The sequence below is a fragment of the Miniopterus natalensis genome, chromosome 14 (genome assembly GCF_054644295.1).
Source record: "Miniopterus natalensis isolate mMinNat1 chromosome 14, mMinNat1.hap1, whole genome shotgun sequence".
NCBI classification, from domain to species: domain Eukaryota; kingdom Metazoa; phylum Chordata; class Mammalia; order Chiroptera; family Miniopteridae; genus Miniopterus; species Miniopterus natalensis.
This window is the reverse complement of record NC_142094.1, coordinates 35324472-35384496: the sequence shown is the minus strand read 5'-3', so window position 1 is coordinate 35384496 and position 60025 is coordinate 35324472. Positions and strand designations below refer to the sequence as shown.

The window sequence follows — 60025 nt, the reverse complement described above, 5'->3', positions numbered from 1 at the left end:
TAAATCTCAGAAGAATTTCTACACCATTGCCTCAAATTCCATCCACAATTCTGAAGATTATCTGAGGATTATTTAAATAATCTGGAGAATTCTTTCAATTCTTTTTTTTGATAGATACAAAGCCATATCAAATAAATAAAGATAATTTTTCTACAATGTTTTCATCATTCTTCTTATGTAAGTTTGCTATTTTAGTAATTATTTAATATATTGAAATGAATTAAAATGAAATATGTTGAAACTTCTTCCTCGGCTCTGGGAAATATAAAGTGATAGCTCCTACTCTCTAGAAGCTCAAAATTTCCCTGTTTTTTTGTTCTTGTTTTTTAAAATAAAGTTAGATGTTATTAGAGCTGGAAAGATGTTGGGCAAAATGTAGACTAAGGGGCAACTTTTCAGAAGTCCTGTGACCCAAGGATCATATCACAGCCTCAGCAAATTGTTTCATGACGGCTGCCCATTTGATGACGAAGACAGCTAAAAATACATGTTTGAGCACAGATCCTTGAACTTAGTACCTGTTAAAATGATTACTGTTTTCTTCCAGTGTTCTAATTCAAAAACCATTTGCTATTAAGTCTCATCTTTTTGTTTGTTTGTTTGCTTCTTTCTCTCCAAGGACTGCCTTTTCTTAGCCAACATGACTGTACCAAAGGGGGCATAGTTTTCCCTCAAACACAACTCAAAGCTAAAAAAAAATTAAGCATAACCAACAAAATAGAAACAAATAAGAATCTGGAAAAAGGAATAACTTGAAACCTTATACCCTTGAGACAAATTTTGCCTTGGAAGAAAGGACTTTGTATGAACAGAACCACAGAATTTGTTGCTAGCTCACCAGAAAATCTATGTAATTCGTTATGTATCCTAAAATTCAAACAGTGCTCATAAAGCCATAAGAGTGTGTGTGTGTGTGTGTGTGTGTGTGTGTGTGTGTGTGTGTGTGTGTGTAAAATGATTGATTAGCATATTTTGGCTCTAGGAAAGGCGCTTTAAATTACATTTTAAATTTTCATTTCTTTACCCACAAGCAGAGTTGTCAATGTTCATGATATCTATAAGAAACAATGTTGTTTTTGAGATTACCTATTAGAGTGGAGCATTCTCTCTTTAGTGTTGGTATCAATGCATCTCCGTTTCAGCTCCACTATACTAGACCCATCTTCAAATACAGTATAGCTATGACAAAGAGGTAGAAGAGAGAAATGACAAATAAAAAATTCTATCCATCGTGAGTGCAATATTGAAGGTTTTTGAAAAGAGGCCATAATAAGCGAATTGAACATTTACCAACCCCAAACCAAAATGCTCAAAAGAAAGATCACTTACATTTAAAGAGAAGTTATTACCGAAAGTGCTGGTTATTGCCTTTGATGACATCCACAGTCTGGAGTGGCAGGATCAGGACACTATCAATGGCAAAGGTCAAAGCTTTGTGAGAATGAAGAGGAAGGACCATACCATGCAATGGGAGGAAACACGCCATCCATTCCTCCAAGCCGGTTTGCCTGCCTGGCTGCTTACTTAATGTGTGGTATGGTATTTGCTAGAGCTCATTTTGTGTTTGAATTCCTGTAGGAGGTATATTCAAATGGGGGTTGTTTTTAAAAATCACACGCAGAACACACATCCAGAAATTCAAGTTGGATCTAGTTTTAGACAGTGTTATCAAATTGCAAAGGTAAATAAATGGTGATTGGAATGTGTAAAGAGATAACAGTGGCTCTTTTGATACATGCTCCTATTTCTTTCCGGAGTTAATTTTCTATTTGTTAAGTTGCTGTTAAATCACCTTCAAATTTCCCCTAGCATTCCTGAAAATGGGTAGGTGGCTTTTAGTATTACAGTATCTTGATTTTATCTCTCTCCTAGTTACTGTCAACATCAAAACTGTTTGCTGAGTGAATGAATAAATGAATGAATGAATGAATTACTTTACAAGGAATACTAATGATATTATTCTACCAGCTTGGCTATAAATTCTAATGGATTTCTTTCCTCTTCTGTATCTTTCAAAGGACATTATTTCTTAACATTTTTATATAGTAAATTTAATAGGAGAAAATAAATCCACAGGAAAGTAAATTCACATTGCATTGTACAATAATGCAATATAAAAAATCACTACTCGACCATTGTTTTTCTGCTTTTCAGCCTTCCAATTATCCTCAAACTTGAAGACTACTATGGCACGATCTGATCTTTCACACACACTATATTCTCTAATTTCTCCATACCGTAATAAAAATTTTATAAATGAAGAACTACTCAAGTTTTTCTACAAATAACCAGATTTCTTAGGCAATAATAACCTTACTCTTGGTTCTCTATGCCCGTGCTGTCCAATAAAAATGTAATGTGAACTACATATATAATTTAATTTACTTACACTCACATTTTTAAAAGTATAAAGAAACAAGCAAAATTAGTTTTTGCATTATATTTCATTTAAACCAATAAATCCAAAATATTATCATTTCAACATGTAATCAATATTATTATTGAAAGACTTTCCATTCCATTCTTTTTTTTCTTTTTTGCACCGAGTCTTTGAAATGTGATGATTGTTATACTTACAGCACATACATTAGGACTAATCACAATATAAGTCTTTGATAGCCACATTTGACTAGTAGCTCTATCAGTCTTACCCTTGTTTTTTCTAAAACTTTACTTCAACCAGATTCTTTGTTTTTTTGTATAGTACTCACCCCAGAGACTTACTTTGTATCATATATTTGACCTGAATTAAATATCTGCCTACCAAACTTCCTACTATCTGAATCATCAAGCATAACTTCAAAAGTACTTGGCCTCTGCTCCTCAATTGAGCTTTGAGTATGACCGTCTAACAGAAAAGACATGGGCACAAAAATTTAGCTACAGTCCTTTTTCAAAAGCACAATATTCATCAATGCTCTCAAGGTCAGCAAATCTAGAAGAACAGCTTGTTACACTGACTCTCCTCCAACAACAAATGCCAACTATCATTTAAAAGTTTTTCTTAAAGATTTAAGATTTTCCCGTGGAGAAAATGTCACCAAGACGATTGTGCTAGCATTTAAAATCATTACAAGTTTGACAGCTTCCTGGATCTAAATCTTCTGAGTATTGATTGTATAAGTAATAGTGGTTTCATACGCGTGTAACTAACATAGCAACTTTCTTGAGCGGTTTTGCTTGGAGACCATGAGTATCAGCACAAACTCACCGCTTGTCTCTAAGAGGACTGAGTCCTTAATGTAGAACTGAGAAAATATTTATCCGTGGCTAGCTTTGTGGTTCCAAATAGTCTAAACTGCCTTCATCTCTAGCTGGGTCCCCTTATACACCAAGCAACATTTTTATACTAGGACTTCCTATGTGTTTTACTACAGGGAAAGAATCCATTAGTTTGGCATACAAATTGATAGGTTTTTTTTGACAGCTATAGTTTTTAATGTAAATTAAAAGTATGTTTTTGGTTTATGCTTTGTAACTTATAAATTTCAGTTATGTGACTCAGCGTGTGTAAGTGCAGTCATTTCTAAGGCACTAACAAGATCAGATATCACGATATGCCAGTCTGATATGCCATAGTCCTCAAAAGATGCCTCCCTGTGAAGCCTTTTGGTGCCCTGTCAGCCGGCCTTCCCCGCCAAGGCTCAGACCTCATTCAGTTCCCTCCCCTTTACATCTATAGCTCCTTATTTATGCCAAGGAATTCTTGAGAAATGAGTCAGCCAAATATATATTAATTGCTTCTTAAAAGTACCCTAATTTCCACAGGACCCAATCAAGTGCTTGTAAGACGCAGAGGTTACTAGCAACCATTTAACAACTACTTATTAATCCCTGACTGTGCCTGGGTGAGGGTGAGCGCAATCCTAAATGAGGCAGCCCGGTACACTGCCACAAGGCACCCAAGTTCATTTGGAATTCAGATAAACCCCACACTCTCTGGCCCTTTTTCTGGCTGCGGACACCCCAAGGCTTCTCTTACTTTTCATAAGCATACGATTTTATCCATACCCAGATCACAACCTTGACAGCGTATGGACGTGCTCTTGGGAATTAGGGTAACAAGCTAGTTATTTGCTATTTGACCTTGGGTGCCTTAATTATTTCTGGAACTTATCTTCTTCGTATGTAAAATGGGTATGCTAGTATCTAATTCATGAACTGTTGTGAAAATTAAATGAGGTAATGTATAGTACTTGGCACTCAAATAATAAGAAAAACAAACAAGTAAAAACTCATAAACACAGACAACAATATGGTGGTTACCGGAGTAGTAAAGGGCAAAGGGGGTCAAATATATGGTGACGGAAGAAGATTTGACTTTGGGTGGTGGGCGTGCAATGCAATATACAGATCATGTATCATAGAATTGTACACTTGAACCTTATGTGATCTTAATAACCAATGCCACCCCAATAAATTTAATAAAAAATAATAAATATTAATCTTCCGTCTCCATGCATGCACTCAATACCTCTTCCCCTTCTCTCCCCATAGCAGATAGTACAGCATTGGATAAAACATTAGAGATTATCTAATTGATTGTTGAAATATAGAGAATAACTGATTAACAGATACTATTATTTTGGCAATATTACACTGTGAGAAGTAATATAGTATCATGGTTAATTAGCAGTGCTGGCTCAGGTAGTGAGACAGCTTTGGGTACATTCCCCCAGCCCCCCAAAAAGGTGGCTCCATCACTTCAGAAAGTTATTAACTCTTCAAATATTGAGTCTCTTCATCTGTAAAATGGGGAAATATGGAGTCCATCTTCAGTATTATTAGAATTAAACAAGAAAATGTACAAAAGCATTGAACATAGTGCCCGAAGAATGTTATGTGTTTCAAAATAATAGGTAGAGATGATTTTTAATAATGTTATTAAGACAAATATATCCAAGTCTAAAGAGGACAAGGGAATAGGTCTTATAACTAAATATGACTTTAAGTATGTTATTTAATGTCTTGGCATACTGTACTTAATTCCCATGTAAATTAAGCATTATGTTTTTCTTTTTCTTTTTTAAAATATATCTTTATTGATTTCGGAGAGAGGAAAAGAGAGGGAGAGGGAGAGAGTTGAACCATCAATGATGAGTGAGTCATTGATCAGCTGCCTCCTGCACGCCCCCAACTGGGGATCGAGCCCACAACCCAGGCATGTGCCCTGATTGGGAATTGAACCTCGATCTCCTGGATCCTAGGTTGATGCTCAACCACTGAGCCGCCCCCAGCCAGGTAAGCATTGTATTTTTCCATGTAGGTCTTTGGTCATGATTAAAAATATTAAGCTTTTATCTTTACATAGCACTTTATAAGTAATACTTATTAACCCATTTCTATGTAACTGGCATTGTGTTCAATTTTTTTAATGCATTATCTCACAATAACCCAATAATAGAGGTACTAACATCATTTCCACTCTACAGATAGGTAAAATGTGGATTAGAGTGATTAACTTGTCTACGGTTATAAATATTATAATGGGCTAGGAACCAAACCTAAACAATTTGGACTTCAAGGCCCATGTTGGAGTGCTGTGCTATATAAATATTCTTCATGAACATCTTCGGTCTTCATGACAGCATGTGGGGTAGGCAGGAATGAATGCCTCCATCTTGTGGAAAAGGAAATTGCTAGAATTAGTGATGAAGAACTTTTCTAGGGTCACTCAGCTAATAATTAGTGGAGCTGGATCAAGAACTTCCAGTTTAGCACTAACATGAGTATTCTTTCTATATTGCTTCCATCATACCTCTCAATCCATAAGAGGAAAGGTAATTATGCCTGTAAAACACTTTGAAACAAACATGAAGAGCCATAGAAATAAGGGCGACTTTCTACTATGGATGATCTTTATAACTATTGGTAGTACCTACAATATCCTTAAAAGGAAGGATTAAGAGAGAACTGGTTCATTTCACTAAACCAATGTATCCCTCTGACACCATACTGGTGAGCAGGATACAACAGATGGAACCAACAGTAAAAGGACTGGGTTGATGGAACCAAAAATGTGAAAATGTCTAGTCACATGTAAGAAATCTCAGGCGTGAAGATAAATGAAAGGCCTTTGCTTATAGAGGATAGTGACTTTTCAAAGTTTCTGATTTACTCAATATAGAAAGGAGGAGTGTTCTGTTGAGGCTTGGGTGGTAATTCTCCGATGTTGCAGGGCAGCTCTTTACTGAGAGGAGTTACACTAGGAAAGGTCAAGAGGATGACTCCTAGCTGCTACCTTAAAATGGTGTAGCATTTTAATGATGCAAAAGCCATCACAACAGATTTGTCAGATGAATATCAGCCAAGCTGTCGACCTGGTTTTGACTCAGCAAATTGGATGGCCTACTTTACATATTTCCATACACTCTTATTTTGTCTGGCATTGCCCATTTCATTCCCTGCCCCTGTTGCTGGTTTAGTCACTCCCTCTTTGTAGCTCTGGTAACACAGATTTTGTTTTAGTTACTCTGTTTACTTTGTCTGTATTAAATTCTGGTCATGTCCACTGTGCAGAGCCCCAAAAATCCTCTAATAAGCAGGCGCTTTTGTGACTGGACAACGTATCTTAGACTTCTTATTGGGAGAAAAAACAAGAAAGTTTGAGAGCCTAGGATTCAGATTTTGGAAAACTCTGGGCTCAATACCCAGATTTGCTTAAAATTCTTAAATATTTGATCTGAGTTACAAAAACAAAGTATTTAAGTTTTCTGAGCCTCAGTGGTCTCCTACAAAATAGACAAGCACAGTACCTGTATTTCAAAGATATGGACAGGGATGAATGACTTAGGCCATATTTTTAATAAAAGCTAAATAAGTTAATAAGTGCATAATAAGTGCTAAATAATGTTCATTATTTTAATTACTATCCTTACTGGGTTGAAATTTTCCATCATATTTTGGGAAATTGATGGGAAATTTCATAAGGGTAAGAGCCATGTTTTCCTTCTTCCAGCTCATATTTCTGGCCCCCCAAATATAAGAAATGCAGGGTAAAAATTTTAAATTAATAACCTGTAACTTTGAGGAGTTGTTCAGAAACTTCTTTGGCAGGGACTACAAAGACTACCCATCTCTAAGGAGACGTCCAACATCCCAAGTCCTGCACAAAGTAGGCTTATGGTTGAACTGAAAAATGATTCCATGGGAAAGTTTTCTCCTTTCTACAAGCTGCCAGTGTTCAGAATCCTGAGCATGTAGTACAAAACCAAACTAAAACTATTAAATTGATGTAATTGATGAAAGCAATGGTGATGTACCTTGAGATTCCTACTGAAAATAAATTATAAATTAAAAAAATATTTTCAAGATATAGCAATAGAAACAAGAAAATCCTACTTGATTAAGAAATGCAATGTTATGATTTAATTATATTTCCATTCAGTTTAAGGCAAACGGTGTGGACAAATTCTGTCAATGAGAGTGAGAAAGATATGTGGGAAGACTTGAGTATACAAATCTTTTTTGAACAAAAGATTTGCATCTGGTTAAGGAAGCAGAGGCAAAATATAACTGGAAAAGCAGGTGAAGTTCAGATTATGGGAAATTTTCAAAGATAGATAAGGGGGTTAGGATTTGATGGAATAAAATAAAAAGCAGAGTTATTGTAAATTCTGATATGTTGATATTTTATGGTGAAAACACCATTTAAAAAAATAACAGGGAAGATGGGTCATTGGAAACGTTTGTAATTAAAAATATTAAGGAGGAAGCAGTAAAGCTTTTGCAGAGAAAGTATGTTCTAGAAATACTACATTTGATCAGCATTCTGAAAATATAGTTCTAATAGTATCTTACTAACTTATATGCCTTGGGCAAGTCACTTCTCTATGACTGTGCCTACTTATATCTAGATTCAGAAGGTTAAATCAATCATAGTTTCTTGCGAAATACTGATAGTAAAATAGACAATTTTAGATGAAACAGAGAAAACTTAAAAATTTTAAGTTATATATTATTTTATTTCATTTTCTTTATAATTACCTTCTTTATGTAAAGTTATACTGGTTACAGATTAACAGAATGATATAATTTTTAAAAAGAATCTTGACTTTTGCTTCTAGCTATGAGAGAATAATAACAGGGCTTGGAGTTATCATCCTACCATAAAAGTTAGAAAATTGGAGCGAAAATAATAAACAACAGTTGTCAGACATTGGTGAGCAGGTCAATCTAAAAGTCTTTTGTCAGAAAAAAATATTTCAGAAATGAAGGCAAAATAATAATTCACCAATCAGCCCAGCCAGAGATTCTGGGAGCCTCTCAAACCTTTCCTAAGGATGTGCACATTCTCCTCTCCTCCCTCCTCCTTGGGAAGGAGTCTCACAGTTGTAAGTCTTCTTTCAGTCATCACTAATCATCAGAGAAATGCAAATCAAAATCACAATAAGATATGGCGTCATACCTGTTAGGATGGCTATAAACAGAAAACAAAAGACAACAAGTGTTGTTGAAGATGTGGAAAAATTGGAACCTTTATACACTGTTGGTGGGGATACAAACTGGTGTGGCTGCTATGGAAAACAGTATGGAGGTTTCTCAAAAAATTAAAAACAGAACTACCATGTAATCCAGCAATCCCATTTCTATGCATATATCTAAAAGAAATAAAATCAGGACTTTGAAAAGATATATGTGCTCCTGGTTTATTCCAACATTCACAATAGCCAAAGTATGGAAGCAACCTAAAGATTCATTGATGAACAAATGGGTAGGAAAAATGTGGTGTATACATACAATGCAACACTAATCAGCCTCAAAAAAAGACATCCTGCCATGTGAACAACACAGGTGAACGTAAAGCGCATTATAATGAGTGAGATAAGCCAGGTACAGAAGGACAAATACTACATGTATATGAAATACATAAAATGCTCAAACTTGTAGATATAAAGAGTAGAATGGTGGCTGCCAGGGGCTGGGGGAGGGGAAAAGAAGGGTTGTTCAACAGGCGTAAAGTTTCAGTTATGCAAGAAAAAGAAGTTCTAGGGGTCTCGTGTACAACACAGTACCTATAGGTGACAGCACTGTAGTATACACTTAAAGATCCATTCAGAGGGTCAAAGCTCCTGTTAAATGTCCTAATCACAATTTAAAAAATGAAGAAATGAAGGCAAACTAAAGACTTTCTCAGACAAACACTAAAAAAAATCGATCACTAGCAGATCTGCAAAGCAAGCAATGTTGGAGGGAAGTTCCTCAGGCCAAGGGAACTAAGACAAAGGGAAATAAGGGCAGAGTCTCTCACCCTTCTAACCGAAGAGATTAAATAATAATAATAACAATAGCAATAATAATAGTTTATTATTATTAACAGTAGTAGTAGTTTACTATTGCTGATAACAAATTACCACAAACGCAGCCATTAGAACAATCTATTTTATTACCTCACTGTTTCTGCGGGTCAGTACTCAGGGCATGGCATACAAGGTCCTCTGCTCAAGGTGTCACCGGGCTGTAATCCAAGTGTTGACCAGGTTGCTTTCTCAACTGGAAGCTTTCCTGGGAAAGAAGGGGCTTCCAAGCTCGCTCGGATTTTAGGCAGAATTCATTGCCTTCCAGCTGGATGAATGGAGTCCCGACTCTTAGCAGGTTATTGGCTGGTGGCCCCCTGCAGATCCTAGAAGCCGGACCCAGTTCCTTTCTAGGTGGGATTCCTTGTCATATCTGCTTCCTTCAGCAAGCCAACAAGGAGAAGCTCTTGCTCCCGCCTGCTAAGATGGTTTCTTACATAACAGAATCAGGAACTGACATCCCAGCACCTTTGCCAATTCCAGAAGCAAGTCTCAGATCCTCCCTAACTCAAGGAGTGCGAACTAACCAAAGGCATGGACAGAAGGAGGTAAAAATTACTGGAAAGGGCACCTTCGGGTCTGTGTGCGGCATTATTATCATGAAAACATGCTTGCTTAGAAAAAGATAAGTGTATTTAATTTTAGAAACATTCCTCCATCATTCTAATTAGATCTTGGTAAATTTCCTGGGGTGCATCCTGTCCAAGGTAAAAATCCACATGATTGTAGTGTGGAATAAATTTGTAATAAATAAGTCTGGTAATGTTAGGCAGTAAATTGTCGATGTCTCTGGGATCAGCCACATTGTCCTGTCCACCGCTCCACACTGCTGTTGGAACTTCCATCTTAGTAATGTTGTATAAGGGAGGTGTAAGCTAAATACAACGAAAGAGACAGAAAGGAAAAAAAAAAAAAGAATTTTCACTTTATAGAGGTAACAATATCAGTTTTTAAGCATGCACTTTAAATGTTAAAAATGTTCAATCAGGATATACTTAATGATATGTAAACATTAAAATATTCAGTTTACTTGAAAACACTTTGGTGCAACAATATGAGTTGTAAATTTAAAAAGGCAACCATTGTATTTCTGATTTGCACTTTTGGGAAAACAGAAAAGAATCCTAGAGAAAAGAGACTGTTATTTCTGTGGGGGATCGTCATTCTGGGAGCAGTTGGACTGGGAGTGTGTCCTTTTCAAACAAAATTGTGAATAAGCTAAGACAGGACAAATATAAATATTCTTCCACGGAGACCTTTGTTAGGGAGAGGCTTCTTAGAGAACCAGAAATAGGCCCGAGGCAGCCCCGACCCAGGGACTGCGGCTCGCACTCCCTTTGCAGGGGACACTCAGGCAGGCGTTACTGCCAGCTGGCGGGCTGGTGTCTGAGTCTCCGCGTCACTGCGTATTTGAAGCACATCGCCCCTGCCCGCAGCACCGGGAGGCGCCGGCCCTGAGCCCGGGGCCAACGTGCGGGTGTGCGAGGCAACGCGAGGGGCAGGGAAGGAGGTGGGTGCGGACTAGCACCCACCGGCACTGCATGCGAGGGGAGGATGCGCTCAGCGCAGCCTGACGCAGGGCCCAAATGCAGAGTGCAACTGAGGAAAGAACATGCTTTTCCTGACTCTACAGCTTTTTCAGTAGAGTGATACAAAGCACAGATATTTAAATGCAAAGATACAGAGAAAGGAAACATGACGACACAACACAGAGGCAGCTACAAATATTAGCAGGCTCTAGGGCACAAAGGGGATCTGAGGAGCTCCTGAAATCCGAATACCTATCCTGCAGTGATTTAATGTCCTGCTAAGGATGAACGGGGGAGCCTAGAAAGGTGACAAAGCAAAAATGAATGTTAAGATTAGGGTCCAAGTGATACAAGGTGTCTTTTGGCCAAGATTTTTTTTTTAACTTTCTTAGTAATAAAAGATTGGTGATTACTTCGGTAATTACACTTGTCTAATTTATAGTGTTGTTATTTATCGTTGTGACTGTGTTTATTGCTTTTTAAACAAGCATACAGTTTACCCTCAGTTTGTTTGTGTTTTCTGATTTTCTCCCAAAGTCCTAAGTAAAGCAGTCATAGCTAAACCTGAATCACCATTTTTAAAAATACAATCTGCATGCATATGACAAAGCTAATGCCTATGAGTCAAGTCTCATCCAAACAGGTATCTGAGTCGTACAGGGTGAGGCCATCATCTGACAGCTTTTCCTAAAGCAGGTATATACTCTTGCTAAAGCAAGGAATTGGTTAATTACAAAAGTAAAAGGTACTTTGACATAGCATGTTTGTGTGTTTGGGCACACACCCACACACACATATAACTATAGCAGTTTAGGAGAAAAATCAGATTTTTTACACCAGTTGAAGTTATGCATTTTTACTATTGTAGTTACTGTGGTGGCACTGATAATTTGCTTTTCAAAAAATTTCCAAATTTCTACATCCATGATTTGTAAAAGCCATGTATCTCTTTTTTTAATCGATTTTTTTTTTTTTTTTTTGGTTGTTGAGAGAGGGAGAAACATCAATGTGAGAGGGAAACATTGATCAGCTGCCTCCCGCATGCCCCCTGCTGGGGATCTAGCTTGCAACCTAGTCATGTACCCTGACCAGTTTTCATAATGTCAAGAAATATCTTGACACACCATTCTCTGGCTGATAGCACTGCTTCTTCCTAAAGGGGATATTTCTCTCTGTTGTATCTTCAATGATCCTGTATTGTTTTTAAAAAATTAGTAGCAAATAACTTTCCAAAGAACTAATAAGACAGTGTTAGCTCATTTTATGAGAGATGGATATGAAGTAGAGAATATGCTCTAGAAACAGAAATTATGTGTCTTTACTTCTCTCTAAAATATGGTCTCAAGTGCTTCTTTTTTTTTTTTTTTTTTTTTAGAAGGGGTAAGTATAGTGGAAGAAGAATGGACTTTAGATCCAGAAACTCCTGGGTCATATCTTGTTTTTTACTAGCTAAATAATTTTGACAATTTACCTAACCTCTCTGAACCTTGCAAAGTCATTGTGAAGATCAAAAATAATGATATGGTACATGCTAAGAAACCAATAAGTCACACCTGATCTATATAAAATAGCTGGCATAGTTTGAATGGAACCTAGTAAGTGCTTAATGAATGGATATTATATAGGGTGAGGCAAAGGCAGGTTTACAGTTGTTCATATGGAAAATACTACAACAATTAATAATACAAGAATAAACTGTGTTTTGTGTACTCACAACTGTAAACCTACTTTGCCCCACCCTGTATCTATTAGTTCATTTGCAGTATGCAACTGATGATTGTTATTAGGTTACCTGTTGGAAGTGTATCATGTTCTGATAAGGGTTTCCCCAATCAAAAGCTTGGAACAGACCAGAATTAACAGCCTATAATAAAATAAAAAGAATAAACACATTAAAATGATATAAAAAACATACATTTAAAGACAGTAAACAAGAAATATATAGAAAAGATTGACATTATGCCCCACTCTTTAGCACATGAGCTAAAATTCAACAAAGATTAATAAGCCAAATAATAGAAATGATGCAAGTTGATACTAATGAATGAAATTGGTCATCAAGCTTTTATTCCCCCTTATAATTTTCCAGTGAAAATCCTCAGACAGCAATGCCTTTAAATGTTACAATGCTGTACACAGAAAAGTTTAAAAAGCTGCTGAATTGAATGATTCTTAAAAATCTTGGCTTAAGGAATTTTTATGTATATTTTAAAGGCACCATCTATACATCTCCTACATTAAAAAATGACTGCCCTTATTATTAAACAGCTTTAAACCTTATTATCTTACCAGGTGGTCTAGGATATTATAATTATACTCCCTATTCTTAAACAATTGTGTTACTATTGAAAGGAACGTTTGTTCACAGAACACTCCCAGTGCTTCCTGTGGGAGATGTGGCAGGGCTGTGTCTGCCTCCTGTCTGCAGGGCCAAACATCCTGCCACGTTATCAGTAACGTGGCCACAGGCTGCATGTCTGAGACACCATGCATGCCCATTTTTGCATTTTAATTTTAGACTTCAGATATTAGAACAGAAACATTCAGACGCCTAGTGGTTCCTTTTCCAGTTATTTGCCACACATGCCGATTTGAAGAGACAGATCATTTTTACCTTTACCTCAAGCACTTCATTAAATTATCCTCAGACTACTCTAAGGGTTTCTTTTTTTCTGACTCATTGATTTAAACTTGACTTTTATCTTTAAATGATTCCCACAAGATTTATATTGACAGAGGCAGAAGCCTTCTGCTATTGAAATTTTGCAAATTTTCAACAATGGGAAGCAATAGAGTGTACTAGTTAGGAACTTGGATTCTAGCGCCAAATAGACCCGGTTTGAATCCAGGCTTAACGAGATATTTAATCTGTGGTCCAGGACAAGATATTTATCTTCTCTAAACCTGTATTCTCACCTGTGAAATACAAATGACAATAACATTCTTCTTGTAGGTTGTGAAGATTAAATAGGGCAACGCATGACAACATGTAGGACCCAGAAATGCTCAACAAGTCTCTTTTTACTGATATTACTACCGTCATCTTCATCCTTGTCTATGTAACATACGACCAAATATTTTACCCTCTTATCTTCATTTCTATCCTAAAGAGGACTTCTTGTCAGAGAAGGGGGCTCTTTAAGAGGAGTCAGCTGTGACATGTATAAGGGATTGGCTATGACATTTGTAGAATGGGGATATCAATGTTTTCATTGAAAGATGGTTATGAGAATGAATTTGATGATACTGAATGAAATCATGTATATAAATAGCAGAAGAACACATAGTAAGTGCTCAATAAATATGAAGTTAAAGTTGTATTGCCTGGAAGGTCATGCCCATGAGAGAATGTCTTTCCTCACCATGTAAGAGGCCCTATGTATTCAACATCTTTTTTCCTATACAAACATGAAGGCATATCTTCTGGAGGTGGAACTCTTCAAAGAATTTCAGAGCTCAGCTGGCGTGACTCAGAGGTTGAGCGTCAACCTATGATCCAGGAGATCCTGGTTCGATTCCTGGTCAGGGCACATGCCCAGGTTGCGGGCTCGATGCCCAGCAGGGGGCGTGCAAGAGGCAGCCGATCAATGACTCTCTCATCATTGATGTTTCTCTCTCTCTCTCTCTCTCCCTCTCCCTTCCTGTCTCTGAAATCAATAAAGACATATTAAAAAAAAAGAATTTCAGAAATCCTCAACTAGTGTTTCAGGCTACCTATAGCAGTGATCTTAAACCTTAAAGCAAGGAACAAATGTATCAGAGTAAAGGTTAAAATGCATATTCCTAGAGATCTCAGATATAGTAAAACTTTGGGAAGTACTTATCTCTCCCCCACCCCCATACACACACACTGTCATACATACTTGGGTCAGAAAACTATACTAATAGAATTTGACTTATCTTTGAGATTATCAAATATTGAGTAATAGAGTAATACACAAAGAAAAAACTTAAACTGAGGGTAAAAATAGACACCATGTCTATTTTAATCCCTCCCTGATATTTAATTTTCTCTGAATAAAGCCTTATTTTCACACTCTGAAATGGTGCATATGTCCATTGGAGGATGAGGGCTTTCTGAAATAGCCTATATCATGACATATAAAGTTCTATTAGAGCTAGTGGTTTCTCAGAAGAAGACACACAAACTTTCCCTAGAAAAAGCAGTTTGGAGTAATCTAAGAATCAGAATTCAGTTGGAATAGCTGGGAACCAGGCCCAGACTCCAGACATTGAAGACATGAAGACAAGAAGGGAGTAAAGAAAATCAACATGAGTTGATGATGATTCTAGAAACATCAACTGGACAGTGGCAGGTGCTTGCAAAACCCTGTGGCGAGCTCTCTGGGAGCACTCCTTGGGGGTCTTGCAGAGATATGTTTGCATCATATCAGAAACAGGGAGCATGTACCTGGGCCCAGTGTAGCATATTCTGAACAGATGTTCCTGCCGGACTCTGTGCCAAATAAACATCCAAGCGACTCTGCAAAGTAAAGAGATTATGTCTCATTTGGAAGCTCATCATATAATCACATCACAAGTCAATTTGAGTATTTTTTCTCTGTTCTTATTTTAGAAATAAACATATAGCATACCCTCTGAAGACTTATTAACCAAAGAAACCCATCTTTAAGAACTTTCCCTTCCCTTAGCTTTGTTCTTCTGTCCTGAGCAGTGTCTTCATAAAGCCCACAGAGGGCATCCCACGGGTCAAAGACATCCCACCTTTTATTTCCAGCCTCACTTGGGACAGGTCTAAGTGGACAAGAAAGTCATGGAATAAAAGTCTCATTGACCTTCTTCACCCGGTGTTGTGTCCCAAAGGACATTCCGAGAAAGCCGTTCATTGTAAGACATTGAGAACAGATCTGAATGTTCCTTTCTGTTTTCTGATTTTTAAAATGTGGTAAATATTCTACAGGGCTCTTTGAAAGTTTGTGGGACGTAATCCATCCAATATTTTAACTGCCATTAACATTTAAATTTATTCTGAATATTAAAAACCTTTGATTTTTTCATATTTTCAATTGCATTTTGTTTTTATAGTATACAAAAAGTTATTTTTCCACCAAAGTGAACATCAGAAACATCTTGGAACTTAAAAAAAAAGCAACTATTTATGAGCTTCCCAAATCTATGAATCAATATTAAAATCTCTAGGGCTGAATTCTGGACATGTGTAATTCTACAAATGCTCTACTTAGGTATTCTTGGTTATACTCTACTAAAGTAAAAGTTCTTGCAGGCATTGTAATACTCCATAGTCCGGCCCTCAACATTGAAAAAAAAAGGCAATCTGACTATATAAATGTACAATGAGGGCCCCCAATTCATGTTCAACTGTGTTATTTTGTGAAGTCTTTCTTTAGCAAACTCTTAAACCCTGTTGAGAGGGTGCTTTTTAAATGATCTCTATTGAGTTTGCTTAAAGATCTTTTTACTTACCTTTGTCTGCATGAAATGCTTCCATCTAAGTGACAGGCAAGCATAGTTTTCTTAGGAATGTGCAAAGGCCGTGGCTAAGGCATGCTTTGCATAAAAGATCTTTTATAAATCTTGCTTGAGAGCAAGGAAAGTGTTAATCAGTGTTTTCCACTGACAGAGGGATACAAGTCTCTGAGCAGAATCTGTGACATAGGCAGAAATCAACTTCAGCTTTCTCCCTGATTTCAAACGTATCTCCTCTCTAGGTGGGGAGTAAACGGTAACTTACTCTCCTTCCCATTCCTGCTCTTTGGGTCAGCTAGTGGTAACTAAAAAAGGAAAGGATCTCAGTTAAGCTGGAAAGGACTGGACGAGAGCCCTGACATTTATTCCTCTCAGTATCCCTTGAACAGGGAATGTGTAGCTGTCATTGAAGAGCTACCCCTTTGTCCCTTTGGATTAAAGAAGTGGCCCACAAAATGGCTATTTCCACATCACCAATGAAAGTAGAAAATTGATTTAAAAAATAGGGATGCCTGAGCTCACACCCTGAAAGTCTACTTCAGTAGGTCAAAGATAGGGCTCAAGCACAGCAAGATAAATTTCAAAGTGATTGCTATAAACCAAGTGAAGGGCTTCTCAATGTGGCATTTAGGCCAATAGCAAGAGTTGATGAGAATTTTCAGCAAGGAACCTCCTCCCAAAGTTCTCCTACTAAAGCAAGTGGACTCTCAGCTTTGGTTGGAAGCCATGAATGTGCTAATTACACTTCGGGAGACAAAAAGCAGACCTTGAACGTGTTTTTTCTGCAATTTAGAATGAAATCTCCTAACCATTGTTTAACAAAACAATTGCTTTCCTGGATCCAACTACTTACACATACCATGTTTAAGTTTTTTGGATCAAATCCACAAAAAGAAAATAGGAAGTTGCTGCAGATACGATGAAATAGCTTCCGGTTACACACCTTGGTGGCAATGAATTGTTCAAGTAATGTATGAGGAGAGAACATCTTGTCACCAAATAACACCTGCAAGTTCAATTTAAGACATGATATAATTCCATATATGTGCATGTCAAGAATGAAAAATGAGTGGTAATTCAGACAAGAACTAGACAGAAGATGATATCTGCTTACAACTTAGAACTCAGTGAAAATGAGAGGCCTGTTAAGTTTTGTCTTTGTAGTTCTCCCAACTCACCTCTTTTTCCCAAGTTCCTTTACTTAGCATATTTTTTAACCCCCCCTAAGATACTAGTCCCCATAGAACACTGTTAAGGCTTTAAAGTCAGTGATGCCTTGGTTTGATTTTTGGACTCTGTCTCTTATACTTTAGTAAAGTATTTCATTTCTATTATCCTGAATTTTCTCAACTATAAAATAGAAACTTAACATGCCCTAAGTAGGGCTGTTGTGAAAATAATAGTAAACACTCCAAAAACAATATTATTATTATTATATTTAGTGACTGATAAAGACTTAATGAGTCATTCGTTCCAGAATCTTTTAATAAACTCTTTTTAGAGGCAAAAGCTTAACTCAAAGAAGTGAATCTCTACTAGTGGAATTTCAAGCAATATTGCAAGTAAGTTAGACTTATCTTTTGAAATTTAAGAATCCTTGAAATTAAAACATAAATTAGTATATAATTCCTGTGCTATAAGTCCAATCTTGCCTTTGTTTTCCAATAACTTAGTTTTATAATCTTAGGATAATAATATAGATATAAAGCTGAAAAGATATTTTTTGATTCTTAAAACTTTTGGAAACACCCATTTATAGTAGAAAACTGTGATATCTCATATTCTGGAATCCTTCATTAACTGGCAATTACAACTAAAGACCAGTACTTAGCATTTACTTTTATTGCACTAATGCACTACAATATCTTACACTATCGTTGGTAAACTAGATCTAGTGAATTCCTACCGGTTACAATGTGTTAAATTCTGAGTTTGAAAAATAGTTATCTTATGCAGTCAAAGGTAATCTTCATTTAATGGAATATTTTATATTCCATGGAATATTGATGAAGTATATGATATGTCATGACTTAATATAACCCTTCATGCCAGAGAGAGGAAGCGAGAGAGAGGGAGGAAGCAAGTAAAGGAGGGAGAGGCTACGATATGTTAAACTCGTTCAAATCATACTTCTTTATGTCTGGAAAGCAATAATTAACTATTGCAGAAATTATCTAATTTATTCTGGCCTCTTACTCACTTTGTCACAATCACTGGGACCCTTGGACATCATATCTGAAAATTTATTTAATCCACTTAACACATTATAATTCTTCCTATGTAACTACCTACATGATAATTTAATAATAGAACTTATTTTTTAAAAGAGTGCTGACATCTACCATTTTATTCTCTGTACAAAATTGCTTTTAAAAATTAGATTCCATATCTAAGTCATTCCATACAGTATTTGTCTTTCTTTGTCTGGCTTATTTCATTTAGCATTAAGCCCTCCAGTTTTTTCCATGTTGTTGCAGATAGAAGTATTTCTTCTTTTCTTTTGGCATTTTTATGTTCTTTTTCATTTTCATATTTTAATTTGCTGAGGAGCTTGTATACTGTTTCCATAAGGGCCAAACTAATTTACACGTCCACCAATACTATAGTATGTAGAGTTTTCTTTTCTCCACACTCTCACCAACATTTGTTATTTCTGATGATAGCCATTCTAAAGGGTATGAGGTTATTATTGTCAGGTATGAGGTGATATCTCACTGTGGTTTTAATGATATCTCACTGTGGTTTTAAGCATTTTCCTGATGCTTAATAATGTTGAGCACCTTTTGATATACCTATTGGTCATTTGTATGTTTTCTTTGAAAATATTTGTGGTCCTTTGCCCATTTTTAAATTAAATTACTTGCTTTTTGCTATTGAATTATAAGAGTTCTTAGAATATTTTGGATATTAACCACTTATCAGAATGTGAACTTGGTTCTATCTGACTCAAGTCCTTTAGCTGGTGTCTAATGTAAATTGAGTTGAATTGAATTGAAATGAAAGAGTGATTGAAAAGAACTCATAGATCAATAAAAAAAATTCTCTAAAGTTAGGGAAAGAGTCATCTCAGTCCAGCTCTCCACTGAAAGAGGAAACCATTCTCCAAATACTCCTGAGAACATTGGCTAATAATAGAAGAGAAAGAAAGCTCCACCCCTTCAAAGTTTATACAATGCCTATTTGATTGTCAAATCCTGTAGATTTTTTTTTTTTTGCACAACTCTGGCTCAGGTTCTCAACATCTATCAGCTGAAGTGTAGCAATAATCCCATAACCACTCTCCTTATCTTTTGCCCCTCTTGATGTCCTTTACTCCCATCTACTTCCATTTGGTTATGAGGAGAAACTTCATTAAAAAGAGCATTATACATGCCATTCCCCACGTGCAAATATTTATCCTGGTCACCCATTACTTATAGAATAAATTCCAAATTTACTAACTTGGCATTCAAATCCTTTCAGAATTTACTCCTACATTTTCAATATTATTTTTCATTCCCTTCTTTACAAATGTAAAGCTCTAATAAAGTCAGTTACATGTGGTTTCCCATGGCTTGAGCTTTACTACTTCAGTGGTGTTCATGTTATCCTTTTGGTTTGGAAAGACGTCCTACACCACCCTATATATTGAAATCTGGCCCTTAAGCCCAAACTCAAATGCCACCTCATCCAAGAAGTCTTATATAATTCCAAAAACTAGAAACATTTTCGCTTTTCTCTGGTTTTGCCTACCTTCCCCCCCTCCCGCCCCTGCCTCTGTCATTAGAATGCTGGAATTTCTATTAGGAATTAGTGGATTACATATGGTAGTTCCTCTATTGCAGTTAAAGCTCTTTCAGGGCAGCCCTTTTAAAAGTACAAATCTGATCAAGCCATTTCTCTGCTTAACATTTTTCATTGGCTTCCCATTACAAACAGAACAAAATCTAAACTCCTTAACATGGAGTAACTGCTTTCTATTTACCGTTCCCTACTCTCCCCTTAGTCAAGTCTCCCACAACTCTCACGTGCACCCTAATTTCCAGTCATATGAATCAGCTGAAATATAACTTTCTAGACATAGCTGTTTCCTGATGCTATGCTTTTGAAATAATAGCTCCGAGACATCTTTTCACAGAATTGAATTGAACTGCAGTATAACACAGGCTTATCAAAGCACGTGAAAGGTTGAAGCAAAGTTGTGCAAACTGAGAAAAATAGGAAGAGCCCACCAGCTCAAAATATCTCTGAATTGTGTTATTTTCCCAATACAGGGGGCCAGGCTAGAATGAATCTCTATGGCCAAAGTACCAAGAGGAAAATGTGAGCATTTTCCATGTTGTTTGGTGGTTTTCCTGCTGCTGCGTTTCTGGGTTACATAGGTATGGAATTGACTCACCATAAGCTAATTTGCTTACCTCTTACCAACCAAAATCCCTGGATTCTATAAAAATGGTCTCAGTTTTATCTGCTTTAATTTAAATCACTGATTTCAATTATACACTATGATTACCTTTTGTCTACTATGGGAGAAGCCCATATTAATATGCAACAGGAAAACACACCAGCCTGCCTAGACCAATTCTCCTTGACTGAGTAAATGATCAGCTTAGTTAGCTGTCAGCTAGCAGAAACATCTGGGGCCAAACACCATGGCATCTGGCTTCATGCTGTGATCTTAGCCAGTACTCTATACTGCCCCTCAGAAACCAGGGGCCATTGGAGAGAAATTTAACCTACTCAATTAAAGAAATCAGTTACTCAAATCAGCATTTTCTTTGTCTGTAATTGAGGAATGATATACAGGAGAGAAGACGTTGATGAACACAATAGGGTAGAATGGCATCAGAGTGGGCCTCCTGAACTCTATTGTTTAAATTGCACAGCATCAGTAACCCTACGTGGATATCTCCAGCACCTATTACAGTATCAGAGGTTTGTAGTCATTTGGTTTTCTTCTGTTGAAATTAGTGGGAACAGAGCTAGTTTTAGTTACTACAGATTTGAACTTGGGGAAGGTCACATACCTTAACTGCTTTTCTGGAAAGAGTTGTTAATTTTCTCAAAGGACTTTGGGTGTATTTCACTGTAATGACTGGAGCCAGTGCAAAAAATATTTTAATCCTTTTAGCCAGCTCTGGATTTGTAGAGAATGCTATGAAAGCTGAAAGGGAAGAAGACACGAGTTTACAAATTTAAAACAATTCTTAATTTCTTTTAAACAATGACAGAAGTAGTTATATTAAAAACAACAACAAAACAAACACAAAATAACTCAGGGTTAACACCATTTGTAGGAAAAGATTTTCTAAACTTCTCAAGAATGGAATTGGCTAATTCAGAATAAAGTGCTTTCTGTCCCTGGAGAGTACAAGAGTTGCAGAGAGGGTTCAAACAGCCCTTGTGGGGCATGTCTAGGCAAACTCCTAGGGCCATTCTCGCTCAACCACAGTCTTTAGTGTCAGACAAAACTGAGCTATAACTTTGGCTTCCCATTCACTAGCTGTGTGAAGACGGGCAAGTTACCTCCCCTGTGTGTCTCAGTTTTCTTAGTCTATAAATGTGGAAAATAGAATTCTCATAGAATGGTTCTTTTGAAGGTTAAAATACATATACATATATATAACTTGAGGTATTATTTGGCAGGATCACCCCAACAAAGGATTTCTATATTCAGCCATTCGTAAAATATGGATGATGGTCTTACCTGTTTGTAGTTCCCAATGAGAGAATGTATGTAAGGTGCACAGTATAGTTCAGGTATAGAGAAACCTACTTTATACTAGAACCCTGATTAGGATTAAGATACAGAAAAGAGACTGGTGGAAATGCTGTTGGCATTGTTGAAGTCTGCAGGGGAGCACTGAAGGGCGTGAAGTGCCTCCTGGTATTGTCAACAAGGCCCCCTCTACACCCGGCCTACCCGAGTGACCCTGGGAAATGAAAGGCACACTGACTGTGACCTATAGCCCTTGGGATTTGTAATTCTCTGCCTTCTTTTTGGTGTCCTCGCTAGACTGCGAGTTCTTTAAAGGAAAGATGTATATACCATATTTACCTCTGCTTTCCCAGCATCTAACCCAGTGTCTGAAAATTACTTGTTGTGTACACAAATGAATAATTCTCTCTCCTTCTGGCTTATTTATTAATCTACAGATTCAGTCCTACAGGAAGGAAATCACTGTTGTGGTCCTCGTTTAATTTAATCTTCAGAAATCAGTCAGAGGAGATAGTTTCCCAACTCAACTCCCCAAGCAAGAGACTGCACAGAGGGAAGAAATCCTGACCCCCTTCATGAATATGGAAGAAGATCCTCTGACACTCTCAGATCACACTTGCCCCAAACACACCGATGGTGGTGCCTTGGGAGTGGCCCACATAGAAGAGTTGCTCCTGTCCAGTTTTCTCTACAATGAAATCAATTGTGGCTGGAAGATCATATTTAGCCATCTCATCCAAACTGCCAAAGGAAAAAAAAAAAAACCACAACAAAATTGGGAAAACACTTCTCATGGTTAAGCCTGCAAAATTCAAACATTCATTGCAGACATTAGCTTTGTTAAATATAAGACTAGAATGAATATACAATATTATAGGTCTCTGTGACTTTTGAGGATGTCACCTTAATTGCAAGAGTAACACTATTAAGAAAATGGAATCAGAAAAATCTGACTTGCAAAGGTCTACAAAGGCTTTTCTTAAAAGGCTAGTCATATTTCACTTAATTCTACAGCAGACTTACCAAACTCCCTTAAAAAGAACAATTACCTAGAATAAAGCAAACAGATTTGCAGACCTCAGCCCAGAAAGGCTGAAACAGGAAAGACGCCTGGTAATCTGAGCATTTATCAATCCCCTCGGGTGCTTCTTTTCATGTGTGTAGTTGGGAAAACACTCACCTAGGGAATCATCCTGTAATTTGCAATAGTTCAATGACACAACTGCACTGGGGGTGGAATTAGGAAATGCAAAATCACTTCCAGGAATAAGTCAGGAATGAGGCGAAAGAACAAACAGCTTTAATAACCTTCAAGGAATGGTTCTTAGCTCCTATGCAAAGGCAGGAGGAGTTTGACTCTATGACTAAGACCTGGCTCCAGGGGCAGGTTTCAGCACTGCCAGCCTATGGAGGGCAGTTCTTTCACTACTTGTTGAGTAAACATTTGAGCGTCATCTACGTACAAGGACTAGGCTCACTCTTGGCTTATCATGAATGAGTGGTTCTCAGGTTTTTCAACTAGAACCTTGTTTCGGGTCCCATTTCTTAATCAATTTCATTTTTCCTCTTTAATAAGAGTACCATGTCAACTTCTTTTGGGGTCCACATGGACAAAGTGGTAGTCTTGGAAGCAACCTTTCTAAAGCTGACCTTTGCATTTTTATTTTTTTGCATATATACTTTGCATACACACATGTACATGCACACATCCACCAGCAAGTGGGGTTTTAAAAACAAACATAAATGCAATAATAAATGCATTTTTTTCAGAGCCTGTAAAGAAAGTCTGGGTAGAGGAGGAACTGTTTGTTTCTTTCTTGTGAATTCCATTGGATGCATTTGGACAGAAAGAGAAAAATCAAAGGGTGTTCATTCATATTTATGAATAAAGTACATGCTTTATTACTATGTATCTTCTTACCTGAAGGCCCAGAATTCTGGTGATTTGGGTGAAAATTTCAAGTGTTTTCTGGACCAGGTATTTCCCCGGCTGTTCCCCATCCACACATCATAACCAGTATCTGCCAGAAGGAAAGCCAAGCTGTTGTTGGGCAAGTTGCAAATCCAGTTAGTGGCAGATGCAACTAAGCCATGTTGCAAATACACAACAGGTCTTGGAGCTGCAAAACATAGACAACAAGAATTTCACTTCAGCTTCCTCAGTGTCTACAAGAAAATTCTCTTTCCTGACTTCCCGTTGTATACAAGAGACATTAAGAGATGAAATTTGGTGCCAGGCAAACCTAGGTCCTAGTCCTTTCTGAACTACTTACTTGGCAAGTTATTTATCTTCTCTGTGTCTTATTTTTCTCTTTATACAATTTGGATTATATGTAATGCATTGTTTTGTTCTATAGGTGCTGAAGTCAGAGTGTTCTGGTTCAAAATCTACTTTACTATGTATTAACCTCTTTATGCTTAACTTAGTTCGCTTATCTGCATAATGGGTAACAAAAACACCTTACCTCATAGTATAGTCACGAGAATTAAGTTAGAGTTAAAATACGTAAAAGACTGCCCAGCACAGTGAATATTTGCTCTATTATTATTCATATTAATAGTATTTTGTTCCTCAAGAAGTATCTCATAACAAAGCTAACTTTTTCTCAAAATAACAACAAAAACCATGCGAAGGCCACTTGTTGAATGCCAGGCACTATGCTAGATTCTACACACACTGCTTAATTTGACTTGTCCTTTCAGAGAGCAAAATTCAAGGACTGAAGTGAAATGTTATGCAATGTAAACTTGTTAATTTGATATAAAAATCCTATTCATAATGTAGAATTGAAACAGTTTGACTAAGAAACAGAAAGGAAACAGAAGGAAGCTGGGAAATGGTGTTGAAAACTCAGAGAGGAGACAGGAGTGACGGGGATTTTGGGGGGCTTTTATAAATGGTTTGTGACGCTCCCCCAGGTTATGTTTGGTGCTACACCAGCTTCCTGAGATTGGGGGCGCTAGAATGGACTCTCAGAGAGCCTTCAGCCATCTGGAACGAGGAACTCAGCCCCTCTGTCCACCTTTTCAGAAAACGGAAAGAAGAGGTATTCCAAATTCTACTAAAGTTGAGTACGGCCAAACAGCAGTCATAGTCCATGGCCCCTCTCTGATCTGAGCCCTCAGGCAGCTTCTCAATTTGGAGACAGCTTTCCATCCCATGCATTTTGGCAGCTGCCTAGCAGAGTCCATAAGATAAAAGTTTGTGGGAACAAAGTTCTCATGAGCATTTATAAAGAAAATAGAGTTATTCTGGGGAATCGATGGCTCTGTTAAGTCAACACCACTCCGGTCTAGATTTTCTCTTTAAATAATTAATGCTTCTGATGTTAGGGAGTTTGTTGTACAACATTCCAAAGAACAAAGGGAACTAAAAAAATCAGAAAAGAAAGTCGAGTTCCTACCAGATGGACCTCTCTTTTCTCTACAGATATCAACCTATATTGTAGGGAGCTAGAAATGGCTCTTGAATTAAATTTAAGTATGGAACTAATAGGGGCAGATTTACTTAAGAAATAAAATCCCACCGACCCGGGTGGAGGACTAGCTATGACGGACAGAATACCAGTTAGAGAGCTATTGTACCAGCTGAAACAAGAAGTGACAATAACACTCGAGCCTGAGCCTGAGCCTGAGCCACGGTGGAGCCGGGGGACGCGCGAGGCGAAGGGAACAGGCCCGCAGGGCTGGCGTGCACAGGGGTCGGGGAGAGCATCACAAGGACCTCTCGGTTTCTGGTTGCAAGCTGGAAAGGGGTCATCGCTACAGTAAGACCAAGTTCCCCTTTTGTGTTTTTCAAGAGGTAGGACAAAGTGAAGAAGGAAAGGCTAAATAAGCAGTGTGCTGACAGTTCCCAACAACTGCCAGAGGGTTAGACCCACGAAAGGGGGTGGGAGAGGTGGAGGCGATGATTCTCCTTCTCTCCTGGGGGACCCCGGGCTCAGGTTCAGAGCAAAAGCTGATTTGCTGTATCGGCGCATCTGGGGGTCTCTGCTTTAGCCAATGTCCCTTTCATAACAAATAAACCCTACCTGTTCTCGGGCACCCTCTTCCATGAGGAATCCTGTAAATTCCGAGGACATACCCATCACTTGTCACAACGTCATACTTTTCACAAGGATAGCCCCAGTAGGAAATAATCTGGCTCTGAAAAGAGGAAAAGAAATTGCGTGTGTTTATGATGTAACCTCTTGACTTTTATTCCTGCATCGCAATGCAGCGCCCTCAGTCACAGCCTAGCTCCCTCTGCGTGTTGAGACAGATAAAGCAGGGAAGTCAGAAGAGCTGAAGGAGGGTTTCAAAAGGGGATGGATGCATGCAAAGGCCTGGGCGAGGCGAGGCTGGGCGGCTACACACCCTGGGTTTCCCGGCCTGGCATTATTAACACACCCTAGCTCGTTCTCAAAATGTTTTGACAAGAAATTATATGGTCATCTGATGAAGGAAACCACAGAGGACTGCGTAGTGCCCTGTGGCTAGTGACAAGTGAGCTGTTCCCACCCTTCTACCTGGAAGGAGATGCGAGGAAGTGGCTACCAGAATCACAACGAGAAAGTCAGGTAGAGAGGGCCACAGGGAGGGGAGTGTGACCTTTAGCGGAGGGAGATGGTCTGCCTAAGGTGACCTCCAGGACAATAACTCATCTGACGTCACTCTCCTCCTCCCTTCTGATCTCCTGCTCAAGGTTTCCGTTGGATGAAATGAACTGAAAACCAAAGCTCGAGGGAATTTGCCAACCTAGTTCTTACAGATCAGCCTCTTGGACAAAGAAAACGGTGGGAAAGAATACAGGGTGTATCTAGAGGGGTAAACAAAAGATATACAAGCCACAGCCATGCAAGGAAGAGGGGAACTATTGTTTATTGCATAGAGGACAGTTCATATCTCCTGTTTTATTCATCTTAATAAGTGGCCTTTCAGAGAAAATTATACCCTTTTTGCAGTTGAGAAAACTAAGTTTCTGGAAGATTAACAAATCTGTCTGAGATTGTATAACTAGGAAAAGATAAAGACAAAATTAAAGCCAAAGTAAGTTTAGCTCCAAAGCATGCCCTTACCACAAAATTATGCATTTGCCCATGCCAGGCACACATTATGGGGACATGTGAAGCAGTGGTTATGAGCTCAGACTCTAGAGACTAACAGCATGACACTGAATTCCAACTCTTCCTCTCATCAGCTGTGCAACTTTTAGAAAATTACTTAACCTTTCTGTGTCTCATTTCCCTCAACTGTAAAATAAAGATAATAGCAGTAATTCTTCATGAATTTGTTGTGAGGATTATACATAAAGAACCTAGCACAGTGCCCAGCACAAAGTAAGTGCCTGATCATGTCTATTTTTATTATCATTATAGAATAATTAAGAACCTAAAAGCATTTAGACCCTGGAGAAGAACATGTGTGTGAATATGGGAGGAAAGGGGGAGCTTGGATTAAGGACATATATTCACAGACTGTGAGTTCAGCAGGCGGTAGAAGATGGGGGTACCTGCCGGATACGGTGCAGAGAGAGACAAGAAGAGACGCTCATTTAAAACTTTGACAGTTCTGTCCTTAACCTTCTAACACACCGGTGTGGGTGCATCAGTATGTAGAAGCGTGTACAAGAGTGTGGAGTATCCCGTTAGAAGAGAGCCAGAGCAGGCCTCGGTCACTTGTCTTTTTTCTTCCCCCAGCTCTATTCCACTCTGTCACTCTGCTGCGTTTCATTCCACTTCTGGCATCAATTCCTTCGTGTTGAGATACTTTTGGTTGAAAACCACCGAAACCAGCCCTGGCTTACTAACCTGAAGGGCACAGTCATAGAGCTGACAGATGGCAGACGCTGCTCCTGCGGAAAGCCCGGGGGGAACTCAGGGATGCTGCAGAGACCAGCAGCGTGAACTCAGAACTTCTTCAGGCGGCCGCCTTCAGATGGCAGCTCAGCCACCAGGAGAGGGACAATTACCCCCCAACTTGAACCAGATCTGCCAACCGTTAGACTTATTCGCATCAGGGACCAGGGGCAGGCACAGACCCAGTCCATTTAAAACTGCTGAAAACTAGGCAAGCACGCCAATTATAACAAAAAGGATGATAGCTTCATAACTCCTTGTCTTAATTTTTTTCCTTAATGAATGACTTACAATATTCATCTGAGCTTCAGGGTTTGTGGTGCTTCCTTTCTTGGGGTAACCATGTAGAGGTCCCAGAAGAAGCATCCAGCACGCTGCTGCTAAAAGCTGCCACATTTGGGATCTTCCTGCGAACGGAAATATCAATACTTTTGTCAGCAAAGAGCATTATCAAAGTGAAATTTGGTGTACTCTTCTACAACACTACTGTGGGAGGGAGTAGAAACAGACTTCTAGTTGTCCTTTAACAAGTAAAATGCTTAATTATTCAAGACTCATCCCATGAAAAATCTAAAATGGTAACTTTTTCATAAGGAAAGAAAGAAGGAAGAAAGGAAGACACCAACATCAATTAAGTGTCCAAAGGTAACTGGACAGGAGAAGGAAATGGATAATTTGCAGAAAAAGAAATATAATGACCAATATATTAATCAAAGGAGATTTAATAACTCTAGTTATGAAATAAATGAGTAGTTTTCTTCTGACGGCGGGAGTGAGCATTGGCACGGCCTTCATGGAAAGGAATTTATTAGCATGTCTTGCAATGATGGCGCAGGGGAGAACTAGGTAGCTAGCACTGTGCGCTGCTTGAGCCTGGTCCCGAGAGGTAGCACAAGAGTGTCCTGCTCACGACAGGCTGTGTTTCGCGGCCCTGGCAGAGAGCCCATCCCGCTGCCTTAGTTTCATTCTTCTGTGTAATGGATCTGGCTCTGGTAGGGTGACACACCCAGGCAAAAGGAGTCTGTGTGGTCCATTGTGTGGGAGTAGCAGGTCCTAACCAAACAGCCTTTCTTCAGGCACTTCTCACCAGGGTCGTGTTTGCCTGAACTTTCCAGGGGTGTGTTTACCTGCTTGGCATTATCTGAGCCTCACATTATTAACTGTAATTGTTGGGTAAGTCTGCTTGACTCAGGTATCTCTCCTTAATGATACTCCAAGAGTCCTCTAATTTCTTTGACCTGTTTCTCTGATGGCACCCTGATGAATGCGTCTCACACTGACACCCTGCTGATTCAAACTAATGCATATAAGGCTGTTAGACTAAGAAGAGAGCAGACATTATAAATTCCAGGGGACTCTCAGTTCTTAAAGGTGAGACCCTTAGCCTCAAGTATCCAGACTAAATCATATACGATCTATATAGATTATATTGACTTATCTGTCACTTTAAATCAGCATTTCACACTGCTTTCTATAAAGCATGACTCTCATAAGATGTTATTTATAAAAAGAGCTCATGGGAAAATATAAAATAGATAGATGAATGTTAGGCTATATATGGTGTATATACATGACTTGCTTGGACAGTTTTACAATAACATAATTAAGATGCAGTATAATCCTGCAGTCAAGACACTGTTTAACTTTGTTTAAAACTATCTACTTTTCCATAGTCTTACTTGCTCTCAGAATTTTATTGTTTGAGTAACACCAATTAAACATACTATAACCTCTGTTGTTTAGAGGATGTGGCAGCCAGTTTTCTAAGGAATACACTTGGGAAAGCTGCTTTGACATTTATTTCATTTTCTATTTACTATACAAAAGAAAGAAGAAGAAAGAAAGAAAGAAAGAAAGAAAGAAAGAAAGAAAGAAAGAAAGAAAGAAAGAAAGAAAGAAAGAAAGAAAGAAAGAAAGAAAGAAAGAAAGAAAGAAAGAAAGAAAGAAAGAAAGAAAGAAAGAAAGAAAGAAAGAAAGAAAGAAAGAAAGAAAGAAAGAAAGAAAGAAAGAAAGAAAGAAAGAAAGAAAGAAAGAAAGAATCAGTGTAATGAAGGGAAGGCTAAAATGACACAAGTAGCCAAAAATTGGAACCTTATCTTTTCTAAGTTTTCTGCAGGTAGGCTCCCTCCATGACTGTGGTGAGAGCTGCTGCAGACTTAACTGAATTTGGATGTGGCCACTTGTAAAACTCTCCCCCATTGCTCAAAATTCTCTCTTCTCTATGGTTATCTTCTGTCTTTCCCCCTAGCAACCACAACCAGGGGGATATATGAGAATTTCAAAAGAATATTTCTACATTTTCTGTTTCACATGGGTTTAAAAATATTTTGCATGCAAGTTGGACAACTAGAACTCTTATGCATTGTTGGTGGAGGTGTAGAATGCTAAATAATAGATAAAACAATTAGGTAGCATTATATAGAGTTAAGTATACAATATACAATGACCGCATGACTCATATTTTTCACTCTTAGGTATTTGCCAAGAGAAATAAAAACATAAGTCTCCAAAGAGATTGTAAACAAATATTAATAGCACCTTTATTCATAGTCATCAAAAGAAATGAAATGATAGGCTACCATTGGACATAACTCAAATGTTCATCAATGGTGTAAACAGGTTGTGGTATATCCATCCAATGAAATATTACTCAGCAATAAAAAAGAAACAAACTACCGATATCCATACCACATGGACAAACCTCAAAAGACTAGAATCTTCAGCTCTATCTCGGCAATTCTGATTATAAGGTAAAGAATAAGACTTAAGAGCTGCATATTTAATCAGTACCCCCCAGGTGATATTTGATACAGGTGGTAGAGAATTCCTTGTATCATTTTATTTCTTTGGATGACTATCAGCATGACTACATTTCATGGAATTTTTAATAATTTAATATAGCCTGGCCAGGCGTGGCTCAGCGGTTGAGCGTAGACCTGGGATCCAGGCAATCAGGGTTCGATTCCCGGTCAGGGCTCATGCCCGGGTTGCGGGCTCAATCAATGACTCTCATCATTGATGTTTCTATCTCTCTCTCTCTTCCTCTCCTTTCCTCTCTCTGAAATCAATAAAGATATTTAATAATAATAATAATAATAATAATTTAATATAGACCCTGGCCAGGTAGCTCAGTTGGTTAGAGCCTTGTTCTGATACACCAAGGTTGCAGGTTCAACCTCTGGTCAAGGCACGTACAAGAATCAAGCAATGCATGCATAAATAAGCCGGGCAACATATCGCTGTTCCTCTCTCTCTCCCTCCCTCTTCCCTTCCTCTCACTGTCTCAAATCAATCAATAAAATTTTTTTAAATTAATATAAAAAGTTACAGGCTGAAAATCTTATTCAAAAGAAGTTGGCTATCTTTCCAGCTTCCTCATTGCTAGTCCTCTGGTAAAAAAGGGGTAGGGGGTTAAACTTCTTTACTCAGGAGAAACAAATTACTGACCACTGTAGGGGGTTTCTCTCTCTCTTAACATCTTCTTCCCTTTTCCTTTTCGTTCCCTCTCCTTTTTCCTTCTATTTCTCTTTCTTTCTCCTGTCCTTTCTCCTTCCCTGTGTAGCAAGAAGAATCACATCAGCATTTTGGTTTTAAAGGACTTCGAAACAAGACTATTGGGAGGTAAATAGAAGAGTGAGTGGAAAGAGCACAGATGAATCAGTTTTAGATGCCCACAAAGCTGCAATTACTCTGAACAGGTGCTGCGTGTTCATGAGCAGAGGAAAACAAACTTTGGTTCAAATGACTCACAGTGTGGAGTCTGGAATAATAAAAGCACACTGTCTAGAATAATCAGAAAATGGTTGCTGTTATTCTAATAATCATCAAAATAGATATATGGTATATGAGGAAGTGCTACTGTATTTATAGTAAACACTTTCTCCGTTCACCATTTATGGGGATTTATGATATCAACATAAGGCCCTTAGTAGGTCTGCAATATGGCTTTAAGATTTACTCTAAAGCTACTATAATTAAGACAATGTGGTATTGATGAAAAGGTTGAAAAAGATCCATGAAAAGAATGGAATACAGAAATAGGCCAAATTATATGTAATTTAATGACTCTTGACATAGGCTTCATTGTAGTTCAATGAGAAAAGGAAAATCTTTTTAACCATTATTTCTGCTGGAACAATTGGATGTCAATTTTGAAATAAAACAAAACAAACTTTGATCTATATCTCAAATCAGACCCAAAAATATACTTGGGATGTGTATTGCAAACCTAAACATAAAAACTAAACTATAAAGCTTTTAGAAGAAAACAGAAGATAATAGGTTTAAAATTCGGGATAAGCAACTAACTACAAAAGAAAAAATGTCATCAAGAAGACTATTAAAATTGAAAATTTCTAGTCCTCAAAAAAACATTAAGAGCATAAAAAGACAATTCAAACAAAAGGAAAATATTTCAAGAGCTACCTGATAAAGTACTCATATCTAGGATATAATAAGGAAGAATAAATAATAATATAATAAAATAATATAACAAGAAGTAATAAGACACACATTTAAATTTAAAAATGGGCAAAATACTTGGACAGACACTTTACAAAAGAGGATATACGAAGGGCCAATAAACGCATGAAAAGGCGCTCAATATTGTCAGTCACCAGGAAAATGAAAGTTAAAACTCTTATGAGCTACTGTTACTTACCCAATAGATCGGCTACCATTAAAAAGACCAACACTATGAAGAGCTGGAGATGGTGAAGAGCAACTGGACCTCTCGTAGTTTGTGGAGAGGAGTTTGTAATATTACGACTGTCAAAAACTCTGTTTCTTAAAATCTTTTGAGACTGCAATTTTATTTTTAGGTGGTTGATTAAGAGAAAATAGAAGTCTAAAGACTTGTTTGCAAGATTATTCATTGAAACTTTACATAATAGCAAATTATTGGAAATAACTCAAATGCTCATCAGTAGTGGAAAGGATATGCGGCTGCGTTATAGTTACTCGGTGCAACTTACTGACACATGAACAGCACCTGGAAAGATGACTCCAAAATAATAATGGTTATATTTGAAAGCTAGAAATAAAAATTTTCCCTCTTCTAATTTACTTATTGGTTGTATGTATTTTTCTCAATTACTTTATTAGTATGAATTACTCTTGTAATAAAAATATATTTAAGACATTTAGAAATAATAAGGTATAAATTTAAACTCCATGACCTTTGAGTAAAGGCCCTAAGAGTTTTCTTATAGGACAAAGTCCACAAGTTTTAGTATTTCCACCTGTACTAACCATTTACTTCTGCAATTCCCTGAAGTTTTTGGTTATTATGGGATTTTTTCAGTGATACAAATAACTGGGTTTGTCAGAAGGCTGTTGTCTGTAGATGAAAACATTGTGACATCTGCCACATTTTCCCTTTTTACCTGACATGTTCGATCTAAAACAGATTGGAATGTTTACAAAATTTATTTATTTATTTTAAAAAATGTATCTTTATTGTTGAAAGTGTTACAGATGTTCTCTTTTTTCCCTCAATGACCTCCCCTTCTACTTTTCCACCAGGTCCCCTGCCCCAGGCCTTCACCACACTATTGCCTGTGTCCATGAGTCATGCCTAAATGCATATAAGTTCAAGATTTAGATTCTGTTTTGTCCATACTTCAGCTTTCTCCTTCACAAAGCTCTCATAATCTTATCTCTTACCAAAGAACAATGACTCACCAGTTACACAAATATTAGCAAAGTTAATCAGAATCTAAATCTAAATTGTTTCGGTGCACTTGGAATTCCTCCACCCACAGAGCGAAAGACGAAATGAATCAGGAAGAGTGAGACTATCAGCAAGTGAATGGAAGGGACTCATTGCACAGTAGAATATCCAGGCCTACAGACGTCAGATAGATTTGAGGAGCCTGCACATCGTGTCAAAGGAAGAGGGCTGGGCAGCTCGGATAGGATCTTTAAATGGGATCAAGAGGCCAAAAGCTGTGTGCTCCAAGCCCAGAGTCAGCAGAAGAGAAGAGTTTTAGGGTGAAGGGGAATGAAATGCTCAAGGGGAAAAAGTACAGCAAATTACTAGAGGGTACCCTATTTTCACAGCTAATCTCCAATTTTAAGGGTGAAACACTTGAACTTTGAAAAACTGTTGTTTCAAAGTTTAACAAGTAAAAAAGATAACAAAGGAGGAGCTGGGAGGGAAATAATTTTTCCTTTTTTTTTTTTTTTAAATGAAGTAAAGGAGACTAGAATGGGCCAAGGAAGGAACATTAAAGCAAGTTGTATTAGACTAAATTGCTCCTTGCACACCATATTCCCTCCCCCAAATTTAGTTCCACACTCACACATCCAGTCTGAAGCATTAAGTGTGCAAAAGGAGCATATTACTCTTAAATAACACCCACATTAATATGAGCCACTTTTTCACTCTTCACCCAGTAAGACTTTCATTACAAAGCAACAGAAAAGGAAACTGGTGTGTCTCTCACAAGCTATTAGAAGGGTGTTCATAATTCCTGTAAGCAGAAATGTCACTTAGTACAGTGATTCCTGCCAATCATTTGATCCCACGTTTCCCTGCAGACTACCCTGCTCATAAGAAAGCATACCCATGCTCAAGGCCATTGGAATGAGGTAATAAAGGGCTTTCTGTAAATGCTAAACATTTTAAAAAACATTATCCAAATATTACTTCCCAAGCCCTTATATGCACAACCCCAAAGAAAGGTCTCTTAAATCCTTAAAAGTATCTGCCACTAGCATTTCCCAGGTGTAGACTTGTGACGCCACATTTCAACGAAATTCAAACACAGTAATGTCTGCTTTGTAAATGCTACCACGGCTTTCTGAAAGGGAAAACTCATCATACCATGCCTAGAAACATCACAACATATCTTTGCCATCTGGAGTGGTCACATTATCAACTTTTGCTATCTCTTGCTTAACTTGATAGGATCCAAACACAACGCTCCTCACCAACATGAAAAGTTTTATACCTCCAAATATTTCCCACATCTCACTGAAATACCATGACTCAGTCTCGGCAAATAGTTCAAGTTATTACCTGAAGTCTCTGGGGTTCTATCTTCAAGTCTTGGGAGCTTCAGGTGATTCCAGCTTCTTCCAGAGGCAGCTGTCAGCGGAGCATGCTCTGTTCTCAACAGCCCAAAAGATGTTGCAATCGGAAATTTCTCAACTGAAGCAGATTAATTATGACTTCAGATACAACAGATGCTGCCTGGGCAACCTTGTTAGGTGAGTTCTTAGCCAGTGATGAAAAAAGAGTTGCAATGGACTAGCATCCCTGCTCCTGCCAAGCCAGTCCTGGAGTTCTGTGCCTCAAGGGTTAGATGAGTTGGAAGCTTCTCTGCAGACTACATACTCTTGTTTCAGAAAATAGTTTTCACCCAAAGATGGATACAATAACCCAGTCATATAAGCATCTCTATAAAATGTCTAATTACCCTGCATCATCCAATTGCAACACCTATAACATTATTTCTTTTCAATGAATGCTTTGGCTTTCCTAAATTTCCTCTACTTTGTTACGTAAACCAGGTATTTGAACTGGCAGGAAACAAAGAAAATGTAGGCCTCAGTTCTTTCAACTGAATCCTAGAAAGACAGTGTCTCATTCAAGATCTCCAGGTAGCTAGAGGCAAAAAACAAGCTTCTTCTCCTAACCAGTCTCTATCCTACAACACAAATAGCTCTTATGTCTGCTTTGGGTGGAGATTTGGTGTTAGTAGCCTGTAAGGAATTCTGGACCTGCATAGATTTCTATTTTTTATTTTCATAATTATGAGGTTGCAGATTAAATTTGGTTAAAATAAACCAACAAAAGAATGAAACTGGACCCCTATCTTTATATCACCCACAAAAATTAACTCAAAGTAGGTCAAAGGCTTAAATGTAAGACCTGAAATCATAAAACCCCTAGGAAAAAACACACAAAAAAACTACTTGACTTGGGTCTCAATAATGATTTTTTTTGATGTAATACCTAAAGCACAAGCAACAAAATAAAAGGCAAACATGTGGGACTACATCAAACTAAAAAGTTTCTGCACAACAAAGGAAACCATCAACAAAGTGAAAAGAGAATCTAAAGAAGGGGGAAAAATATTGCAAACCACATATCTAATAAGGGGTTAATATACAGAATATATAAAGAATTCATATAACTCAATAGCAAAAACTCAAATAATCCAATTTAAAAATGGGCAAAGGACCTGAATACACATTTTCCCCAAGAAAATATACAAATGGCCAACAAATACATGAAAAGATGCTCAACATCATTAGTAACTAGGAAAATGCAAATCCAAACCACAAGATATCACCTCAGTCCTGTTGGAATGGCCATCATCAAAAAGACAAGAGATAACCAATGTTGGTGAGAGTGTGGAGAAAATTAATCCTTGTGCACTGTTGGTAGGCTTGTAAATTGGTACAGACACTATGAAAATCCTCAAAAAATTAAGTAGAATTACTATATGAATCCGGAAATTCCACTTTTGGGAATATAGCTAAAGGAAATGAAAACATTAACTTAGAGACATCTACACCCCGGATCATAGCAGCATTATTTACAATACACAAAACATGGAAACAACCTAAATGTCCATTTATAGATGAATGTGTAAAGAAGTTGTCTTGTTAATATATACAATAGATTATTATTCAGCCATAATAATACTGCCATTCGAGTCAACATAGATGGACCTTGAGGGCATTATGCTAAGTGAAATAAGTCAGACAAAGACAAACGTTGTAGGATCTCACTTATATATGAAATCTAAGAGGGAAAAAAAACAACTCATGAAAAAGAGATCAGATTTGTGGTCACCAAAGAGGCAGGGGGGGACAGGGAAATTTGGAAGAAGGTGATCAAAGGTACAAACTTCTAGTTATAAGTACTAGGAATGTAACATACAACTTGATGACTATATGAACGTTGTTAGAGTAAATCCTAAGAATTCTCATTACAGGTTGAAAAAATTTTTTTGCATTTCTTTTATTGTCTCTATAGAAGATGATGGATGTCAACTTGTTGTGGTAATCATTTCACAATATATATAAGCCAAACCTTTATGCTGTACCTGATACTCACACAGTGATGTATGTCAATTATATCTCCATAAAACTGGAAAAAAATTGGCAAAGTTTATCTCATCCATTATTTATTGCCAAGTGTTGGCTCCTCCCTTCTCTCTCCTTTCGTTTCCCATCAATGTCTTCTTCCTGATCATTCTTTTAACTTAATTTTATTTCATTCTGTTTTAATACTTAAAAGTACAATTATTTAGGTTTTCTGGAACAAATTCTTAGTGATTTCTGATTGAAACTTCTTTTCCATTAAGGGAAATACAAAAGAGAATATATTTTTAAAGAAAAAAAAATAGAAAAACAGGAGAATTAGTATACATGCTCAAAGCTAATTCTTTGAGTAAAACTCAAAGTGTATGACTTAGAAAAATAGTCCTACAAAAGGCTGTTAAACAACAAAAATGTTAAAAAACCCTTTAGTTAGTACTTTTAGAGGTTTATTTCTGGATGAAATAGTAACTTTTTGTGACATAAAAATGACCAACATTAACCCTAGAAGCAATAGAAAATCTGAATATATCTTAAAAGAGATTTAAAAGACAGTAAAAGATTTCATCACGAAAGAGACATCATACTTAAAGGAGTTACCGATTATAGTTCTATCAAATCAGTAAAGAACAGACAATTTTTGTCATTATCTAAGCTATTACAGAGCAACAAGAAGATTTTTATAATGTGTCTGACCAGCTAGGCTAACCCTCACTTAAAAAAAAAATGTTAAAGGCAACTCCAGAACATGCTTACTTATAAATTGTGACACATCAATGCTAAATAAAACATTAGCAAACATAATTCACCAAGTGGGGTGCATCCTAGCTGTGCAAAGGTAGAATAACATAAAACTTTCATTACAAAAGGGCATTTTAATGCTAAGACTTTAGGACACAATAAAGACTTGTTTAATCCTAAGAAAAAAGATTATCCCCCAAATGGCATTAGAACAATGGGCTAAATATTTGAAACACAACAAAGCTAAATACTTGCATCATTCCAAATACCAAAAGAAATTTTATGTGAACTAAGTAAGGATTTAGGTGTAAAACACAACAATATAAAACCAGGACAGAATGTAGGTGGGTATTTTTATAATATTTGAGTGAGGAAAGTCTTCTTAAATATGATACCAAAGGCAAAAATCATGACAACAAGTCATTAATAGATTAAACTACATAAAATTTCAATAGTTCTACATTCTTAAAAGCACTATTAAAAAAACCTTAAGAAACAATGAATTTAGAGAAATACTTGCAATCTATATAACACCCAAAGAGCTAACAGCCTTTATACATAAGGACTACTTAAGAATCAGCAAATAGAAGACAGCATTCCATTTGAAAAATGGGAAGAGTTCAGGTATGAAAAATTCACAGATCTTAAATAGAGATAGAAACCATAAGTCTGCATGAATGTTTAACATTTGTTATTCATCACAGAAAGGCAAAATCAAGCATTAGGAAATAGCCTTCTTCCAATAAAATTAGCCAGTATAAAGCATAATGCTCATGTTTAATGGGTATCAGTGGCCTTGGCAGAGCAAGTGGGTGAGGGAGGTAAAAACTACAGCTTCTGTCTGCTGGTGGATTTTGGTCTTCTAGGCAGTCTTCCTGGACAAGATCAAAGATAAACTCGTAATGACTGTCTCTGCTTGGCCCACTTGGACTTCTGACCTCCAGAACTGTACAATAATAAAGTTGTGTTGTATTAAGTGACTAAGTTTGTGGTGTCCAGCGACAGGAAACTAACAGATTATCCAGTTGTTTTTTCTCCCACTAGATTCTGGGCTCCCCAAGGAAAGGAATATTGTTTAATTCAAGTGTAATAAGATATAAGCAAGAATGTGTAAGATATTAAATAAAGTTTGCCCAATTTGAGTTTATTAAAGAAAGTAAATATATATCCAGTGCATTAACAATCATTTCAGTTTTCTGAAATACCAATAATAAAATTGTGTTTATTATTTTTCTTTCATTAATTGTTTACATATATATTGATAGTTATATTAAACTTTCACTTACTCTCCTCTATCTCTTTTCTATAAAATTTCTTCATAGAAACATGAAATTTTAGAATTCATGGAATCCTTAGAGATTATGTATTCATAGTTCCCAATTTAAAGAAAATATTATACGAAAACAATATTTTTAAGGGGATTTACTCATTTTGAGACCTAGTTTAGTGGTAGAGGTTTGAAATGCACACAAATAATCCTAACAAAGTGCAGAAAGTTAGTTGTTGTTTTTTTTTAAGTTCAGATAAGCACCATCGTTGCTCAATGGAAAGGGATCCATTAAAAACACTAAGTCCATTTGATAATGAAAAACAACCCATCTAGTGAATATTGAAGAAATGTTAATAGTATCATTTAAATTTAGGCATCTTCATGATTAAAGTTTTCATTTAAAAAGTGATTATAGAGTCCAAGCTTTAAGAACTCCCTCAGTAGACATGCTGGATGTTGACAATGGAAACCAAGTGCTCGGAAAAGACCAACACGGCCATGTGCTGACAGCTCTGGGCTCCTGAGATTATGTGCAGCTTAATCTGCACAAAGATAACATGCGAGAGCAGAAAGAATAAGTAGTTCTTTCCTTCTCTTTTCCAGTATTTGTGGCAAATAGAATGCGGAGCATCATCTTTTCTGGGCCTTGCTTGGCAATGAATTATGCCTATAGAACAGTGTTCCTTCTGCCCTAGAATTTAAAATAGTTCTAAAACTTACTGCCTCCCCCCAATTTTGCCTTCTTTATTTACTCAATAGATATTTACTGAGCTTTTACTAGGTACCAGGCAATTTTCCAGGCCATGGAGATCCAGCCATGAACAGATAAAAATTTTTACCTTGTTGAATTTACATTCTAGATATAGCCAATGGGCATAGAGCTAATTTTCAACACCAATACTACTAAGCATAATGCTCTAACAGACAAGTAGATAAAAACACAAGTACTGTACTATAGAATTGTGCTTCTCAAACTTGAACTTGGACCGAAGTTGGAGTAGCAAGTCTACAGGGGAGGCAAGGAGGTTTGCAAGTAAAGTGCCTAGATTTAAATTTTGACTGTTGCTTTAGCAAGTTCCCCTGGTGGGTTTTTTTTCTTTGATAATGAGGATTATTATGGTAATTATGATGATGTAGCTCCCATTTATTGAGCATCAAGTATGTGCCAAGCCCTGAGCTAAGTTTTTGACCTATATATTTTAAGCCTCACCATAATCCTACAAAGTATGAATGATTGCTCTCATTTACATATTACAAAAAAAAAAACACACACAAAAAAAACACCTGCTTGGAGAGGTCAAGTAATTTATTTAAAGCCACTCGCCTGGCAGAGGTGAGAGCTACGCTCTTGCCCTTTGTTCAGTAGGCTCCCATTTGTAAAATGAGCACAGAAATGTGATGACGCAAAATGCCTAGGACTGTGCTTGATGTTCAGCGGCTGTTAAATAAATGCCAGCCCTTTTCCTCTTTAGAAGGGGTCTGGATTTCATGTTTAACTGTGGTCAGGAAAGGTGGTATCATCATGAGTTGACAAGAATTGGGAAAGGGGCACTCTGGGAAATTAATGTTTTAAAATCCCATATTTTCCTTCCCTTTAGATCCACTCAGAAGTCACTGTGACTGGTGGACATATTCTCTCACTGTCCCGTAGGACATGATGAAAGTAGTTACCAAAAGGAGTCGAATCCCACAGCCTCCCTCTCTCCTACCCAGTCCTTCAGCAGGGCAACTGCTGACCCCTCCTTCACCCCACCTGCGCTTCTTAAGCCTGTCCCATTGCCAGATCCTTACTTTGCCTCACTGGCAGCAACATCACTGTCTGGGGCTCTGCCACCTCCCTTGATGGTTTGCCTGAGGTTGTGTGGAGGGGAGGAGAGGCTTTGTGTGGCAATACGTGAAAGTGTGTGTGGTTTTGTGCATGTGTGTGTTTATATCTGTTGGGGATTATCCAAACTGGAGCTGCTCCGTGGACCAAGGAACACCAGCACCCCTGGAAGCTTGTTGATGCAATTTCATTGTGCCCTGCTTCGGACATACTGGTCAGCATCCCTGGGCTTGGGTGTCTGTTTTACCAAGCCCTCCAGGAGACTGTAGGATATACTAAAGCCTGAGAAGCTCTGATGTAAAGCATGATTTTCACAGGAAAATGTTTTGCAAGTTTCAAATGAACAATTTAGAAATTAGAATTCAGAGACAACCTATTATTAAGTGTAGGCACTACTGGCTTTATGAAAATAGGAAGAGACAACCACCTCTTTTTTTAGGAAAAGGGCTATTGACACTGTCTCCAAGGAACAGATCAGATAGCAAAGCCTCTCCACCTCTTTCTATCTCCAGACAATGATTTATTTGTACTTCCTGAGTCAACATAAGGTTTCCACTGGCACTTGATTTGTAAGGACAAAAAAGGCACAGATGTTCAGGAACACTGAGGTTCGACTGTGTTTTCAGAATTTAGGTTTATTCTTGTCTCGCCACTCTTCCTCAGCAATCATATTTTCACTTACAGGATGCCTTTACTCAGAAAGACAGACTATTAATAAGGTTAATGAACATACACCTTCTTATTTCTGTTGCTCTGTTCCCAGCTTATCTCAGTTAACTGACTATCAAGTGCCACTTCCCGCCCAAACCTGACCGACCAAAGGTCAAGTTCAGATCTTCCGGTCTGTGTATACCTGACGCTTTCAAGAGGGTTTTTTGCACATGTAAGATTCACTACTTATTGATTAATAGCGGCAACTTTTTTTCCCCTTCAAGGAAATGCTTGAGTTTTATTTTGGAAAACAAATAGCTCAACGCAAAAAGAAAAACTTCAAGAAGGAAGAAAAATAACAAAGTGATTCTATGTCAAACAAACTAACAAAAACCCACACACTAAGCCCAGTAGCTTTATTTTACTTCAGTGCCACTTGACATTGCTCCCCCTCCAATCCTGATCATAAGTAAGATGCGTGTGTGGGGGACTCTATTCTAGAAGATTTATCAGAATCCCTGAGGATGAAGTGAATATAGTTTGGGGGGAAAACACACACCACAAGGGATTTTGAGTCTTCAGCTGATAGTCATAGTTATATACCAGCAATAACTAGTTGTATATATACCAGAATAAAGTCTAGCAACAATATCATAAAATTCCTATGAATATCTTGAATAAGAAATGAGAGAGACCTAAGCATAAGAAACTACACAATTTACTAAGGTACATGGGAGTCAGCTTGAATAGAAGTCCAGACGTACATTTTCAATGAGAATGATAATTATTTTTTGAATTATTGAAAAGGCTTAATGCAATTTTAATGAAAATCCCAGTTAATATTTTTGCAAACTTGCTGAAAATGTAAATTCTACTAAGAATAAAAGGGCAAGACTATTTACTTAAGAGTATTCATTTAAGAATATTCAAGTCTGAGTAACAAGATAGGACTTACCCAACTCTAGTTTAAAATGGATTTTAAGGCTATTAAAAAGTGTGGCAGAGTATAAGGATTGACCACAGATTGACAAGACAGAACAGATAGGTCAAGGACAATTGTAAAATAGCAAAACATGATGTGCGATATAAATATAATATAAAGATAATATCATACAATAAGAAAAGAAAAAAAGATAAATGTGAAAGGGCTAAAATGGGAAAATAAATTGGACAAGCCCATGATTTTAGAGCAAAAGCATTATACTCAGCAAGAAAGAATCAGTATAAAACATTCTAAGACATTGAGATGGTAGAAAACCTATCCAAAGTTCACACCATAAGCCATGAATTAGAACCTGAATTCTGACCCAGCTCTAAGTTTCCATCCTACTACTCTGCTTTGCGGTGAAGAAAAAGATCAGGCATAAAGAGTGAAGGAAAAAAATCTCACCAGCCCATGTTTATATTTTCTATACAGACTAACCAAAATTATAAGATCAATAAATATTTTAAACTATTTTAAGGGTAGAGATTCTTTTATTAAGAGCTCACATTTGGCTGTGCTGTTTATTTTTTACCATCTCAACCACTTCAGATTGAAAGTGCAGTTATCTAAATTATTGCCCAGTAATCAGCCTAAAGGAATTCCCTCACTGTGCTGGGTATTGAGTTCAGCTTTCAAATAAAGGAAGAGCTGCATCCCGAATCATTTGCAGCAAGGGTCCGAGAGATGCTTTTGAATGAGGACATTTACCTTAATAACACATAGGAATGGCTTTGTGCTGGTGTCTTCTTATAGAACAAGTGGCAGACAAATACTTTTCTCAAGCAACCACTTTACTGTGTCCTTGATGATCAGAGCTCCTCTGGACAGAATTTGTCATTCTGATTCCACCATACTGTTTATTCATAGAATATAATAGAGAGTCCAGAAAGAGCTTTTAATTTTTAATGAGTAGACTTAGCTCATTTAGAGGTCATGTCAATGAAATCAACTCTTGACACAGACAAAAAAGAGTAACCAAACACGTCCAGGAGGAAAAACCTCCCCATCACACACTAATTATTCTTGAAGGCATACCTTGATATTTTGATGTGAGGGTGGAGATTTGGGGAATGGTAACACCTTTTTAAATATGCAAGGATATTATTAATATTACAGGTCCATCATATCATGATGGAAAATGACTTTTTCAAGAGAAACCCAGAAATAAACTTGATTCTGATTTAGGAATTAAGCCCTCTGCTGCTTAAATCAAAAGCTAGAAATTGTGAGACGTTCCTTATATTGGATTAGATCAGGAAAAAAGGAGTCATAAAACTCAGGCTTAGATATTTCAGCTGTAATGTGAGGTTGAGAAGCCTTATAATATTGATGTGGTATGGGAGGAAATGATGGGGCAAAGGGACTGGGGAGTGAAATTTTATTAGTAATATAGTATTTGTATAGGTTGAGTTTAATGTAGCCTCACTGGAAAAGAGATGAACATTAAAAGGGATATTAATTGGATATATCTTATGGTCTTTGAGAAAACGAATTGCACTTGGCAAAAAAAGTCAATATAGTATTCTCAAAGATGATTTACATTATCAAGATTGGGGAATATCATTGATAAATGTATAGCAAAAAAGAAAGAAAGAAAACAGGAAGGAAGACCTGGTATAGACAGGTCCTTAAGACACCTATAAACCAAATATAATGTGTGGGAGTGTTTATGTCCTGTTTTAGACAAACATTGTTTAGGAGACAATAATGGAAATGTAAACATTGCCTGGACATTTGATAATGTCAAGGAATTTTTAAATATATATATATATATCTTTATTAACTTCAGAGAGAGGAAGGGAGAGGAAGAGTGAGAGAGAAACATCAATGATGAGAGTCATTGATCGGCTGCCTCCTGCAGGCCCCCGACTGGGGATCGAGCCCGCAACCCGGGCCTGTGCCCTGACTGGGAATCGAACCCCGATCGCCTGGATCCTGGTTGATGCTCAACCGCTGAGTCATGCCTGACCAGGCAGGACTTTTTTACTTGTTTGGATTTTAGACATGATATTGATATTGTGGTTATGTTATTAAATTTTCTTATGTATTAAAGCTATATAATAAAATATTTCTAGATGAAATATGATATCTAGAAGTCTGCTTTAAAACAATTTGTGCTGGTTGTGGGGGCTATAGCTGAAACACAATTGGCCATATACTAATAATTATTTAGGATAGATATTTTTGGGCTATACTCTTTTCACAATTGTTTTTGTTTGAAAACATAAAAAATAAAGGTTTTAAAAAGAAATAACTAATAACGTGAAGTAAACCAAGCTCAGGGAATTGTAAGCTTTGTATTAAGTTTACGAATATGTTTTGTAATGATTAAGCCAACCCCAAATATGTTTACTATTTACATGTGATTGTAAGAGAATCTGGCACATTAAAGAAATGGACAGATTAGGGACATGGAGAAAAATAAATTATTGTTAAATTATTTTAAAAATAAAAACTAGTAAAGGCATTAACTATAGAGGTACATAATAATAGCTTCAATAATTAAAAAATAGCTCCTATGTGTCTGACTGTGCCATGCAATCGAGAAGATATGAGAAGCAACATGTGTTCCTTAAATTTACAGAGTTTACAAATGTAGAAGCAGTAATAAAAACACATCACACGTAGTATAACAAAACAAAGAGGTAAGAGTGGTACCAAAGGTAAAAATGTACTATGTAATATGGGATCCTGTGAATGATTTATTTGTATTAGACTTGATTTGTTGGTGTGGGATATTGGACAAACTTGGATTTTGGAGTCAGGCAGACCTGAATTCAAATCCTGGTTCTAATGTTTGCCATCAGATTTTGCACACAAGGTATATCCTCAGCATCTTCCTTTGTAAAATTGTTATAATATTACCAATTTTATAGTATTTTTATAGGAATTGTGATGCCATATTAAAATACTTAGAATGCTAGTTTTCCCTATTTTTCACTTGTGAACTTCTCTAAGACTTAATTCTTTTTTTAAAGATAAAAATCTTCATAATTTTTTTACACTGGAGCTTAACATGCTAAGTAAAATGAGCGCAAGCACCATCTATTGATTAAAGTATGTAAATATCCTGGATTAAAAGGGAAAACTCAAGCAAATCTCCAAGTCTACCCTCTAGTGGCAATTTCAGGTAACTGCATAGTTTCTCTAAAATTGCTTTTGTTAAAGCAGACTGTGAGTATGAAAACATTATTTTAAATGAGAGTTTTTCTCATAAGAATAAGATACATGTCCCTGTTGGGACTCTTGTGAAATTAATTTGGGACATTTATGAAATTAATTTAATAGAATAGTTAAATTTTAGAGCTATAAAAACAAAATACTGGTAGATTTGCAACAATGCTGATATAGCCACAAAGAGTATTTCCATATTAATGGCATAGTTTTCTGGACCTGTGTGTAAAATATATAATACTATTAGGTCATTTTAAACTCAATTTTTGCTTCAAAATCTTTTTACAGCTGAAGTAACCAAGAGTATGTTCTAGTAGATGAAAAATTATCAACATTCTTTAAATGATGCTGACATCTGTGCTTTAATCAGTGCGTCTTGTAGCTATAGACTGAAATATCACTAATCTCAGCATGAGGCATGAGATTACCATTAAGATTATTAACATACTATCAGAAGCAGATTTTTTCTCTCTGATTTCAGCATTCTCTTTTGTTTCATATCTGGATAAGCTGAAGTTGGTCATAGCTAAGGTTTGTATGAAATGGAACTATAAAAGTCACTAAGCTGGACATTATGAGATATGAGAATTGTCCCTAATAAGAGATATGTTATTTATCCTGTTTAATAAAATGAAAGATCACAATGAGTAATTAGAATTGTGAGTTTCTGAATATAAAACATAGCCAAATGAAAGCCAATCAGCAACAGCACAACACAATAAAGTCTGTTTCATAGACTTAAAACAGTGATGATCCAAGTAGAGCTTCTTCACCTGGGAACTGTCAGAAATGCAGATTCTTTTTTTTTCTTTTTTTTTTAAAAATATATCTTTATTGATTTCAGAGAGAGGAAAGGAGAGGGAGAGAGAGAGATAGAAACATCAATGATGAGAGAGTCATTGATCGAGCCCACAACCCGGGCATGTGCCCTGACCGGGAATTGAACCCCAATCGCCTGGATCCTAGGTCGACGCTCAACCGCTGAGCCCGCCCGGCCAGGCAGAAATGCAGATTCTTGAACTCACCCCAGTTCTACTGCATCAGGAACACCTCACTTAGTTACAGCAACTTGTGTCTGAAAATCTTTCTAGTCGATTTTGAAGTATGCTGAAGACTGACCCTAGAGGACTATTCTTTGGGGCATTTCTGCACTTCTCAGATCAGTTTTTGTTCCAGACTATCTTTTCAAGGATGTTTGCACAGCAGACAGAGGTTGTGTCTCTTCTCAGGCTAGAGGGCAGGTTTGTTCCTGCCCAGGATAATAAAGAGAATGTCTCTCTCTGGGGCAGAGATTGCACAAGTTTGCTAGCAGTCCCTTGTGTAAGACTGGGAGTTTCCGAAGCTTGGCACTCCCCACTGTAACATGGACCCCCTGTGTGTGCAACATCCACCAGGCTCTGCTTTCACGAAATCCTTATGGGACTTGGGGAACAAGGGGAATGTGAAGGTCAGGTCTGTTGCCCTCTGACCCAGGAGTTTCCTGTCTTCTGCCAGCATCCATGAAATTAAGGCAGGCTGCCTTGCTAGTTTGCAAGACTATTCACATCTCTCACAGCTTAGAGCTACCAGACCAGAACGCTCTAATAAATTGGATCTTCCTCACTTTAGTTAGTTCTCTGTTCAGATGTCACTTCTCAAAAGGGCCTTTCCTGATCACTCCATTTAACATAGTGCCTTATGTTGTTCCTACTCCCCGATCTGCTATAATTTTATTATCAGCTATTATTATTACCTGATATCACAGTATATATCTTTATATTTATTATCAGTCTCCACCACTAAAATGTAACCTCTATGAGGGCAAGGGATTTGTATATGAAGTAGTTAAAAAAAATTTCTTTTAACCTGATCAAGGTTGTGATTTATGAGAGCGGTTCCCAGCGGGGCGGATGAGCAACATGCCTCTAAGGTGATATTTGGCAGCATGTGGATGCAGTTTTAGTCGTCACTACTTGGGGTGTATGTGTGCTCCTGGAATCTAGTGGGTAGAGGCCAAGGATGCTGCTAAACATCCTACCGTGCCCAGGACAATAAAAAATTACCTGGCCAAAAATGTCAATAGTGTTGAGATTAAGAAATCCTTATTTGTGGGAAATGAAGGGGAGAGGACATTATAAGTGACACGACCTAAATATTCCCAGCAAAATTTCAATGGTATGAAACTATAAGAAAAAAAAGACACAGTTATTTCAAAAATAATAAAATATTAAAGGAGTGAAAAGAAAAGGAATAGGTAACCTATAGATCTAAAGGGATAAGAAAGGCTTTATTTGGATTCTGATTCAAACAAACTTAAAAAAAAAAAAAAAGAAGAAGACATTTATGAGCAGAAATTTGAAGACTGAGTGGATATTTAATGATATTAAGGAATATTTGGGTGTGATAATAGTATTGTTATGTTAAAGAAAGAGATCTTATCTTCTAGAAATACATCCTGAAATACTCTTGGATGAAATATGTGATGTCTCAAATTTGCTTAAAATTAATACAGGAAGAGGGAGGTGGCTAGAGAAATAAATCCTTGAAGCTCAGTTGATATGTTAACAGTTCAGATTTAGGAATGAGAGATATCAGCAGAGCTGCTGTGGGAGCAAATATATTTACCTGTGTTCTAAGACCAAAACCAAAAGTTGCCTTTGTTTGCTAACTGCAAACTAAAACGAAGGCAGTTGGCTGGAAAAGCAGAGGAGACTAGAAGAGCATAATGACTGTTCTTTTCTTGAGAAGGCAGAGTTGAGGACACATCTGACTTCTTCCGTGGCTACACCACATGAATATTTGGCGCTAGTCACCGAGACTCTCATGTCAGCTGACTAAAGGCTGCTAATCAAAGTTCACTGAAGTAATTGAAATAAAGTCCCCTAAATAATATCCTTTAAAAAAATTATTTTGTTTCCACTTTAAAAATAAAGGTGAGGGGGTAAAAACAAATAAGAAAGCTTCAGGCCTTCTAGCAAAGGTTGAAGGACATGACAATATCATAAAAATTGTTAACAGATTTTTGTAACTATTCACTATACATTATGCTGGGTACAAGATACTCTTCATCCCATTTATATTTTATACATTAACCCTCCCTCAGAAGGATAGGTGGGATCCAAAAAGCTGAGTTGCATTAAATATGAGGTCACAACATTATGGAGTGAATAGCATTTCCCAGGGAAGGCTGTACTTCCTGGGGATTTTGGAAGTTTGGGGGAGCCATTCTTTGCGGGGGGGGAAGGTGTATCAGCTGCTGGGAGTTGTGCATTCTGACTTAAATATCAGTGGAAATGTTTCTGGATCCTGCAGTTGCCCAGACAGTGGCAATGATTTCAAGCATCTTTCGGTGAGTTGCTGTCTGATTTGTGGTTGAGGTCCAGGGATACGGGGAGAGAATAACAATAGGAATGGAGAGCACACCCTTTACTTCCCAATGTCCTGAACCAGGGTTGTTGTTGCTTCCTAACCAAGCCTTGCTCTCTTCCCTCTAGGAAGTGAAAGTGAGCTGACTTCAACTCAATTTATAGCCTGGTTTTCCTTTTCATGGAGTTAAACATGCAAAAGAGCAGGTTATATCCCCGCTGTACAGATGGAAAGACTAAGCTTCAGCAACAGTAGACAATAGAGAGCCATTTACTCAATCTCAAGCATGCATAAGAGGGGTCAATATTCAACCCCAGGACTGTCTTTTGGAGATACTCATGATTTATGGATCCTAATCTAGGCTGAGTTTAGAAGATAAATTAATCGAGAAGATGGGAAGAGAAGTTTCACCTCCCCAGGAATGCGTTCTTTCAAATGTTTCTAGATCAATTTTTAAGTGAAACATAAATTTTTAAAAATTCTTTTAAATGAAACATGAAAAATAGAAAGTTTGTTGATGCGAATATATTTCTAAAGTCAAAATTATAGAAAGAAGCATTGCATCTCAAACATTACAGAAAATCACATGTGACAGAAAAAAGATTTTGGAAAAATAAATGGATAATTGTTCAAATCCAGAACTAATTTTTATCTTTTTCTATCATAGAAATAATTTCATTGTAAACTTCTTGTGGGGCATCTATTGCCCAGACAAAGTCCAAGTGATTGTAAAAAGGAATCTCCTTGTGGTAAATGACATTAGGGAGTTTTGAAAGCAAAAGGTCAACATCTTGAGTTTCAGCCAGCCAGTCTTTGCCGCCATTCCACACTGCAACTGGCACCTTCATGTCTGCCAAATTGTAGTTGGGAGGTGTGGGCTAACACACAAGAGAGAAAGAACCACAGTTTTCATAGGTATCTGCATTTTAGACCCCAATTCTTATTCCCTGGGTAGCTTAAACAACATAAATTGGCCTAGATATTTTTTATTGAGGCATAAGCCACATAAAATATTATATTAATTTTAGTTGTACAACATAACGTTTTGTTTTGTTTGTTTGTTTAAATTTATCTTAATTGCTGAAAGTATTACAAATGTCTACTTTTTCCCCCCATTGATCTCCTCCACCCTGCATCCACCCCACCCCCAGGCCTTCCCCACACTATTGTCTGTGTCCTTGGGTTACGAATATAAGCATATAAGTTCTTTGATTAATCTCTCCCCATCCACCACCCCCACCTTCCCTCTGAGACCCCTCAGTCTGTTCCGTGCTTCTATGTCTCTGGATCTAGTTTGTTCATCAGTTTATTTCGCTCATTAGATTCCACATATGAGTGAGATCATGTGGTACTTGTCTTTCTCTGACTGACTTATTTCCCTTAGCATAATACTCTCCAGTTCCATCCATGCTGTCCCAAAGGGTAAGAGATCTTTCTTTTTTCAACATAATGTTTTGATATATGTGTATATTGTGAAATGATCACAATAAATCTAGTTAACATCTTTCACTTTACATAGTTGCAATTTTTTTTTCCTTGGGATGAGAATTTTTGATTCACTCTCTTGGCAACTTTCAAATATACAATTCAGTATTATTAACTATAGTCACAATGCTGTACATTACTGGAAGTTGCAACCTTTTTACTTATACTTAATGATTTCAATTTTAAGAAGCTTACCTGATTATAGTGCATCATGTTCTGAACCGGGCTTCCCCAGTCAAAAGCTTTAAATTTTCCAGACTTATAAACCTAATGTAGAGAAATTAAGAATATGTGAAAAATAAAATGCAAACATTTCCAAGGAGTATAACTTTCAATTAAAACAACTACGTGTATTAAAAAACATGTTTTTTTCCATTCCAAAAATAAAATCTATTAATCCTCCATGACAAGGTACTGATGCAAGTTTAAATGCAGCTTTGCTTTCATAAAAACCATTCATTTCTTTGCTGCCCAGAGTACCTGTTTTCATAGGATTTTCACTCACATAGATTGATAGTATTTTTCTGCTGGTTGTCACATGCCAGAAAAATTTCCAACAGGAGCATTTGACAGAATATTTTAAGAATGTGCTTTCGGTTCAGGCTCACAAAATAAATTTTAACAGCATTTAAGAAATGATACCTGAATCCAGTGGAACGCGTTTTGAACAGAAGTCCCTGCTGGGTTATGTGCTAGATACACATCAAAGCGACTCTGGAAACAAAACACACAAGTGCACACTCACACTTAGATCTATATTCAGTTTCTTAAAACAGCTAAGATGTAAGTTTTGTTTTTCTGATCCAAGTCAAGTGTTTAAGGGCAGTGTTTACTCGAAGGATATGAACAACACTGTTGTACATCACTTTAGAGTTTGAAAAGTACAGTTGCATAGGCTAATTCGTTTAATTGGTAGCCACTCAAACAGGAGAGCTAATCATCTCCATTTTATCAAAATGGGAATTGGGGCTCAAAGAAGTTTAGAGAAATGTCCTGTGCCATTCAGGTAGTAATAGCCTGGAGCCAGAGACTTTAATCTAGGTCTTTAGTCTAAATTCTCAGCGTTTTATACTTCTCTACACAGTGCCAGAAGGCAGTAAATAAACTCTGCACACACAGACTTTCTTTCTTTGTAGAACTGTGTGTGTGTGTGTGTGTGTGTGTGTGTGTGTGTGTGCGTGCGTACATATAAAGAATGCTCATTATATATAGTGAGTTGTACTTTTTTTTTTCCTACATGAGAGGACAATGGGATAATGGAAGGGAGCTGGAGGGGACAAAACTCGGAGCAACAACTTGTGATTCTCTTGGGTTTATTTGCACATCACGCACACAATTCTGAAGCTACTCCTAGTTCTTACAAAGTACCATTTCTAAGTGACGATGGGACCAGTAATAAAAAATGTTGCTCCAATATCCAGAACAGAAATTTCAATGCATACAAACCGTGTTCAAGTTCTTATGGTCGAATCCACAAATGATAAATAAAGCATTGCTGCAGAGGGCATTTACTATTTCATGGGAACACATTTCCTTGCCCACGAAGTTATCAAAATAGTGGTGTGGAAAGAATGCTGTGTTACCAAAGATAACCTGAAAAATAAAGGCAGTAGGGGGTTGGAAAAATCAAGCTGCAGAGAAGACACATTAATTTATCTAATTTACTGGTACAGGTGTGAATAGGCTGATGATCTTTTCATATTTTTATGCTGTTTTAGGAATTTCAAATAGGTTCAAATAATTTCCCACAATAAAGTTGGGGAATGGGCAGGGCATATATTAATACTGGGTGTTTGTTATCACATTGAGAACTGTACTGAATGCTGAGACGTATAAGACACCAAAGAGTTACAGTCTAGTTGGGGTAATGGGAGTTAGGAAATAAAATCATAGAATAGCACGGCAGAATGTTGCAATTAAGTGTCAAGATGTGTGGTTTGAACAATAAACCAGGAATAGATCAGAAAGGGAAATGGTGGCTCTGAGTCATAGTCTCAATCAAGTCTTCAGAAAGACAATGAGGCGAGGTAGTTTAATAACGGAAAAGACTGACTGGGCCTAGCTCTTCTTGGGCAAACTTGACATTTTGTCATCCGCATTTTATACAGGAGGAAACATGAGGCTAATAAATATTCAGGGTCTTGGGATAATTAAAATGGATTATAACTAGAATCCTGCCCCAAGCCCCTGACTTAAGGTCTAATGTAGTTTTGGGTTGTTGTGTGTGTGTTTTTACCACTCTCTACCCCGCCTATGAGAAAATCTGAGTACCAGCGGGAAATAAGTTCTGCATCAAGGTAGCCAGGGTCATCACAAAATCTTACATTTTGAATAAAAGCTTCGACCCGAAGCAAAGTTTCTCAGGCTTCAGACACACAAGTTAATTAAGAGTGAAAAGAAGCCAGTAGTACTAAACCAGACAAGGGCAGGGCATCATTACATCGTAGAGCTTGAGGTTAAACTGTTCTCTTAACGGAAACCGGACGTGTCGGTTTTGGCGGATGGGAGAAGTAGGTGATCCAGCTTTGGAAAAAAATAAAATTATTAATTCCCTGCCGTGTATGCCTACTTAATATTTATGGCTTGTTGCAATCTATGCTACTGACCTATGAAATCCCTGTTTACAGGGAAAGGAGCTCGTAGGCAAAGGCTCGGAACGCCCAGAGAGTTTAAGGAGGGGCCTCAAGTCCTTGCCTCCCTCCACCGTGACTTTTCTCTTCCCCTTTCCCTTCCCTTCCCTCTCCTCCTTTCCATCCTGTCCTTCCTCTTCCTAGTTGTCTTGGCCCAGCTAGTTGCAGTTCTGACTGGACTGCTCTGTTCGGTTTTTATTTCCCTCCCGGCTCGGGGAGGAATCGCGGCCTTGTTGGAGCTGTGAGGAGGGCCTGGCAAATGAAATCCCCTGAAGGCACCGCCAAGCCCCGCAAGGCAGCCAAGAGCAAAGGCACAGGCGGGGATCACAGGCTGCTGTGGGGACAGACACGCTCAGTGCTACTCAGGAAATAGTACAGCAAGAGGGTACATTTCTATTCTGAATGCCAACATGACTTTCACCATGGTTTTTGTTTCATTCCGTCACTTTGAAATCCAGGGACGCTTTGACACCCTCCATTCAGTTAAAAAGAACCTCATACCTTAAAGAGGAATGGAGGGATAAGTGCCAGCTTTTTTATCGGGCTTTTGGTGTGCTTCAGAGAAACAATGGGAGCTAAAGCGTGAAAGACTTCGATTCTTTTAGCCAGCGTGTCATTAGTAGAAAAGGCAATAAAACCTGAAACAGAACAACAACAAATGGGTGAAGTATGTGTGTGTGTGTGTTACAACTGTGACATTATTTTAGGTTTAATAGGATTCCCATCTGAGGAAACCTGAGAAATAGATCATCTCTGCTTGTTCAAGGTAACCACATTTTAGTATTTTTAAAATTTGCTTTATTTCCAGAAATTTTCTATGGGAACATGAGGCTAAACTTTTGTTATAATAAACTCTTTTACCTGACTTTAGAAATAGGTCAACTTCAGGATAATCATATGGTGACAAAAAAGAGTTATTTATACTATACCTAAGATTTGATGTGTCTAAGTTCATCTCATCAAATGAGATAATTAACTTTTAAAATGAGTAGGTTATATAAGCAGAAAGGCTAAGAGCATAAGTTTGAAATCTGACTAAACAGGATTTTGAATACTGGCTTTGCAGTTTATTAGTCTTGTGACTTTGGACAAGTCACCTAAACTCTAAGAGCCTCAGCTTCCTCAGCGGAAATACGGGCGTAATAATGAATGCTTTAGTAGGTTGCACAGGAACTCAACAGGGTAAATCATGTAAAGTGTTTACCAGGATATTTGGCACCTAGTAAATTCTTGACAAACAAGTAGCCAAGATATATCTGAATTACCTACACATGTTAAATATACTCAGCCCTGTCTGTAATTAATCAGTTTTATGAACAGGAGTGTATTAGTAGACTGGAATGGAATCAAATCGTTTTTAAGTTCTATTTCATACAGTTAAACTACACAGGACAATCTTTTCGCACCGTTAGTAATGGCACATACATGAGACTCAAAAGTGGCCTGGAAAAAAACAAACCACTTTCAGATTTATACTATAACCTCACCTATGTAAGATACAACCTGGTTCTAGTTGAGGAAGAATGTTTTTTTCCAGGTGCACTGTGTTTTTTAAGGAATTCTTTATCTGGTTGCCTAACTCTTCAGATGATAGGCGGCACATCACCAAGAATGAGCAGGAATCACACACAAGGAACTCACGTGGGGTCAGTAGGTCCCTGTGCTGTCAGGACAGGGGGCTTCTCAGGGGACTGCTCAGTGTAAGCTAGACCCTATTTTAGACGCAATTCTGACAAGGATACCTCCCACCACACAGAAGTTGGAAGGATATCAATGTGAAGGCAGAAAAACTCACAGAAATGTACGCGTATGGTGAGAGCAACAGCAAGTTGTACAGAAGTGAGAAAGAAAAATGGGTATGTTCAAAATCCGAATAACTCGAAGGAGTGGTGGGTTGAAGTTATTTGGTATGAGGTTAAGCAGTTTTACTCATCTCTTTAACACCTAAGGAAATGTTTGTATTGCATCTCAGTGCAATAATTTCATAACTCTAGATCACTGAGAAAAGGTGAAGCTGTGCTCAAAATGTGCTATTTAAAAAGGCAAGGGAGTGTGTCGTAAGTCCACACATATTTCCATTCAAAATGGTTAAATTTGTATACAGTTTTGGAAATTAAAGGAGTAGATCTTAGTCATCTAGAAGTCTCTTTCACGAAGGACTTTGAGTCAGTTGTGGACCCTGTGTTACTGCTGCTGAGCTGCACTGCCCAGACCCCCTTCAAGCCTAAGGCATTTATTCAACCCTGCAGGTAGGTGGTCAGTCCTCTCTGATTTTGCTTTTTCTCAATGAGAACCCAAGGTTACGCTTCCTTCTTGGGGCAGCCTGCATTTAATGAATGGGCAACAAGGAGGGTAAAAAGGCCCAGCCACCTAGCCTCACTGGAGAAGAGCCATGGTGTACAGAGTCGGCTGAGGCCTTTTGGCTTCTGCGTCGCAGCTCAGCTTCTCTCTCTCTGCCTAGTCCTGCTTTTTGCCCTTTCCCCTAAAGTTGCTTCTCTAAAAAACATCCTGAGTACTAATCTTCATCTCTTTGGGAACATGACCTATTACATTGAGATGCTCTATCTCACTGACCTTTTCCTCAGTCTAAAATTCTACAGGGGAGACCCATGCTTTAGGACAAGCTAGCAATAAGGAGAGAACTGCCGAAGGCTTCCACTGATTTCACCCACTTCCCTGCATATGTGTCCGCATACAGACATTCTCACTGCTTAGAATTGTATTAGGAAATAAAGTCCTCAGCTGACAGTGAGAATCAGCATAAAAATATGCAATCATTCCTCCCACATGACTCGTCATTTCCTCCTCCTGCTTCCACCCTGCTTCTTTTATAATTGATGGTTTGACCCCTCCACTTGAATCTGCAATAGGCACCTAACACTTAGCAGGTCTAAAACTGAGCTCCTGCTATCCCCCACCACATCAGTTCTTCTCAGCTTTCTTTTCTTTTTAAAATTGATCTCAGAGACAGAAGGAAGGGAAGGAGAGAGGGAGGTGGAAGAGAAAGAGAAAGAGAGAGAGAGAAACACTTGTCCTGACTGGGGATCGAACCTGCAGCTTAGGTATGTGTCCTGACTGGGAATCGAACAATGCTCCAACCAACTGAAACACACCAGCCGGGGCTCTTCTGAGTGTTCTTCATCTTGGTTAATGGCAGCTCCATTACTCTAGGAGCTCAGGCCGCAAACCTTGGCATCATACTTAATTCCTCTCTTCCTTACACTCATATCCCATATGTAAGCAAATCCCATTGGTTTCATCTCAAAAATATTATTTTAAAATATATATCTAGAGCCTAACCACGTATCATTATCTCCCCAGCTACCTGCACCTTCTCACCTAGGTCACTATCATCTCCCACATGGGATACTGTAAGAGTCTCCTCTAACTGGCTTCTCTGCTCCAGCCCTGGTTCCCCTTCAGCAACTAGAGGGACCCTGTTAACAGGATCACATCACTCCCGGTTCTGTAGATGATCAATACGTCGGATCATGTCACTCCTCTATTAAAAACTCTTCCGTGATTTCCATTTTCTCTTAGCGTGAAAGCCGATTCACCTACACTGTGAACACCGTCATTGCCCTTCCCTCTTCCTGGAACATCAGTCTTCCAGGTATGCACTACATATGGCTCACTCCCGGACCTCCTTCATGTCACTACTTACGGAGGTTGGTACTGTCCCCTATCTAAAAGTGTTGTGTGCCCCTGTGATGCTCCCTAATATCTTCCCTTCATTTACTTTTCTTTCCATAGCATTACCATTATCTAATAGACTTTATATTTTATTTTTTAATCTTTGTCATTTTCTCTGCCTCCTCCTACAGAATGTAAGTAGTAGGAAGACAAATATTTTAATCTATTTTATTTAGTGTCATATTCTCAGGACATCTGGTGGGTGCTCAATTAATACGGTTGAATGAATGGAATCAGTTCAGTCCAGAGGCTGTGTGGTGCAACCTTTCAGAGCTTGGGGGGCAGAGCACCTGGGCTGGTAAATGAGCTACATTATTTGTAATAATTAGGTTACCTTGCACAAATTATTTACCCCCTGTTTTGTTTCCCTATGTATGCAATAGGAATAATAATTGTTCCTATGTCATTGGGCTATTGTAGACATTATATTCTATAACGAAGGGAAAGCAACTAGCGTAATGACCAACATGCCTGCATAGCAACGGGAAAGGGGTCTATTCCAACTAAGCCACCTGCTTTAACTGTTTTTACCTACCAATGGTGGTGCCCTGGGAATGGCCAACATAATGCAGCTTTTCCTGTCCAGTTTTCTTTAAAATGAAGTCAATGGTGGCTGGAAGGTCATATTTAGCCATTTCATCGAAGCTGCAAGAAAAAGACAAAATAAAACAACAGATTTCCTTGCTATAATTTCTAAAAGTCAAACATATTGATAGCTAAGGCTCCCTTTGAGAAATTGAAAATGATTCTCTAAGCATCGCTGCTTATAGACCATCAGTGAGGGCCCAGTGCCCTTTGGGATGGCTTCTCATAAATGGTTGACATCATTTCTGAAGCACAGCATTAAAGCCACAATTGAATCAAAACAAGAGAGTATCTGTAGCTAGGGATTATTTATACCCCTAAAACAATATCAGGTTTAATAATCATTTGTACACAGTGTTCCGCTGTCATTAAATATGAACCATATCCCTATTTTATTCTTCACAAATCAGCCAGAACAACCTTTTGAAAATGAAAATGGAATTCTACCACTCCCTTGTTTAAAACTTTTCAGTGGCTGCTCATTAAATTTTGAATGAGCTCCAAGGCCCTCACCATGGCCTATGCAGCCCTGCCTCATCTGGCCCTTGTCAGCGTCTCCAGGCTCCTCTAGTGTCACTTTCCCACTTCCTCACTACAGCAGGGACACATAGGATTCCTTCCAGTTCCCAGAACTCTCAGCATTTTTGTGCCAAATTGTCTTCAGTTCTCCACTTCCATTAGTAATTTTCAGGAATAAGGCACGTGAGGGACCACGAGAGAAAACCTTTGGTAATCTCTCCACGGTATCCAGCCTCATTGTCCCATCCCAACCTCGACGTTGACACTGGCTCAGATCGCTGTCCTTGATTCCCCAGCTGGGCTGAACATTCTCTTGAACCCCTGTGGATGTTCCTCTCCAAATCTACTCAGGGGAGAACATTTCCTTGCTTCTGTCATTTTGTTCATTCCCTTTGGAAAAGCATAATCAGGGAGTTCTCTAATACTGGGTAAGGAGATCACGGAAAGTTTGGAGAAGAAAACGACCCTTGCAATGAGGTGTATGGAAGAATACATGAAAGAAAATAAAAATTTCTTCTTTCTCTTCTTACTTGGAGTATATGCTAAAATGGGACTGAATCGGAAGGGGTAAATACCCATACTCTTTAAATTCAATATTTATTTTTGTGTCCGTTGCTAATTGTTTCTTTTCTTTACCTGAAAGCCCAGAATTCAGCGGACTCTGGTGAATAGTATATATTTCTCTTGGCCCAGGTATTCCCCCGGCTGTTCCCCAGCCACACATCATAACCAGCGTCGGCCAGGAGGAAGCCCAGGCTGTTGTTGGGCAGGTTAGCAATCCAGTTTGTGGCCGAAGCGATAAAACCGTGTTGTAAAAACACAACAGGTCTCTGACCTAAAGGAAAATATTATTTAAAAGCTGTATAAACTCATTTCTTATTCTAAGATAAATTATAAAGATAGAAATAGGGTTTCATAGCACTAGAATGAAATCATTTGCTTGATTGAGTTGAATACTTTTGAATATCTTACCTTAATTATGGTGATGGTTTCTCAGATGACAGAACTTATCAAATTATACCCTTTAACTATGTGCAGGTTTTTGTATGCCAATTATGCCTCCCAAAACTATTGAAACAATTATATTCTAAAAAATTCAGCATGATGTTCATTTAAGTGGCCTTGCTTAATTTTATACTTCCTGTACTACGCAATTTTTCTACAATGAGAAAAAGATACATTTTTAATAGTACTAGCAAAAATGAATTTTCTCTCTTTAAGAAATGAGCCTTGACTTGCCTCCCAGTTCTCCACCCTGAAACGCACACCCTGGCTAACTCTCCCCGATCCTCTAGGACTGAACTCAGTCTTATTTCAGAGAGCAAGCTTTCCTGGACTTCTCCCAGTGAGGTGCCTTTGTCAGGACTGACTTCTGGTTTAATATCCTGTGTGTGCTTCTAGCATTGCTCTGCTCGCATGTTATTATCATCACTGTTTATCTCCCTCATTCGCTTGGTGGTGACCTCCTTGAAGACTGGAGATACGACTTCATCACTGCTGCATTTCCAGCATGAGCAAGACTCGTGAGGTCTTTAGGAAAGAATACAAGGAGGAAAAAGGGGAGGAAAAGAGCAAGGAAGGCAAGAAGGGAGGAAAGGAGAGAGGGAAGGAGGGAGGAAGGAAGAGGGAAAAAGGAAGGAGGGGAAGGTTATACCTCTACTCTCAGGATTTTTCTTCCCATGAGGAATTCTGTAGACCTCAAGAATATAACCGTCTTTAGTCACAACTTCATGTTCTTCACTCGGGTATCCCCAATAAGAAATCATCTGACTCTGATGAGGAAAAGCCAAAACTTTTTTAGTTGACTTCTTAAATGCATCTGGTTAAGTAGATAGCGCTATATTTAATCGAGCATGTGAAAGCTTATATCCATTCTAATTCTAAGACATGGCCATATTTTGGTTTTATAGGTTTTGCTGTGGGTTTTTTTCCCCTTCCAGTAACTTACAACATTCATAGTCACTTCAGGGTTTTCAGGATGTAATTTGCCGAAGAAGCCGTGTGTAGTTCCAAGTGCAGAGATCAGACTTGCCACTGTGAATAGTAACCACATTTTGGTTCTGCCTGGAATAGAAGAATAAATGGTGCCATGGTTAGCTTATTGAACTTTCATAATTCTCCTACTTTTTTGTTTTTTAATTTTATCTTCATGTGAAGGAGAGAAATGTTTAGGTTTTATTACACTCTGTTGAACAAAAACCTGGGACACATGGGTGTTAGCACAGCATTTTAATTCTTAACATGTTTCCACTCTACTTGA

At 37.8% G+C, this 60025-nt stretch overlaps 2 protein-coding genes across 2 annotated transcripts; both read right to left on the bottom strand.

Moving 5' to 3' along the window:
- Positions 1–9937: 9937 nt before the first annotated feature.
- LIPK (lipase family member K) lies at positions 9938–28204 on the bottom strand. The gene is made up of 9 exons (XM_016220724.2): positions 28100–28204; positions 26003–26117; positions 23893–24091; positions 22603–22712; positions 21280–21416; positions 17133–17279; positions 15237–15308; positions 12618–12689; positions 9938–10171 (listed from the first exon to the last, which is right to left on the bottom strand). The coding sequence occupies exons 1-9, from the start codon at positions 28202–28204 to the stop codon at positions 9938–9940; spliced, it is 1191 nt and encodes a 396-aa protein (XP_016076210.2).
- Positions 28205–49416: 21212 nt separating this feature from the next.
- Positions 49417–59823, bottom strand: LIPF (lipase F, gastric type). The gene is made up of 9 exons (XM_016220725.2): positions 59714–59823; positions 59420–59537; positions 58402–58600; positions 57197–57306; positions 53470–53606; positions 51785–51931; positions 50981–51052; positions 50534–50605; positions 49417–49731 (listed from the first exon to the last, which is right to left on the bottom strand). The coding sequence occupies exons 1-9, from the start codon at positions 59816–59818 to the stop codon at positions 49495–49497; spliced, it is 1197 nt and encodes a 398-aa protein (XP_016076211.2). The 5' UTR covers positions 59819–59823; the 3' UTR covers positions 49417–49494.
- Between the last annotated feature and the right edge of the window lie 202 nt (positions 59824–60025).

Bases quoted from the DNA above. Each gene is read 5' to 3' on its own strand.
- LIPF (XM_016220725.2), bottom strand. From the start codon at position 59,818: ATGTGGTTACTATTCACAGTGGCAAGTCTGATCTCTGCACTTGGAACT. The intron at 51,932-53,469 runs GTATGAGGTTCT...TTTATTTTTCAG, and splicing joins TCCCTCCATTCCTCTTTAAG to GTTATCTTTGGTAACACAGC. The intron at 49,732-50,533 runs GTAAGCTTCTTA...CTTGTGTGTTAG, and splicing joins ACATGATGCACTATAATCAG to CCCACACCTCCCAACTACAA.
- LIPK (XM_016220724.2), bottom strand. From the start codon at position 28,204: ATGTGGCAGCTTTTAGCAGCAGCGTGCTGGATGCTTCTTCTGGGACCT. The intron at 26,118-28,099 runs GTAAGTCATTCA...TCCTCTTTTCAG, and splicing joins CTGAAGCTCAGATGAATATT to AGCCAGATTATTTCCTACTG. The intron at 24,092-26,002 runs GTAGGGTTTATT...TATGTTTTGCAG, and splicing joins AAGAGGGTGCCCGAGAACAG to CTCCAAGACCTGTTGTGTAT.